At 37.5% G+C, this 72,089-nt stretch overlaps 2 protein-coding genes across 3 annotated transcripts; both read right to left on the bottom strand.

Moving 5' to 3' along the window:
* Positions 1–42,803: 42,803 nt before the first annotated feature.
* On the bottom strand, positions 42,804–50,129 carry LOC142613008 (uncharacterized). Of its 2 annotated transcripts, none has more exons than XM_075785188.1 (5): positions 49,755–50,129; positions 48,366–48,546; positions 46,399–46,816; positions 44,960–45,040; positions 42,804–43,457 (listed from the first exon to the last, which is right to left on the bottom strand). In XM_075785188.1, exons 1-5 carry the CDS (start codon positions 49,836–49,838, stop codon positions 42,956–42,958), a joined length of 1,266 nt encoding a protein of 421 aa, XP_075641303.1. In that variant the 5' UTR covers positions 49,839–50,129; the 3' UTR covers positions 42,804–42,955. The 2 variants fall into 2 exon arrangements, with proteins under 2 accessions (XP_075641303.1, XP_075641302.1); XM_075785187.1 differs by having other exon boundaries at positions 48,366–48,549; positions 49,755–49,976.
* Positions 50,130–62,759: 12,630 nt separating this feature from the next.
* LOC142611751 (uncharacterized) lies at positions 62,760–65,210 on the bottom strand. The gene is made up of 3 exons (XM_075783873.1): positions 65,111–65,210; positions 64,981–65,025; positions 62,760–63,546 (listed from the first exon to the last, which is right to left on the bottom strand). Exon 3 carries the CDS (start codon positions 63,481–63,483, stop codon positions 63,001–63,003), a length of 483 nt encoding a protein of 160 aa, XP_075639988.1. The 5' UTR covers positions 63,484–63,546; positions 64,981–65,025; positions 65,111–65,210; the 3' UTR covers positions 62,760–63,000.
* Positions 65,211–72,089: the final 6,879 nt, after the last annotated feature.

Here is a 72,089-nt window from a genome sequence, read left to right as displayed (position 1 = left end):
TACATAATATTTTTCAATTCTATCATTTTTTTGGAGTCACACCAACCACACGTACGCTGGCTAAAATTAATACCAATAGTTCTTCCAAATTAAAAACACAAACCCATACCTTTTTTTTTTGAGTGCAACATGTGTTTTGGGATTGGTGGGAACAATGAGCCAATTTTACAGTGAGTTTAAAAAAGGTATTTGCTAGTAGCAGTAGTATTGGAAAGGCTTTTGCTTGGAAAGTTTTTTTTTTTTTAAGATGTGTTATTTTGTGTGTGTATATATGTGTGTGTATATATATATATATATATATATATGAAGGGGATAAAAAATAGAGGATGGATATTCTCATAAAACTTGAAGGGACGGAGATTATGTAGACGGTTAAAACTTGAAGGGACGCGACTATGACGGTTAACTTTTGCTGAGTGTCCGTCATGTATGAATTAATTGTAAATTCCAGGTGGCATGTCATTTGATATGTTTCAGATGAACCTTTGCTTTATCCCCACGCAAACGTGCGCGCTTGGTCTTCTTGCGACACACGTTTGAGAAGACTCCTATATGGAAAGGAACTTGAGAAGGAAGTTGTATCCTAAAAGAAAGGTAATTCCACCCAATATAAATACCCCAGAAACCCTAGATATGAAGGTACGCACAATATTCTTAACTCTGGCACTCTAGGGTTAAAGGAACAAGATTCTAACTTGACCTTCGGAGGGTTTTTGGCCGGCACCACACCGGTGCTCTCTCTCTAGGTCCATTATTTTCTTTTTGCAGGTGTTGCTTCGGCTTGAGGGGTGCTTACAACTCACTGGTGATTTTTTCGGCATCATCAATATATATATTTTTTTTGATAAACCCGACTTTCATTAACTTAGATAGAACGAACAAAGGAATCTCCCTTGCAAGCAGCCTTAAGAGAGGGGGGAAGATTTCCTTTATGGAAATAAAAATCATAGGAGGAGTTAAAGGCAAATTTAGCTACTTCATGATCTACAATATTGCCTATTCTTCGGACTCAACAAAACTTAACAGAAACAAAACTAGAAGATAAACTAAGGATATTACTAATAGTGGTGCATGAATGCCAATCCGGAATATCATCTGTGTTATGTAGCGCATCAATGCAATTCTTCGCATCTCCTTCGAAGATAACAGACTTCCATTTCTCTTTGATCGCTAATTGCACGGCCCACAAAAGGGCTAGGGCTTCAGCTTGTGTCGGGGCACATAAATGAAATCTTTTTGCCCATAGGAAAAGAACTTCACCTTGGTGATCCCTTGAAACAACTGCTAAGGCTGATCTGGTGCTATTTAAAGCTGCATCTACATTGAGTTTGACTCGTCCTTGAGGGGGTGGGGTCCAACTAGCGGTGGCAAGCTCTTGAGGAGAGTGAGCTTCTGGTGAGTAGACCTTCACCAACTCTTAAAATCTTGATTGAACATTTTGTTTGGCACTAAGGACGTTGGCATTGGTTCCAATGAAATGATTGCTGTTTCTAGCCCTCCAGATTTCATCTAAGACCAGTGTCCATTATTCTTGTGCTGGAATAGAGGAAGATGGCGGCTCCATGACGAGCTTAATGAAGTCTTCCGGTGAGCTGAATGTAGTTGCATTAAATTTGAAGCCCCAGCAGGCCGATGCCCAGAGAACTTTGGCAAAAGGGCATTCTAGGAAAATATGAGTGCTAATTTCTTCTGCTGCATTGCACAAGGTGCACGTTGGGTCAATATTGGGAAGCCTTACTTGCAAGTTGGCTTTAGTAGGTATAGCATTAGCACCAATTCTCTAAACCATCATCTTAAGTCTCTCTGGGAATTTGGCTATGGGGTTGAGTATTACTCTCTGAGTGATTGAAGGAGATATTGTGGATAGATTTGACTGAGAACCTTCCTTTTGAATCAGGAAGCCAAATTAGCCTGTCTTACTTGGGGGTAAAAGAGATAAGAATGGTGAGAATTGCATTTGCATCATCCGGGGTGAAAATCTCATTAACTAGGCTTTTGATCCATGTTCTAGTGGGTTGGTCAATGAGATTAGAGGCCTTAATCGCAATTTGCTTGTACTCTTCGACCCTTGGATGGGGCTTAAAATTGTCAATCCAGGGCACCCACGGGTCTGTCCACACATCTATGGACATCCCATCTCCCAACATAAAACAAACCCCTTTTACAACCAGCTTCTTAGTAGCTTCTATAGCTCTCCATGTTGGGGAACCTGCCTTCCTAGGCTCTGCACTAAGCCAACTGTTACCGACTTTGTATTTAGTTCGAAGAACCTCCATGCATATGCTTTGCTTACTAGAAATAACCATCCAAGCTAGTTTAGCTAGTAAGGCTAAGTTCACCTCATTTGCCTTTTAAAATCTAAGGCCACCTTGACTTTTGGGACGACATAACTTATCCCATGTAGTCCAAGCAATATATTTCCTGTCCCTTTCCTTTGGTTTCCACCAAAATCTCCTAGAGATAGCATCAATTTTGTTGCAGATTTTTCCTGGAACCTTGAAAGACAAGAGCGTATAGTTGGGGACGGCTTGGATTACTGAATTTATGAGAGTACATCTACCAGCCCAAGAGAGGCATCGGCTTCTCCAACCTGTCAATTTAGCTTCCAGTTTTTCTTCAAGAAATTTGAAGTCTTTAGAAGGAGATCTAGTTAGGAAGAGAGGATCACCCAAGTATATGATGTCTTTTTTGAGCTTTTTCATATGGAGATTTTGTTTTATGGCTCTTCTGATGCTAGTTGCATAGTGTTTAGAGAAAAAATACCTGACTTATTCATGTTAATACATTGACCCAGCTAGGCATAATACATGTCTAGGCAATAGGATAGAATCCTTGCATCGTGCCTTGTAGCTTTTGAGAAGAGAACAATATCGTTGGCGTACATGACGTGAGTCAAGGTAGGACTTCTAATACTCGCTTTAGCACCACTGATGTTACCCATGGCAAGTTCTCTATCTAGCATCCTTGAAAGAACCTCCTGCCCTAAGATGAATAGGTATGGAGAAAGAGGGTCGCCTTGCCTTAACCCTCTACTTGGCTTAAACTAATCTGACTTGCCTCCATTAACCAACACCTCAAAGGCAACAGAAGACATGCAAGCCATAATCCACTCGGTGAAAGTATTACTAAACCCCAGGTTGGAGAGGATTGCTTGGATAAACTTCCAATTTATTTTATCATATGCTTTCTGGAGGTCCAGCTTGATTGCCATGAAGCCACTTTTGACTTTTCTAGTTTTAAAGCTATGAAGGAGTTCATGAACCAAGACTTGATTTTCTGCAATCCATCTTCCCGGGATGAATGCCGATTGGCATGGGGAACTGATCTTATGTAAGAGTGGTCTAAGCTTTGCCACCAGCAATTTAGATATAATCTTATACACCACATTGCAGAGACTTATGGGCCGGAAATTATTCACTGAAAAAGGATTGGGAGGTTTTTGGTATCAAGACAATTAGAGAGCCATTTGCCTCACTAGGCATGCTGCCATTTTCGAAGAACTCGATAACAGCTTGGATAACTGCATTGCCAACGGTGGGCCCAAATTCATTATAGAACAGGGCAGGGAATCCATCTGGACTAGGAGCTTTTAGATCTTGCATGTGAAACAAAGCTTCTTTTATTTCTTCTGGCATGGGGATTCTGTTCAGCACCATGTTTTCTTCCTCAGATATACAGCAAGGCATGAGATTATCCAGGTTCTCTAGAAAGTTAACATCCTCCTCCGTAAACATGTTCTTGAAGGAGTTGTAAAATAATTTCTGGATTTGATTAGAGCTCGTAACCCACTAACCCTCTTCTAATTTAATCACATCAATATTATTGTACCTTCTTCTTATGATGGTGGAGAGGTGGAAGAATTTTGTATTTTTGTCACCTTAATTCAGCCATAATTCCCTTGATTTTTGCTTCCAAAGGATCTCGCTTCTCGCTAGCCATTCTGAGAGCTCTAACTGAAGTACTTCTTCAATTCTTCCATTCTCCTCCGATGGATGGTTCCATTTGACTTCGTTGATTTTTGCCATAATGCGATTGATTCTGTCTTGACAGTTCCCAAACACTTGCTTATTCCATTTTCAGAGTGCCTCTCTAGTTGCTGCTTGTTTTTTATACAACTTGGTGAAAGCTGTCCCACTTGCTTCCACATTCCAGGCTTTTTCAACAACTAAGTTGCACCCATTGTCTCTAATCCAAGCCGCTTCAAATCGAAAAGGTCTATGGGTAAAGCTCTCCTCTGGTTTTGTGTCTAGGAGGGTGCATGGTCTGAGTTAATAGCTCCTAGATGAGCTACAACTGCTTTAGGGAAAGCTAACCTCCATGAGATACTTGCAAATGGCCATGTCTAGTCTTCGTTTAATAGCTGAACTACCCCATCTTCCTCTGGCCCATGTGAAAGTATTGCCCTAGAAACCTAGGTCAATTGCTCCAAACTCGAAAATAAGTTCCTTCAAATAATTAGTTGTTGATGTGCCAGTTCCCATCTGCTTCCACTGAGAATTTCGTTGTCATTTGTGGTGAAATTGAAGTCACCAATATAGACCTAAAGGTAGTGACAGGACTCGAGAAGGGCCATAAGATATTCCCACACCTTTTGTTTTTTAGCTGGATATGGGGGACCATAAAATCCTACCAAGAGCCAGCTACACAGAGCATCAGAGACCTTAACTGCAATGAGGTTTTTGTTGTATTCCACCTGGTGGATCATAAGACCTACTTTCCACATGACACAAATACAACCTGCAATACCCTTTGCTTCTACCACACACATATCCGCAAATTTTATTGAATTCAAAACTTCTTCCATCCTAGAGGCAGAAGCTTTGGTTTCACACAGAAAAATAACATCCGGGCTAGTCCCTTTTATTTGAGCCTTAAGGGCTCTTACTGTCGTGGCATTATAGTTGCCGCGATAGTTCCAACCAAGGACCTTCATGGGGAGGTTGGGGGCATGATAAGGCCCGCATCCTCAGCCACAGAAGTAGGAACATATAGAGAATAATCATCGTTAGGATCAATTGGGGAGCTGTGAGCATTAAGGTTTAATGTTTTGAAAGACTCACCTTGGATTTTATTGCATCCCTTACCTGATGTGTTTTGTCTTTCCCCTAGGATGAAGCGCTCAGCCCTTGTGCTGAGGATGCCAGATATGGTCTTAGAGTCACAGAAGACAGCCTCTGGATCGCCCACCACAATTTTAACTTTCTTCGAGGAAAGCTCTAGTTCTTGCCTCTTGACTCTCCTTTTTAGTGAGGGGTTGATGTTGGTTTGGGCATTTTGACTATGTAGATGTGTTGTGATTTGGGAAGAAGGAGAGGAAGTTGGGTTTTGTTAAAGGTGTCGGCGATTGGGTGAGATCGCTGTTGGAGATGAAGGGGCTTTAGGTGTTAGTTCCAAATTTGATTTAGGTTGCTCTATAGGATTTAGGGAGTTGTTTAAGTTTGGGCTTAAGTTGGGTGGGCTTAAAAAGGGTGGGCCAAAGCCAGGTGGTATGGGAGGGCTTGAATCATTAGCTTGATTTATGAGACCCTGTGGGCTATGGGCTTGCGAAGAGTGTTCAGCCCCTGAAGAGTGAAAAACATATGGCTCATCATCTTTTCTTGTGCTGGTGGGATCATCACTGCTGACATGTGTGGGTAAGTTTGCCAGCTGTTGATTGTTGATACCTCCTATCGTACTAGTCCCTTGCGCTGTTGTGACAAATTGTGTTAGTACGATGGTACATTTGTCCTAGCTTGCTGACTTGGCTTCGCCTAGTTTTGCCATCGGGATAGAATCAGGTATGGGTGAGTCTGCTCCGGCAAGAGAGTTTGGAGGCGAGAGGTGGTTGGGGACCAGGAATAAATCATGAGGCGTGGAGTTGTTCTCTGACTTTAACCATGGCCCCGCTGCGATGAGCTCATGACTAAACGGATTACGGATAAGGAAGGCCTTGCCTTGGCAAGCATGGGTTTCATGGCCGATAATACTGCAGCGGTAACACACGTTTGCCAGTTTCTCATATCTAAAACTAATCCATAGGTGAGGTAGTTTACCCCTTGGAAGGAAAATACCAGGCATAAGAGGTTGGAGGAGCTCAATTTCAACTTGGATACGGGTAAACCTTTTCCATACTCCGCTGCCCTCACCGGCAAGGTCGATCTCAATAACAGTGCCAAATTTTTCTCCTAGTTTTCTAAGATTACTGGGGGACTTCCAAAGCTCGGGGAACTCGTGAATCTGAACCCAGATCGTAGACATTGAGAATGGAATCTCTTGCCACGCCAGCGAAGGATTCCATTGCTTTAGAACCAAGTGCCCGCCTCTAATGGACTAAGGTCTTCTTTGGAAGGCATTGTTCAAGTCTGCTTCATGGTTGAAGTGGAATATGAAAACGTTTTTATCCAAATGGCTGACACGGATCTGAAAGGATGGTTTCCATGCTCTGTTGACAACATCGGAGACCGTGGCTGTGCTGACGTTCTTGTATGTTATGAGTTTTACTATTAGTATTAAGTTGGATTTATTTGGGTCTTGTTGGTTTGGAGGGAGCTCTAGACATGTGTCGATCCAAGGCTGTTTTCAGTTCAAGTAATAAGATTTGAGACCTCCATGAAAGGAGGTTAGGACGGGCAACCAATATCTATACAGGCTAGAGAGAGTACATAAAGGAATATGTGAGGAAAAGGGAAAGGGTAGGAGATGCTATATATATATATATATATATATATATATATATATATATATATATATATATATATATATATATATATGCATGTATGTATGTATGTATGTATTATTATTATTATTATTCTATTGCTACACTTTCCATGCCATTTCAAGCACAAACAACACTAACTTTTTTTTTTTTTTTTGAGGAAACAAACAGCACTAACATGCTCTTATTAGACAAGTAGTCATTACTATTAACCTTTCCTTTTTAATTTCCCAATTTCTTGAATTTACATAAATGACACCAATTATTTTAACTTGATCGTTTCAGTTGTTCCAAGCAGTGATTGATTAACTACTTTATTAATTTATCAATTTTTTTAGAATATAATAATTGATTAAAATCAATCTAGGTCTAAATTTACTAGAATTTTGTTTCTTTTAATAGTATGTTCCTTTCAATTGATTAACACAATACCCATCACACGTTAAATCTGATGTTAAATAAACACCCGGTGCACCGGAAGCTAATTCCAAAAACAATAAGAGAAGCTAGAAGCCTAGTGCCTAGTGCGGTTGTGCCTAGTGCTTAGAGCCAAGAGAGGGAGGGGGGAGGGACTGAGCATATGAGAGGACGAGCAGAGAATGTCTGAGCACATCTTTGCAGAGATATAAAATCTCATTGTGAATCACACAGTGGAGATATTAGATTGTACGTGGGTGTGATTTTGTGGTCGTTTGTGATGTAGGGTATAGGCAAAAATATATGCACAAAAAGTATAAAGTGCAGGTTGCTATATATGTAAAAAAACTCTATTTTTCACTTCTTGTCCGATGAGCACCGAAGGGTATGGTTTTATAGACCTTCTCAACGCATACCAGTTTGGGTCTGCCTTGCCCTTTGACAACTGTGATCAGTGTTTGTCCTCAAATAGATCATGATAGTTGTAAGACCCTCGACATATATACATAGTAAACACCAGAAAATGAGCAATTAATTCTATTACAAAATTTAATGGCTCAAATATTCAATATAAAATAAAAGACTATAAAAAATTTCCTTTGTAAAATCAAAATTAATCAGATTGATGATTAATTGTACTTATACTTCTAAATAAAGAATGAATTATACGATAGAGCATTTGTCCTCTCCATGCAATTAGTGTATTTTGAAAGCAAACAAGCATTAAGATTTCCACTTCGGAAGCATCCTCCTAGCTTCGCAAATTCGTGGAAGATTTCACTTCCTTGTACAAATTATACGCTTCTTTCACATCTTTGAACCTTCTAAGTACGTTATCATCATAAGATTGACCCATCTTATCGAATGCTTCATATACCATTAGAGGATCATATCCAGCTGTTGCCATTAATATTAATCCAATACGATTTGCTTCTCTTTCGTTCCTATGATTGAAACAAAATGTAACATTATTATAATTTGACATGAAAAACATAAAACTAAACTTTTATATAACTGTAAATGTGTAGGAAATAATCAAGGTAGCAGAATTTGGATTTTCAAAACAATTATGGACACCACAAAAAGAAATTTCAACCACTTTTGGGGATTTTTTTTTAAAAAAAAACTATAAAAGCTAAACAATTTTATTAGTTAGCACAGTTTTGAAACTATTTAGGTATCTAACAACTCGAGTCTCACAGACTCGATTTCATTGTAGCAAATCGAGTTTTAAAGACTCGATTTGCATGAGGTGTGTAGCTGAGGTGGATCAAAAAATCAACGTGGAAATCGAGTCTTAAAGACTTGGTTTCTGTCATCTTCTTCCTTCAGTCTTTTCCTTTTCTTTCTCCATCTGCCGTCCTTTTCTTCCTCAATCTGCCATCCCACTCTCTTTTTCCAAGCCCCAAAAACCCAAGACAGTATAATTGCATCTAAGATCTAACTGCTTCCTCAAAACCTCAAACAACAACAATGGAAAACACTAGAGCTATATCATTTAGAACACTTAATTAACCATAAAAATTGAATCTTTGAAATATGGGTTCTATATAGAATAAAAATAAATAAAAGCATATTTATACAGAATCAAGAGTTTGATCATTTTCTACAACACCACCCAAATATGCTATGCCGCTAAATGAAACTACAATCTAATGAAATAGAGCTCTACCCAGAAATTTGAAGAAGATTTTGAATCAAAGTAGAAAGGGAAGAGTGTTACCTTCTTGTTTTTTGGGTTGGTAAAGAAATGCGAGAAAAGTGCGGTTCCGATTTCTAAGCCCATGAAAGAGAGAGATAAACCGGGTCTGTGAAATGTTGTGGGTTTGTGTTGTGATTTCAGTTCTGTTGTAGGTCTGTGAAATGTTGCGGGTTTGTCTTGTTTTTTGGGATTTTTTGTTGCAGGTGTGTGTCTTCAGAGGAGGGAACTCGAGTCTTATAGACTCGAGTTCCACGTGGATTTTTTTTCATCCACCTCAGATACACCCCTCATAAAAATCAAGTCTTTAAAACTCGATTTGCTACAGTAAAATCGAGTCTACAACACTCGAGTTGTTAGATACTTAAATAGTTTCAAAACTGCGCTAACTAACATAATAGTTTGGCTTTTATAGTTATTTAAAAATAAAAAATAAAAAAAAACCCCGCGCTTTTGGCTTTGTTTGACCAATACTAAAAAGTAAAGACAAAAAGAATATATGTAGACACACACTTAGATTCACAAATCCAAATATAAACTCAAAAAAATTCAATCCCTTTTAAAAGAGTAGCCCTACTCAAAAATTCTATTAGTAGCATTGGGTTTGGATATGGATTTATAAGACAATTATTGCTAAGGACAACTAAACTCGATGTTGAAATTTTACGATGAACTTGATTTCAACATCATGCTGCAACTGACGTGGAAATTTGTTCACGTAGACATTAAACTCGAGTTCTATCATATAGAACTCGAGTCCTACGAACTTGATTTCGTTTTGCTTCAAGAACTAATCGGAGAGTTCACTTTCTTGTTTTTCCTTCCTTTTTTTACTTTCTCTAGATCAGAGTTCTTGTTGTCCCACTTTCCACTTCCAAGCCCCAAAAATCCATGCCAAATACAAAACCCAAAACAAATACCGGATCGGATTGGATCTTCTCCTCTACCTCTTCTTCTTCTCTAGAACTCCAACGTGTTCTTCTCCTCCACTGGAGTGGTAGCAACATCACCGGAGTAGCGGTGAGAAACCACACCCACATTAAGTTCGATCCGATTTCCCTCGCCTAAAGCCTTCATCACCATCGCTTGGAGCTTTCGCCGCCTGGGTTCTGTCAAAATCTCCGCTTGGGTTGCTTTGTTGTTGCTTCTCTAGTTTGTTGGGTTTTACATCATTGCTTCTTTCTTCTTTGTTGTTGATTTTTGCGTTTTGATCTCTGGGTTTTGCTAGTATATGCTTTGCCGTTGTTAGTATTAGGTGGTATTTCAAAATTGTTGGGTAGCAACTCTGCCAAAATTGCCAAATAACACCGTTTTTCAAACATGTTCTTTAGGTTTGATGTTATGTTATTTTTGCTTCTTCGTTGTTCTTCGTTGTTTTTGTTGAGTGAGTATCAAAATTGAGCCTTGACTCAATTTCAATTTAAAAGAATCAAGTCTATAAGGCTCAATTTTCATGCATACGTGGACAAATTTCCATGTTAGCTACAACATCGAGTTCATTGTACTCGATTTAGCATTCCAAAATCGAGTCTAAGAGACTCGAGATGTTAGTTTCTTAAATAGTTTGGAAACGATGCTAACTAACGAATATGTTTGAAAGATTGTGTTATCTGGCAATTTTGGCCCAACTTAGCAAATTGTCCCACATAAAATTAATTGTAAGAAAGGTGAGGAACATTAAAGACCCTAGGAACTAAAAGGTTGAGATAGAACCTATATTATGAACAAATATTGTGGAACCATTAGCTGTGCAAATATTAAGAGGGTGTGGTACAGGTTCAAGTTGAGAAAATAAGGATGAGTGAGGTGTCATGTGGTTGCAACAAGCAGAATCCACAAGCCAAGAAGAAAGAGACATACCAGATGAAACTGAGAGAGAAAAGGAATAAGATGCATTACCAATCATACGAATGGTATTAGCGATTATGTTTTGAAGGTCAACTGTGGAAATGGTGATAGTGGATCTAGAAGACTTGGACTTTGTGGAGACAGGAGCCATTGGTTGGATACTCTTAGTGTTAGCAACAGTAGCAGCAGAAATAGAAACAGCTAATTTGTTGCAATGATAGCAAGTCTCAATATTATGGCCAAAACGTTTGCAAAAATTGCAAAAATTTGTGTTGGATTGTCGACGATAATTGTTGCAAAAGGAAGAAGACCTGTCCTTATTCTTCATTTAGAAGAAAAATATGCAAAAAATTGACTACAAAAATGAAATCTACGTGAAAAACTGGGTAAGGAGCAATGAGCTGGAAAAAGTAAACTCTGGAAAAAAAGTCAAAGGTCAACCCTGATGAAAAGTCAACGGTTTACCCTGCTGAAAAGTCAATGGTTAACTGCTAGAAGTCAAAGTCAACCTGGAGATGATGTCAGCGGCTAACGCAAGCAAATGACGTCAACAAGTGACGTGGCATAAATGATGTCAACGGATGACGCAACTAGGGTTGAAGTGGTAGAATGACATTAGCAAGCAAGTTGAGGTGCATGAAGGAGCGTAAGAGCGTGTGACGGCACGTGGAAGAGCGTGTGACGGCACGTGGAAGAGCGTGACTTATTGATGCGGGGTGTGGGAGCGTGTGGAGGTACAACATAGATGTGTAGTAGCGCATGGTGGCGCGTGCGGCGTGTGACCTTCAACGCAGATTGCTTGGTCGGCACCTCGCGGCACGTGAGGACTTCGATGGCTGCGAAACTTCCACGAATGAGTAGATTGGCGCAAGACGATTGATGTGCATCAAATATATACAATAAAGTACCCACACATCTACATATTTAGCCTTACTTTTTTGTTATTTTGTTACTGATTATATAATATCTTTGTGTTATATGTAACAAGAGCTTTACATGCAAAGTGGGGCTAAGCCAATTGAATCAAGCCAACTTTCATCCAGCCAAGCATGAATTCAAGAGAAGACCAAGACAATTAAATTCAAGTCCAAGTGGAGCAAGGAATCAAAGGAAATTTGCACCAAATCCAAGTCCAATACGGATTAGGATTCCAGCCTGCGCATCAGTAGTATTTTTGGCATAAATTTCGGCTCAGATATCCAAACGAGATGATTCAAGTTGGTCTGGAAATTTAACTTAAAGGGATACAACTTTGTAGTTTACCAAAAGTCCAAATTCTGATGTTAAATGGGCCAAAATCATTGGTTAAGTGAAGCCTAAAAATCTGGGATTTTCTCCAAACGGGAATAGGATTCCTTGACCTATTTAAAGGCTCTTTAGGGAAAAAAAGAAAAGAGACCGGAGAGAAAAAGGGGGCGCCGCATAGAAGAACTTGTTTTGGGAGTCATTATGAAGAGGAGGATCTGAGGACAAAGGCGAGAGCTTCATGTTGATCAACTAATTCAAATGAAAAACATAAGTTTTATTTGTTTTCTTTTCACTTTTATTATGAACTAAATTTATTTTCTAGAGCGTTGATGTAGTCTAGCAATGAACACACAATTTATATTCTGAGTTATTTTATTTTTAATATTTCCATGATTGAGTGTTTAATTCTTATTCTTAATGCTTACTATTTTTTTTTTACGAAGTATTGTTTGATCAATTGAATTACAATGAGACCGAGAGGTGATTTGTTATTTTAGTTCTAGAATTAAACATCATTAGTTGAGCGAAAGTAGAGATGCTTTACCGCGATTAGTGTGATTTTTCAGAAAATTCAAAATACGTAATGAGTCTGCAATTAATTAAATTCACATAAAGATATGGAATTGTTAGTTGAAGATATTTTTGATATTATTCGAGAGAAGATATTGAATACTGAAGGAATTTTTAATCATCAACGGGAGATTATTAGAATTTAATAATTAGGAAGAATAAATTGTGTGGGATTTGTTAGGTGAAATCAACCGCCCTAGATCCATTCTTATCATATTTTTACACTTTTAGATTTTTGCATTTTGTTAATCTTTTATTCGTAGATTTATTTATATTAAATAGTTTAATTTAATTCAGATAGTAGAACGTTTCATTTATTTTCGATTTTCCAAATAGTAATTAATTTAGTGAATTTCGGTATTCAATAACATAGTTAATCCCTGTGGGTTCGACATTCGTTTTCTAAAAACACTTTACTACTTGTTACGATTCTGTGCACTTGCAGATTATTTTACGCGAACAATGATCACAGTGGTACCTGCAAAAGGTTAATCGGAGCAGGATTTATGGTGGTGATGGACAGAGTAGTAGTCTTTGTGGTGTGGGACTCCTCAACGGCGGCGACTGCAAGTCTGAAACCTAAGGACAACAACTAAGAGACATCAAAGGTTCAACAACAAGTGGTTGGGGCAACTACTGTGATGGCAGAAGTGATGTTAAGAATGGAGTAACACCAATAGAGACAAGAGTGCTAAGAAAAGGTCAAAGCAATGGCTCTGATACCATGCATTAAGTTATGATTTTTCTCATAACATTAGTGTTGGCTTATTTCATGACAAAAAGTGTTGAAATTGCATACATTTATTTCCTTGTATTTTTGTGGGATTTATTTGTAATGGGTTTAGTATTAAGTGGTAAAGATTTGATCAAGATAACTGAAGGTCACATGAGAAGCACATGCAGGAAGGTGAACAGTCAGGCCAAGTGTCCAAATCAATACAACCTATCCAGGAGGGTAACTCACGACTTGCACCAATCACGAGTGACCTGCGAAGTTCTCCTGTTTTACTAAAAATTGTGATTTTTCGTATTCCCATCACTCATACTATATATACCCTCATTATCCACAAAAATTGAAAGGAGTCTATTGAGAGAAAAACTCTAAGAGGGGTTTCTACAACACACCCATCTTATTAGAGAGAGAGCTATTCATTCTTAGAGAGAAATCTTTGTAGTCTCTTCTTCTTCCCTCTCCTATTGTTATACTCATTGAGAGGAGATTTGTACCCAAACACAACCCACACCCATTTAGAGTGTTGAGAGTGTTTTTGGAGCTTGGGAAGCATCGGAAGATACCAAGGATGGAGGATGCAATACGGAGCTTATTGCAGGATCTGAAAAGTTAGAGAAGACACGCTTGAGCGTAACCTTGTTGGAGCAAGAAGTTTTGAGGGCTTAGGTGCATTAGGTAGATTATGCTTGGAGGGTCTATTGCTATTCATGTATCACAACTAATTTTCTAGAGGATCATTTTACCGCTTGGAGGGTGGCGGAGAGGTTTTTCGCTGAGTTCTTTGGTTTCTTCTTCGATAACATGTGTCGGTGTTATCTTGTGTTTGCATCTCTCTTCCTTTACACTTTAACCATTAATTGCTGCTATGTTTGTGATTAATTATGTGTTAAAGTAGTTTGCCAAATTGGGTATTGCTCATATTTCATATTCCACACATATATTGTTTGAATATAAGCTTATATTGGAATATTTGAATTTGGGGGTCTAAACATTCACAAGTGTTTTACACACTAAGTGAGTTTTCATTATGTTAGAAATACTGAATGAATAGTATTGTATTTCACAAGTAATAAAATATACAAGAGTGCTTTTATATAAAAGGCAAAGTATGTAGTACAAGAATGTGTGTAGTACAAGTAAACAATGTTGGCCTAAAGCCCCCAACCTATTACACGTTAACACCAGATATTGTATTCATGTTGGGCCTAAGAGGGTTTGTAATTAACTTGGGTTTGAGTGTTTTGAGTGTAAGAGATAAGTTTGGAAATCAGGGCTTGTGTGCAAAAGGAGTGGGATGGACTTAGTTTTGGATTGGGCTTAGAGCAAGCTTTGGTTGGACATAACCTCTTTGGGCCTACCTTGCCCTTTGACAGCTATGAACAGTTTGTACCATTAATTGTTTGTGGGCGAAGTCTTTGATTTCTCACAATAATAATTGGAGTTGTAGTTGCACTGTTTAGGAATTTGTGAGAAAAATTTGCATGGTAAAATTTCCTTGTACATGTATGAATCATTTGTTGCACTCCAATTACTCCAGCCAACCCCACAGAAGGAACCATCTTCGAACCCAATGTTAGACGTGGCAAAACGGGGGGGTCGGTTCGGGTCGGGTCAATCAGGTTTGCAGGTCAATCGGGTCGCGTGTCAAAACGGGTCAATCGGGTTGCGGGTTGAGTTGGGTTGCGAGTCAGGTCAAGTTTACCCGTATTTTTCAAACAAATTTTTTTTTTTTTTTGGAAATAGATGCAATCTGTCAATTGTTTATGAGTTCCTTAACTGTGATTAAATTCTCACTGGTGATACTATTACCACTTACCAATTACCACTAAACACTTAATACCCAAACTTGGTGCAACTCTTGTTCCAGATTTCTAAAAGCTAATCTTGGTATAATCTTCGATCTGTTTAAAGTAGGAAGAGAAAATGAAGGTGGCAAGTAAAGAATGACAAACTATAATGGAGTACATAACATCTTAAGTAAAGAAGAATAAGTAAATATTTTATAAGAATTACACCTCAATCTTAATCTACTCAGCGTTGGTAGACGTGGCAAAACAGGCGGCTCGAGTTGGGTCAGGTCAATCGGGTTTGTGGATCAATCGAGTCACGGGTCAAAATGAGTCAATCTGGTTGCGGGTCAATCGGGTCGGGTCAGAAAATTTTGACCCGTTTTGCCATGTCTACCCAATGTTGTACTTGCTGCAATTGTAGTACGACTACCAAGCATAACTGGCTTGCCATCAATTTCATCATCGAAGAAAACCCCATTGCCCCTAGATGCTCTTAAGTATTAACCTAAGAATTTGTTTTTGAGGGGACTTAGAGAGAGAATATATATATAGGAAGGTAATCTAGGGTTTTTGGTATTGCCCTAAGTGGGCAATGGCGTAAGGCCCAAAACAAAAGAATGCCTGTAAAATACAATTTATATATATATATATATATATATATCTTATTTTATTGAACAAAAATAATATTGTAATAAAAATTAGGTCCTCATACTTAGAGCTTTTTATTTATTTAAAAAATATTATACTCTTTTAGAATGCTCAAGATTTTATTAATATGTTTGTAGTAATTTATAAGTATAAAATTTTCAATCTCCTACAAATTTTACTTTTCTTTTCACTCTCTATCAAAATTAAAATTAGAATTAATCATTTTTTCGACAAATTCATTATTGAAATCAATTGTTTAATAGCTAAAGTTCAACATAACCTCAAAGGGGTTGGCTTAGCAGTTTTAAAACCTTATGATATCTATGAAATCCTAGTTTTGAAACCTTTTCCCAGCACCTTGAGTCCACTTCCAGGGAATTCCTCATTGTAATAACCCAGTGTGTGGGACGAGGGGGGACTGCACTATTCTTATATATAGCTTTTGTCTTGTCCCACGTTTTGCACCTATTTCACTATTTTTATTATTATTTTATATCATTATTTTCACCATTAATTTTCACTATATACTTTTCATAGCATTTTATTGTTGAGTAATGCTAGAGATACTACAAATTTTATTACTTATGTCTTATAAATTAACATGTCATCAATCACAAAAAATCATTTCAAACATATATTCATTATATTGTTTAAGTACCACTAATCACAATTTTACTACATCACTTTGTAAACTTTTTGTTGTAAATTTTGTAGTAGCTATAAATTGGTTATTTTTGTTTATTTGTTTTAATAATAAGAAATATATTCATATATTCTTACAATCAAGGATGGACATAGGATTTTAAGTTAGCGGGAGCCGGAGTATTAAAAAAAAAACTCCAAATAAACATCATATAGTATTAAAAATTTATAAATACATAAAATAGTTATTTCTAAATACATGAAGATGCAATTATCTACCAACAAATATTTAAAAAAAAAAAACAAAATAATGTTTTTTTTAAAGAAAATACGAGGCTGGCTAGGATTTAAAAAAAAAAAAAAAAAAAGTTAGAGCATTCACAGTAAGTTTATTGAAATAAATTTTTAGAATAGATAATCTAATGTGGGTATCTTTTTTTAAAGTGATTTTATAAAATTGAAAAAGTAATTTTTTTTTTTTTTTTTTGTAAAATAGACAGAAAGTTTTAGAAGAACTAATGTGAATACTCTTAGACCTAGGGATGAAACTACTTGTGGAATAGGGAAGCCATGATCCCCTTATAATAAATCTAGTTTTTTTTTTTTTTTTAGGAGATATAATAAATCTATTATCCCTACTAGTGTTATTTGATCCCTGCCTGCTGGGCCTCTTTCAGGCCTACTGTACATTCTTCCCTCAATTAGTTACAATGTCCTAATATTATCATTGGGTTTGTAGTCATGTTGCTTTGAGCTTCCTTGACCCATTACATTACTTTTGGACTCCTTTGGCCTATTTCTTCCTTGTTGGGCATCCTCGGCCCATTTCCAACCCTACATTCCCATAGGCTTTTACTAACTCCTTTTGGGCTTTTCTAACCCAATTACTATATCCTTCATCATTAGGGTTCATGGGCTTTCCATAAACCCTTTACTTTCTTACTTCGTTACTTTAGACCTACTGTGGCCCATTCTCACTTTTCTACATCACATAATGCCCATGGATTACTGCTTCTTCCTTTGGGTTCTTGTTGGCCCATTTGCTTTTCCAAGGCCCATTTGTTTACTTTATGGGCCTAAGACTCATCATTCCTGTCATTCAGGCTTGATGAGTTTCTTTCTCTCAATGCATTAACTCTCTTCCTGTCCATATAGTTGAGCTTCTTCCTGCTACCGAGCTTTCCCAAAATGAGCATCAACAGTACTATTCATGGGTCTCATTGTACTATTTCAGCTAACTTTTACCTTTGTCTACAGTACTTTCAGCAAAAAAATTTCAGTTTCAGCAAAATAAGCGAATCCCAAATAGACCCTTAGTAGGAGTTGTTGTCATTACACCACTAAAATAGTGAAATTTTAAATATTTTCATTAAAGTGTCCACTAAAATTAAAACTAAAATAGCATGAATCTCTTATTAGAGCATTACTATCAGGCGTGGCAAATGCCAAATATTTGGCATTTGGCACACCAAACCCTAAAAACAGACTATCAGAGCATTTATGATTCCCCTCTAGAGGAGACTACTGATTAGTGGTCACCAATTCCACGCCTAGATAATCGTTCCAGCTTTCCAATGCTACTGTTAGATCTTAATCAAATAAATACATATAGAGAGGTGTATACAATACCTATGTACATGCATAAATATAAATTCAAAATCTCAAATTCACAACGTTACTAATCAAACTGGATTCAATTACTAAACCATCTTGCTGATTGTATATTTGCATTCAAATTCATGAGAGATTTCACTTCCCTATACACAACCAGAGCATTTCCCATTTCTTTGGACCCTTTCAGTATATTATCATCATAAATTTGACCCATCTTCTTGAACGCTTCAATTGCCGCTTGAGGATCATATCCAGCAAATGCCATTAACATTAATCCAATATGATTTGCTTCCCTTTCGTTCCTAGGATTGAAACAAAATGTAATATTATTATAATTTGACATGAACAACGTATAAGATAGCAGAATTTGGGTTTTTAAAACAATTATGGACACCACATAAAGAAATTTCAACCACTTTTGGCTTTGATTGCCCAATAATAAAAGAGAAAAACAAGAAGGGGGGAAATCCCTTTCAAAGCTCAAAATGATTAAACCAATGTAAATTATTATGCATTGGCTATTATTTTCATTGTTTCATTTGATAGGGGTAAGCAATAGTTGGCGGGATGGAAAGCCAACCTATTATCTCCAACTGGCCGTACTATTGTCATCCAAGCCTCATCTTCAACAATCCTCGCTTATGTCATGCAATGTGCTCTTCTTCCTAACAAAATTATGTAGGGCATTGACTGGGTTAACCAGAATTTTCTTTGGGGGTCGTCTAAAACAGCTAGGAAAATCCATTGAGTGGGATGGAATAAGGTGACAAAACCGAAGAAAGTAGGTGGTCTTGGGTTGCAAAGTGCAAAAGGTAGAAACATTGCGTTGTTAACTAAACTGAATTGGAGACTTCATACTAAAAATGAGGGCCTCTGGGCTCATTTGATTAAGGTGAAATACTGCTCCACCCGAAGAATTAACTCCAAGAATCCGAGCAGCCTCCCTTGCTCTCAAACCTGGAAAGGTAGAAAAAAAGGCAGACTTATTCTAGTGCAGATCTAGATGGGTGATTGGAAGAGAAAGCAACTTGAGTTTTTGGTAAGATAATTGGTCTCAGAAGAGGCCGCTAAGGCATTTGATTCAAGGCCCTCTGCCTTTAGGGGTAGCCGAATGGAAAGTAAAGGACATAGCCTCCATTGAGGGATGGATTTGGGATATTGTTCCATTTGACTTTACCCAGGACATAAAATTGGAGATTCAAGCCACTCCTTATGTGCTCACTGCTAGTAGCAAGGATAGATTAATGTGAAGGGACTCACTGAGGGGTGATTTTACCATGAGAAATGCTTGTAGTATGGTAGTTGGGGTGGATTGGTTACCAGAATTTAATGGGGGTTGGATTTGGAAGCTACAAGTTCTCCCAAAGATTCAGTTTTTCCTGTGGAAATGCACCCATAATAGCATTGGAGTCAATGAATGTCTTGCTACCAAGGGAGTGAATACCAATCCGCTATGCCCTCTCTGCCGTAAAGAACCTGAAACCATCATACATGCCCTTTGGAATTGCGAGAAGATCAGGGCTGTATGGAACGAGCTTGACGCAGTGGGTTTTGATAGAGACTTCTTTTCCTCAAATGTTGAAGATTGGATGGTGATTAATGGGAAATCGGACACAACCCATAATCAGAATTCCCCTCCGTGGAAAATCGTATTCTCCTTTGCCGTGTGGAATATTTGGAAGAATCAGAATCATGTTGTTTTTAAGGGGCGGCCTCTGAATCCAAGGTTAGCAAAGTTCATCACCAATCATGCTTTGGAATTCTTCTTTTGTGTTGGCCCATCCAATGCTTTTCGGACTCGGGTGATAAATTTGGTAAAATGGGACAGACCAGAGATTGGGTGGATGAAGTTAAACATTGATGGGTCGTCATTGAGGAACCCAGGAATTGCGGGTGGAGGTGGTGTAATTCAAGACTGGTCTGGGAGATGGGTTGTTGGATTTTCTAGGAAGATTGGCATAGCGATTAGTTTATTGGAGAAGCTTTGGGCCATTCGGGACGGGTTGATGCTGTGTATTGAACGTAACTTGGCTATGGTTGAAGTGGAGTTGGATGCTAAGGCAGTAGTGGACATGCTAGCTAACTCCTAGTACTCAAACAATGCTATTTCCCCTCTGATAAAGGACTGCGGGTACCTAGTTTCTCATATTCCTCATGTTAGAATCAAATGTTGTTATCGCGAGGCCAACAAGTATGCGGACAAACTTGCTAAAAAGGGTGCCAACCAGACTTTAATTATTATTTTTTATAAAAATCTGCCTGTGGATTTATGTGAGTTTGTGGAGGCTGACCTCAATGGGGCTAGTCTTGCGAGGCAGTGCCCTGGAAATTTTGTAATTCCTTAGCTTCTTTTTCTATCGTATCCAGCTGGCCAAAAAAAAAAAAAATTGGCAATAAACTTATGCCAACCAATTGAGCTATTAGATTTTTAACAACTAACTTATAACTTTTTGTTTTGTCACATATTTAATATAAAAACTTTCAAAAATTATATCTTTTGATATCCCTATGCAAAAAAGACTCTAGAATGACTTAAACACATTACTATCAAACATAAACAATAAGAAAATTAATACCATTTGTGTAAAGAAGCCCAAGCCCACTCCAGTAAAGGCGAAAACTTCTCCTTAGAGAAAATATGGTTGAATCGAAAGAGATTCCAGCGAAATCTTACATAAATTCTTGCTATATGTCGGCCAACAATATGCCCAATCTAACAGGAAAAAATAAATAAGTTTGAAACATGGTATCTTAAAGATAAAAAGATCTCGAGAAAAAAAAAAAAAAAAAAAAAAAAAAAAAAAAGAAGAAGAAGAAGAATAAGAAGAAGAAGGCAAAATACAGTTAAATCGAAAGAAACAAACCTGATGCCCAATTAATGCGGCTAACTCTGCATCAGACTTTAGACCGTCGAGCAACCCCCTAGAAATAACAATCCTCTTATTAAAGTGGCAGACATGGCCAGATTGTAGTAAAGCTACTTCCTTTTCAATGCAATTAAACACATAAACTTCCCAATCTTTTCCATTATCCAAATGTTTAGTACTAGGTTTCCACAAGAGTTTATGATCCCACATTTGGTTAGGCTTCATATAGTCTCTATAATTTCCATCAATCTCGCATGAATGTCCATTGACCTTGCACTCCTTTTCAAGCCTCAACCCCACCTTCAATGCTTTAATCATATTTGCAGCTATGGATTGTACTCGAATACTCCTAGGGTCTGATAAAGGGAGTAAACAGTCATTACCTTTGCAATCCTCCATTAACATCTTCCAGCGAAACTCTGCTCTCCTTTCCTCCTCTTTTTCATTGGAAACAAGTTGGATTTTTCTTGTGTATGGTACTATCTGTATTCTCACGTAAGAAATAGTAACCCAAGTGGCAAAAGCACCAAACAGTAAACTACCTTTGTTTCTTTTACAAAATCCCATACATCTTTGTGCCCGCAAATTCAGTGAATGCATTGTGGTTGCACTGTTTAGGAATTGCTGAGAATAATTTGCAGGGTAAAGTCTCCTTGTACATGTATGAATCATACGATGCACTCCAACTCCAACCAACCCCATACCTATAGAAGGAACCATCTTCGAAGTTCGAACTCAAAACTGTACTTGCTAACTACCTGGCATGCCATCAATTTTATCATAGAAAACCCATTAGTCGAACACCCTTTCCAAATAACAATAATATTCTAACAATTTCGTTAGTTGCCCGGGTTTGAAAGAATGTGTGAAACTAGCATCTCGAGTTTTAAAAACTTGAGATTTAATTAGAACTCGAGTTTCTAAAGCTCAAGTTCAGTGTTTTTGTGCTACCCTTAGCTGGACAAAATTGCCACGTGGAGCCACGTAGAAATCGAGTTTATAAGACTCGAAATCTGCAGCATAAAAACAAATCCACAGCACTTTCAAACGGCTTATTACAAAATCCTCAAAGTTCAAACTCACTCACTCGAACACCCTTTCGCTCTGCCCTCTCAAACTCACTCACTCACTCATTCACTCTCAAGCAATCGTAGCCCAGTGCTAAAACAAAATTGTAGCCCATTGTCACGAAGGTAGTCACTCTCAAGCAATCGTAGCCCATTGTCAACGCCGTTCGTAGCCCACCGTGCCGAAGGTACTCTCTCTTTCCTCTCAATACTTTGTTGTTTTTGCTTCTTAGATTCCTCTGTCTCTCTCTCTCTTTCTCCAATTTTAGATTTTGGAATTTCATGATGTGACCTAGGGTTTTTCGTTTTTCAATTTCGAATCTTTTCGGGTTTTTTTTTTGTGTTTTTTTTATTGGTGTTCTGAGAATATGGTTATGTTTTGGCAATGACATTAGTTTTTATGTGATTGTTAGAATTGAAAAAAAATTAAATTAAATGTGGTATTTCAAGGAAACCCAAGTACCCATTTTTGGATTTGATTCAAAGATGGCATTTTGGAACTTTGATTCACTTTTGAGGCAAATACTTTGCTAAAATATTGTTTACTAAGCTTATTGGGTGTGGATTAATTCAAACTGTGCAGAGCTTGGGAATTGATCTTACACAATTTTGACCAAAACTATTAGGCTATTGGATGATTGGCTGACAATATTTGGTTAAAACCTTTTTTACATAATTACCAGGCTTAGTCAATTTGGTTTATATTGGCCTTACAAGGTTTAGGAAGACTATCTCATCCAGAGACTCTATATATCTATGTTCCTAGAAGCTCCTTTGAAGTTACCAAGTCCGACATGGTTATTACCTTCATTATTGTCATCTATGCTACTGGTATCTATAATAACTACCTCAAAGGTAAATAGCGGCTATACTTAGACCAATAAATCAAATGACTGGTTATCCTAGATTTTATTGAAGTCATCTCATGCTGGTTGCCTAATCCAGGAAGGCCTTTTTAAATGTTAGTTAAGTCCTTGATCAATCTCAATATGTCACAAGTCTCAAAGCTCCATGCCTTCTGTTAGTTAATGCAGCAGAAAATTTTGGATTTTAATGGCTCAAAAAGACATGAAAAAAGACTTGAATCCATAAAATATTGGATTCAAGTCTTTCTTGACCCAAGCCCTTAATGAAAAAGAGGTAGGAAAAATGTATGGTTTTAGAGAGAGAGAGAGAGAGGGGGGGAGGGGGGCATGATTGCTTGGAGTAGTCAGTCACCAAGAATATGAAACTAGTGTCTCCAGGAGTCCTTGTCCCTTTGAAGTTTGAACCACAAGTTATGGGACAAATAGTTGGGCCCTTGAAGACAAGCAAGTGATATCTATGGTTTTCTCATTGCAATTTGACCATATTGGCCTCTCTACTGCTGAAGGTAAAAGAAATTTTTCATTAATTTGATTGATAGCTTCATGAGTTTGCTCTGGCAGCAACATGTATATGACTAGGCTCAATGGACAGGAGTTCCTCTACCTCCCAGTGACCAAAAAATTTTTTACTTCTTGCACAAGATACAAAACACCCAGTTTAATAGTTATACATGAATTCTTTTAACTATTTGTTTTCAACCTGGTTCTTTGAAAATCTATATTATCTTATCTTCACAAGAAAAATGAATTATCTGAAAGCTGGAATTTGAAACTCTGGATGATAAAATTGGGGTATATCCAATTTTGTCTCCTAACAATGGACTTTGTTGATTTTGAACTTTATGCATTTTAGTAGAATATCTTTCAATGGAATTTCAATTATTGTCATAGTTTCATTTCGAGGTTGAAGATATTTTTGTTCTTTGTCATAATAAAACATATTGTGAAGTGAGAATAATGGCATAATATTTGAATACATAAATGTCTGTTCTTGTGGCCTATTTGGTTGCTTAGAAAGTATGGGTTAAGATAAAATTATTTTTGATAATTTTTCTTTAGTATATTATTGTGTTTCTTAGGACTCCCTCTAGGCAGCAATATGGCATGGGGAATGACTATTTTTGCTACATGAACATTCGAATAGAAGCCAATGGTTTTACCTTTTTTTTCCCCTCTGGTGCAAAGCAAAAAACAAGAAGAGCAGCAACAAGATTGACATTTCTATTTTTGCCCTCAGATTCTTGAAACTAAGTTTAGGAAAACAAAAACTTTGAATAGCCATTTACCATTAATTTATGCTTAATTTGAATTGAAGTCCTCCCCCCCCCCCCCCAACTGCACATATATGTGTAACACACTGATGGATATTCCCACAATATCTTGTTTTTTGCAAGGTAACCCTTGCACTTGTGGGGATGAATATCATTTTATTTTTTAATCTCATACATAATGGATGAAAGTCCAAATAATTTAAAATAAGTTTCAAAGGAATAAGTCTCTTTGAAAGGAGGTTTTTCCTTGTTAAGGAGAAGAAAGCTTATCCTTCATACTTTAATAGTGCTATCTTTAGGTATCTGTGAAATAGATAATGGTTGACTTAGTTGTTCAGTAAGATCTAAGAAGCCTAACAGCTTGAAAGAGAAGTATTGTTATCTGCGTGCTACATATTCTTTGTTTGCCCTGCCCTTTAAACAACCAATACCAAAATATTCTAGCAAACAAGCATTTCAAGAGCCATGCCTCACAAATTTATTACCTATATCACAAGGATGCATTATAAAGAGTGAAATATTTACACGCAAGATTCTTACTCTGTACCTTCGTGCTTTGCTTCAAGACCAAGTCAGCATCTCATTTTTTCACTTATTTTATAAAACCCACACTAAACTTCCAAGTAATTTAATAAATAATGCTAGAAACTTTACGTGTTCAACTAAATTACTTAAGATCCTTTGATATTTTTATGTTGTGTCATTCACCACCCTTTAAAGAACAATTTGTTGCCTAATTATTGTTTAAATAATCTGTATTGCTTCCCAAATTGGGATGGAAATCATCCATGGTAAAAGTTTTTAATTGCTTTTAGCATGGAGATTGCTTGTATAATAGCTTGTGCCTTTATCTACTCCAAATGTCAATGGAGAAAAATAATGTGCTTTATGTAGGATTAGCTGATTTCTTCAATTCTTTGGAAATTATTATTGATGATGCAAAGAAAATCAGTAAGCTGGATGCTTCGGACTTGAAATGACCACTTGCTTTCTTGATAGCCTGAAAGACAAAGAAAAGCAATCAAAGGTGACCGGAATCGCCGGCCAAGAACCCTCCGATGGCAAAGTTAGTTTTCTCCCTGTATTTTTGGAATTCCAACTTTTTGGGAATTGTAAAAACGTACCTTTCATTGGTCTGAATGGGTGTTTATATAGTGTTCTAGAAGCAGTTATTGGAATTGTAACCTCTCCTAGATTTGAGGAGGTCGGGGGGGTTCATGGATAACTCCTACAACCGTTTAGGAGTTATATCTTCTCATAAAACGGTCACTGGAAGTTACGCGTAAGTCACGGAGTGGTAAAATGTTCTTAGTAATTCCCAAGTGTAAAGGTCTCGTCCAAGGGTCTTCATGTGGACCAATTTCTTCAGGACGGGGGTGTGCGCCTCCCTTGGACAAATGATGTAGGTTTGTTTTTGTCCAGGGACGACCATGCCCGTTAGACTCGTCTTGACGCTACCTTCTGGACGGCTGCTGGTGTGATGACCATGGACGGTCTAAGTATCTTCATCCCTATCAGTTGCCCCCTCGTCCAAGGGTCATGCAGCATATTACCAAACTTTAGGACGAGTTTTTTTTTTTTTTTTTTTTTATAAGAAGCGTGCCACGTGTCACCATTTCATAGGGGGTTGGTTATGTCGACTTACTTTCTCGAGGCAGATGCCACGTGTTACTTTCTCATTGGTTTCGTCATTGCGATTACCGAGACTTTTCCACCTATAAATAGTGGTTTCCCTCTCATGCCCCTCTCACTTTTTTAGATTTTCTGTTTTGACATTCTCGTCCGTCGCCTCGTCTAGGAGTATTCTATGCGTCCTTAGTATCTCTCGTCTAGAGCCAGTTATTCCCTTTACTCTAACTCTCAAGCTTTCCTTTCTAAGTGTTAGGACGTCTTCAATGGCTTCCTGTTCATCTAGCGACAGTGTAGTCAAGGCCATAGACGAGTATCACGATTCTTCTAGTTATAGTACCTCCAATGGTAACAGTAGTAGTAGTGGTCACACAACAGAGGAATACACCTCTGGTGTTCCTGGAATTTCCGTCTAGACCTTTCAGGAGAATATTAGGACGAGGATAGCCTCGGGGGCTGATACCACAACAAGCATCCCGCCGTCCTCCCCTTTGGACGAAGAAGAAACAGTATATAGTTGTGCCATTGAAATCCCTTCCAAGACGGACGAGAGGAGGTTAGACGCTCTTAGGAGCTGGTTCCAAATCCCAGATGATCTGAACCTTAGGTTAGCCGTCCGAGGGGAATGGTGTTGTCAACCCAGTTTTGGGATAGGTGTCTACGAAGCTTACCTGTTAGGGGGGCTTAGATTTCCTTTAAATGTCTTTGTTAGGGAATTACTCACTAGGCTGGGTTTGGGAGTGTGTCAACTTAACCCCAACGCGTGGAGACTTATTGTCTCTATGCAAGTCTTATGGAGGGAGGTATTTGATGGGAACCGTCCTATCACCGTGGACGAGTTCCTGTACTGTTATAAACCCTCCAAGATAAGTCAATCTCTAGGCTTTTATCAGTTTACAGCTAGGGGCAATGACTGTAGATTGATTAAGTCTTTGCCTTCGTCTGACAGAAACTGGAAGACATAATTTTTCTTTGTCTCTGGTTTCTGGGCGGGGCATCCTATCGAGATTGGTAGAGATGCATTTGCCTCTTATACTGGAAAATTAGGGAACCTTCGTCCAGAAGGTATGTTTTGTTTTTTCCTTCGTTTTTTTTTTTTTTTTTTTTTTTGTCATATTTCATACAGTGGTCTAACCTTAATTTCCCTCTTCCTTTTTCAGCTGTTGGACGTCCTTCTTTGAGCAAGTTCCACCGTGTCCATAAGGCTCGTCTATACTCCGAGAGAGATTTTCACTCATTGGTAACCCTTAAACCCCTACATAGGTGGGGACTTGGCCCTGATCCGTCCGTCGAAGCCCTAGCGCACGAACAAACCGTCCGTAGACGTGAGTGCTTTTCTTAAAGATATATGTATTTTTCATTTTTATTTAATTATTATTATTTATTTATTTATTTGTATGTATATATGTTCACGTGTTTTTTCAGGAATGGTAACCATGAAGGAAAATAAGGGAAAGGAGGTGATCGACGAGGCGGCTAGACCTGAAGTTCAACCCCAGCCTCGTCCTACTGCTGGAGACAAGAGGAAAAGCTTGTCCAAGAACTTGGACTTGGCTAGCTTGCTCAGTCGTCGGGGAAAGAAGGCCAAGCATGGGTCTTCCAGGCCTGAAACTGCTAGGCCTGATCCTCCTTCCTCCCAGCCGTCCGTCCCAGTCGTCAATATCGACTCGTCTACGCCTATTAGCGTCACTCCGTCCAAGTCCCCTGCCCCTGATTTGTCCCAACCTCCTCAAAGGATTTCTACAAATTTGTTGGAGAACGAGGATTTGGCTTGGGAACGATTCCAAGAGGCTGTGAAAGGCGAGGACGTGGCTGCGTGCTACGACATGTCTTTGAAGGAGTTTGAGCGCTCCGGCGTCCCCGATCTTTTTAAGGTGACTATTTTTACCTCGTCTTGGTTTGGCCATGTTATCCAATGTTATTTTTATCTCTTGAACCCTCTTATCTTCCATGTAGGCAATGTCAAAGTTCATAGCTGCGTCTAGGCAGGCCACAGAGATGGACAGGACGAGGATCATTCTAGAGAAAAGATTAGAAGAGATCAAGAACGACTGCAGGACTTGGGCTGAGGTGGCAAAAAAGGCCAAGGACGAGGCTGAGGAGTTGAAGGCTTTGGTGGGGGAGCTAAAATCCGATGCTGCTAGGAAGGACGACCGTTTTGACCTTCTTCAAAAGAAGAATGACGAGTTGAGTCTTCTTCTCAAGAAAGCTAAAGACGAGGCAGTGGAGGAGTTCAAAGCGTCCAAGGAGTTCACTGACCTGCTGGACACGAACTACGCAGCAGGGTTTGAAGATTTTAGGATGGACGCCATAGACAACTTTCCTAGAGTTGACTTTAGCACCATTAAACTCAACCTTGGCGCTGCTACAAGTTCTCCCTTTCACACAGGCTCAAACGATGTCAACATCGAGGACGACGCTTCCACCAAACCAGCTTAGGACGACCCCAACATTGATGCCCCCCCCCTCTTGAAGAAAATTTTTTTTAACTAGCGCTATTGTTGTTTGGTTTTCTCTTCTTTCTTTTTTTTTATTTAAAATGTATTCAAGTAAAATTACCTCGTCTAGAGTGTTCTGGACGAGTTTATTAACAATTTCCTTTTAAGGCTTATTTTATAAGGGTTTTTGGACGGTGGTCGTCTACCCTCTTTAGACTAAAGAATATTTTCTTTATCTGTTACCTATTGTATGGACGAGTTTATACATTGTTTTTACCATTTATGCTATTGTCTTTTAAACAATGTTCTAAGTGTTGAATGATCGTCTATGCGATTTCTTTATGGACGACCCACTTAGGACGATAATGCTGACTGCGTTACTTTTGCTTGTCCTTTAGGCAATTATTACTCGTCTTCTCGCAAGGAGTTCATAACGTTTATGTTTTACTCGTCTTGACTAGCTGCTCGTCTTTGGAATGTTATGCCTTAATGCCTACTTTCTTTCTTAGACGAGTGGGCCTTAGCCTTTTCTTTTTGCTTTATACTCATTTAAAGGAAATCTTGGACGAGCATGCCTTAGCTTTTTTCTCTTTGCTTTATCCTTATTTCAATGAATGCTTGGACGAGTATGTCTTGGCCTTTTTTTTATTTTTGCTTTATCCTTATTTCAAGGAATGCTTGGACGAGTATACCTTGGCCCTTTTTTTTTCTTTTTGCTTTATCCTTATTTAAAGGAAAGCTTGGACGAGTATTAATGCGTCCAGAGATTTTAATTCGTCTTAGGCTTTTGCCCCCCTTGTGGGTAATATTATGGAAATTAGATTTATGCATTGAATACATTAGAAATCCAAACCATATTATTATATGAACATTTTCCACAAGTATAGCACACGCTTATAAGCTAGTGCCTTATTAAAATACTTTAGGAAATACATAGCCTTGTCTTTCATAAGCTGGCCTGTAAAATAGTGCAAAAGTTTGAGAACTAATGCACTTTTTATTCTTAATACACACCATAGTAGTAGTAAGAACACAACAGTAAATATAAGCGAACACGCAAATCATAGCTGTAACTTTGTCACTAACTTCCCTCGTCCTTGCTTATCACTGATAGTACCTCCTCAGATGCTCTACGTTCCAAGGATGCTCTAACTTCCGCCCGTCCAGAGCTTCCAGATAGTAAGACCCTTGCCTCTTGCAGTTGATTACCCTGTTGGGTCCTTCCCAATTGGGTCCCAATTTTCCATGAGCTGGGTTCCTAGTTGCCAATGAGACTTTTTTGAGGACAAGGTCCCCCACACAGAACCGTCTGGGTTTCACCATGGCATCATGCTGTCTGGCCATAAGATTTTTGTACCTTGCTGTCCTTTACTCCACATTCATTCTTACCTCGTCAATAAGATCGAGGTCAAGACGAAGTTGTTCCCTATTCTCTTTCTCCTGATACTCCATCACTCAGTGGCTAGCCATATGAACTTCCGCTGATATGACAGCTTCACTTCCATAGGCTAGTTTAAAGGGGGTCTCTCCTATCGGAGTTCGTACAGCCATCCTATAGGCCCAAAGAACACCTGGTAGCTCGTCTGGCCATATCCCTTTTACCCCCTCGAGCCGAGTCTTGATGATTTTCAGTAGGGATCGGTTTACTACTTCTGCTTGTCCATTTGCCTGTGGATGGGAGGGCAAGGAATAGTGATTCTTGATCCCAAAATGATTGCAAAAGTCCCTGAAGGGTGCGTTGTCGAATTGACGTCCGTTTTCCGATACTAATACCCTGGGTACTCCGAACCTACATAGAATATTCTTCCATACAAAATTTTTCACGTTTTGCTGAGTGATTGCTGCAAGAGGCTCGGCTTCTACCTACTTGGTAAAGTAATCGATTCCTACCACCAAAAACTTCATTTGTCTGGTTCCCACGGGGAAGGGACCTAGGATATCCAGTCCCTACTGTGCAAAGGGCCACGGGGCCATCATTGGGGTCTGGTACTCTGACGGCCGTCTAGGTACACTGCTATAGCACTGACACTGGTCACATACCTTGACATAGGCTTTAGCATTCGCCTGCATTGTAGGCCAATAGTAGCCAGCACGGACGATCTTATGGACAAGTGATCTCGCCCCTGAATGATTTCCACATGCTCCTTCATGGACTTCCCTCAAAACATAATTTAACTCGTCAGGAGCCAAGCACCTTAAATAAGGTTGAGAAAAACCTCGCTTGTACAGCACTTCATTTATGAGGACGTACTTGGCTGCCCTGACCCTCAACTTCCTAGCTTCATCTTTGTCCTCTAGAAGCCTTCCATCTTTAAGATAAATTACTATTGGACTCATCCAATTTTCTCCTCCTCCTATCTGCTGTATGTCAGGAATGTCTATGCTTGGCATATACTGGACGTTAACATACTCGTCCGTAACTCCTGCCGAAGCTGCTTTTGCTAAGGCATCCGCCTCCATATTTTCCTTCCTAGGGAGTTGAACAAAACTTATCGCTGAAAACTTTCATGCGAGTCGTTTCACTCTGCTGAGGTATTTCTTCATCCGGTCCTCCTTAGTATCACACATTCCATTTACTTGGTTGATGACTAGCTGAGAATCTCCTTTGATTGTTGTCGACTCTGCCCCTAAGGACTTACCCAATTCCAATCCCTTGAGCAGTGCTTCAAACTCAGCCTCATTGTTAGTGGTTTGATACTGTAGACGGGTCGCGTACTCCAGCTTGTCACCCTCGGGGGACTTCAGTATAACTCCAATCCCTCCTGCATACAGTGTGGACGATCCGTCTACATTAATCACCCACCTTTGAATTCCTTCGTCCTTGTTAAGGTCGTCCTGGCTGGGGGTGAACTCTGCGATGAAATCTACTAATACATGCGCCTTTATCGCACTCCTTGGGAGGTATCTGATATCAAACTTGCTAAGCTCAACAGCCCACTGTACTAGCCGTCCAGTAGCTTCCAACTTGTTCATTTCCTTCTTTATGGGATGGTCTGTTAGGACGTTGATGATGTGAGCCTGAAAATAATGCCTCAGCTTCCTGGAAGCAGTGATCAATGCAAAGGCTAGTTTCTCCATCATCGGGTATCATCTTCTGCTCCTCTCATTGCACGGCTTGTGTAATAGACCGATTTCTGGATTCTCCCCTCTTCTCTAACCAAAGCTGAGCTTACTGCGTGTGGGGACACTGCCAAGTATAAATACAGCTCTTCTCCAGGTACAGACGGACTCAGCAGCGACGCTGTCATGAGATATGTCTTCAAGTCTTGGAAGGCCCTTTGACACTCGTCCGTCCACTCAAATGCCTTCCTAAGGACTTTAAAGAAAGGCAAACACTTATCAGTAGCTTTCGAGACAAACCTGTTAAGGGCGGCGACCCGTCCAGTAAGAAACTGGACCTCCTTGATATTTTTTGGTGGTTCCATATTCAGTATCTCCTGGATTTTGTCCGGATTTGCTTCAATTCCTCTGTGCGACACCATGAACCCCAAAAATTTCCCCGATGAAACTTCGAAAGCACACTTGCCTGGATTTAATTTCATGTTGTACCGCCGCAATGTATCAAAAGTCTCTTGAAGGTCGTCTAGATGATTATCCTCGTCCTGGATTTTTACCAGCATGTCGTCTACATAAACCTCTACATTTCGCCCGATTTGAGGACAGAACATATGGTTAACCAGCCTTTGGTAAGTCGCCCCTGCGTTCTTCAAACCAAAGGGAATTACCTTGTAGCAATACAACCCTTGGCTTGTAATGAATGAGGTCTTCTCTTGATCCGCTTCATCCATCTGTATCTGGTTGTAACCTGAGAAAGCGTCCATGAAGCTAAGCACTCTGTGACCTGCCGTCGAGTCCACCAGCTGGTCAATGTGTGGCAATGGGTAACTATCCTTGGGGAAAGCTTTGTTTAAATCAGTGAAGTCCACGCACATTCGCCACTTGCCGTTAGCTTTCTTGACCATGACCACGTTCGCTAACCAATCTGGATAATAAACTTCTCGGATGAACTCCGCGGCGACCAACTTCTGTACTTCTTCCTTAATGGCATTGTCTCGCTCAAGAGCGAAAATCCTTTTCTTCTAACGCACTAGTTTTGAATAGGGACACACGTTCAGGCTATGGGTAATGACACTCAGATCAATGCCAGGCATGTCCTCATGACTCCATGCAAAGACATTGAGGCTTTTCTTCAGAAACTGAACCAAAGCGTGCTTTGCCCCCTCTTCCATGCTCGCCCCAATTCTAGTAAACTTCTCAGGCTGGTTCTCGTCCAAAGGGACATCTTCTAATACTTCAGTGGGCTCCGTCGCGATCCTTCTCCCGTCTATACTCTTGCCTGTATATGCTCGTCCATCGCCAGCATAGCTAAGTAGCATTCTCTGGCGGCCAACTGATCTCCTTGTACTTGGCCTACTCCGTGCTCGGTTGGAAATTTAATGGACAAGTGGTAGGTAGAGGTTACCGCCTTCCAGCTATTCAGAGTTGGTCTTCCAATAATTGCATTATATGACGATGCACAATCAACAACAAGAAAATTTACCTCCTTGGTTATCTGCTGTGGATATGTTCCAACGACCATTGGTAATGTGATGGTGCCCACCGGTTGCACCTTCGTTCCTCCAAATCCTACCAACGGCGAATTCACTGGTCGAAGCTGATCTCGTCCTAGCCTCATTTGCTGGAATGCGAGGTAGTAGAGAATGTCTGCAGAACTGCCATTGTCCATCAACACCCTCCTGGTCATGTAGTCAGAAATGAGTAGGGTGATGACTATCGCATCATCGTGTGGGTGGTGAAGTTGTCCTACTTCCTCGTCCGTGAACGTAACGGCCTGCTCGTCTACTTCCCTCGTCCTAGGAGGTCGTCCGGACAGCTGGATGTTCTGCACCACCTTCAGGTATGTCTTCCTTGACTTGGATGACTGCGCTGTCAAGTTTCCTCCTATAATTACCCTTATTTCTCCTAGTAGGGGACGTGATGATTCTTCCACCTTGGCTTTCATTTTCTCATCTCTTTGGTCTCGTCCAAGGAAGTTCCTAAGTTTTCCTTGTCTAATGAGATTCTCTATCTGCTGCTTCAAGCCAAAGCACTCATCCGTATCATGCCCGTGGTCTCTGTGAAAGCGGCAGTACTTGCTCCTATTACGCTTGTTAGGGTCTCCTTTCATTTTATCCGGCCACTTCAAGGACGGATCATCCTTGATCTGCATAAGAACCTACTCTAGCGGCATAGTCAGGGGCGTGTATTGCTGATTCCTCGTGGAGGAACTCGCCTTCTTACCATCCTTATCTTTCCTCTCGTCTACCCGAGCTTTCTTTGGACGAGGTCCCTAATCTGAATAACGATGGTGACCCGCTTCCGAGCGTTCTGCCCTTTTTCTTTTCTTGGCTATGATAGCGTCCTCAGCATTCATAAAATTCTGGGCCGAATGGACGAGCTTGGCCATAGTCTGTGGTTCCTGCTCGTAGAGCTTATGAATGAACAAGTTAGAATTGACCCCATTGTGGAAAGCGGCCAGCAATAACTTGTCATCCATCTCGTCCACCGTCAAGGCCTCCCTATTAAACCGGGTGATAAAGGATCGCAAACTCTCATTTTCCCCTTACTTTATAGTCAGCAGACTAGAAGAGGAACGCTTGTGGCGCTGTCCTCCAATGAAATTATTGACAAACAACTTACTCAACTCTTCAAATGATCCCACCGAGTTTGGGGGTATTTTACTGAACCACACCCGCGCTGGTCCCTTAAGTGTGGTGGAGAAAGCTCTACACATAATCTCGTCCGAGACCCCTTGAAGGTACATGGTCGTCTTGAAAGTAGCAATGTGATCGCACGGGTCGCAATTTCCATCATACGAATCCAAAGAAGGCATTTTAAATTTTGGAGGTAGGGGGTGACTGTTGAAGGAAGCCGTGAAAGGGGAGTCCGTTCGGTGAACCATATCATCCACTGGGTTCGCCCGCCTCATGTTTTCCCTCATCTCATCCATGGCTTTTCTCATCTAGTCCATCTCTTTTTCCAAGTGTGGCACTCTTCTTGAAGCGGTACCCCTTGTCCGATTTTCGAACTCAATATTTTCTCCTCCACCTTCCTAACTCGGTGCCCGTTCATCCGCGTGCCCATCTTGGCGCTGCCTTCTGAGGTTGATCTCCCTATTCAACTCCTGATTCTGACGTGTCAGTTCTGCCATAGCGGCAGCCATGGATTGTATATGTTGAATAGAAGGCGGTTGCATGACAGGCGCTGACCTGCGATCGCGAAAGGGGTTGCTAGAAGCATCCCTACTCTCCTGGTGGCCTGGGCTAGTAGCCCTTGATCTTGTTCGAACCATTTAGCCTTTTGTCTGGGAAAGGTTAATCCTTGACAACAAAGACACAGTCGAATGAAAAGAACAGTGAACAGTGCTCGTTTGTTTTTTTTTGTTCCCACAGACGGCGCCAACTGATGATGCAAAGAAAATCAGTAGGCTGGATGCTTCAGACTTGAAAGGACCACTTGCTTTCTTGATGGCCTGAAAGACAAAGAAAAGCGATCAAAGGTGACCGGGATTGCCGGCCAAGAACCCTCCGATGGCAAAGTTAGTTTTCTCCCTGTATTTTTGGAATTCCAACTTTTTGGGAATCGTAAAAACGTACCTTTCATTGGTCTGAACGGGTGTTTATATAGTGTTCTAGGAGCAGTTATTGGAATTGTAACCTCTCCTAGATTTGAGGAGGTCGGGGGTTCATGGATAACTCCTACAACCGTTTAGGAGTTATATCTTCTCATAAAACGGTCACCGGAAGTTACGCGTAAGTCACGGAGTGGTAAAATGTTCTTAGTAATTCCCAAGTGTAAAGGTCTCGTCCAAGGGTCTTCATGTGGACCAATTCCTTCAAGACGGGGGTGTGCGCCTCCCTTGGACGAATGATGTAGGTTTGTTTTCATCCAGGGACGACCATGCCCATTAGACTCGTCTTGACGCTACCTTCTGGACGGCTGCTGGTGTGATGACCATGGACGGTCTGAGTATCTTCATCCCTATCAATTATCCTTACGATTTTTTTCTTTTGTTTTCTTTTTTTTTTTTACTGTTTTAAATGATCTTTCTTCATGATTTAGCTGTGAAATTTCAAATCCATCTCTCATGTAGATACTTACATGTGTATGTGTGTGTGTGAGAGAGATATAAAGACTCATGGTCAAATCCATTAAAGCATATTACATGTGTATGTGTGTGTCAGAAAAGGCTAGAGAAATAAAGGATTCCACTTGTATTGAGGTATTATTTTTAAAAATAACTTACCAATTACATAGGAACAGCAAAGATCAAGGCTGGATTGAATCCCCAATTACAGCAAAGTACTCTATTTAATCCTGAGTTATAGATGTACTTCTTGTTTTCCATTCTTTTAGCATCCTTTTTTAAATAATGCCAATAAGCTGCTCTTCAATATAGATTTTCCTTGCATGTAGAATAGCATTCCTTTGCCTCCACACTATTAATGATCTCACAGTAGCACTCTTTGCAGTATGGAGCCTCGGATCGATGACAAGCCACAGATCTTGCACCTTGGTCCGCTTGATGAGTCATTGTTAACGCGACAACGATATCATCGATCAGAGGACATTTGGAATGGCGAGATGAAATATCTAGTTCTAACAACCACTTTAATTTTTATGTTGTCTTTGACTTTTAGTTAGCAAGTTCTTTCAAAGTTGTATTTGTAGTTGTAACAACAGCTATAATTTTTATAGATTTTGCAGGACCCAGGCCCACTTACGTGCCGTGGTTGCACTAAGGAGATGGCAAACATTCAGATGGGAGATAATCGGGTGATTGACATTATCAAGTTGCTAAGGCTGGAAGGACTGTTTAGGGCCCCTTCTAGAGAGATAGATCATTGCCTAATATCGGCCCTAGTTGAGCGATGGCAGCCGAAGACTCATACGTTCCATCTTCCACATGGTGAGATGTCAATCACCCTACAAGATGTGAAGCTCATTTTCGGACTTCCTATAGACGGTGAGGTCTTGGTTGGGCCAACTGCTGTGGTGGATGGGGATTGGCGAGATCCGTGCATGGAGTTGCTTGGTTTTACTCCGGCGAATGACAACAAAATTTTGGTGGGGCAAAGAATTCTCATCAGCCGCCTTATTGACGCCATTGCAGCGCCACTGCCTCATGACGCAATGGAGATGCAGATACACCAGTATGCCCAGTGCTATATTTTAGCATTGCTAGGGGATAAGCTTTTCATGGACAAGTCAGGAGCAATGCTCTGTTTCAGGCAGCGAGCAATGCTCTGTTTCTCTATTTTTCCCCCCTCCAAATATGCAGCAAACCAAAAACTGAAATGTGTGCACACACCTGCTGAGAAACAGAGATAGAGAAGCTAGGAATGTAATCCACAAATACTCATTGAGAGGTAGAGAAGTTGAGAATGTAAATGCACTTAAATTACATCAAAAGACGTTCTCAATCGGCACCAAACTATAGAAATTGTTACACTCTTTGCATAACCATAGTTTTACAATGTAAATGCACTCAAATCACAACAAAAGTCAGTCTCAATATATCAACATTCTAAACATGTCCAACCACGCTTAATTTGCAATTCTAACCATACTACTCAAATCACAATCTTCATAGAAGTACATTGGATAGAGAATTATAAGTACATTCAACAAAAACCAAAAAGTTCACATAGAGCCAATACAACGTAGTCACTTTTCCTAAGATCGACGGTCCGCATGACAAAAACGTCGTCCATGGAAGCATGCCTGAAAAATGTAGAGTAATTACGTTAGGAGACAAGATAGTAAACATTAGGTAAACATCGAATGAATAACAATTATTTAACCGATGCATAACTTTTTGCCATCTACCTACCTAGTGTGGAACATGACCGCTTGTGGAAGCGCCACGGGACTGCGGACATTTTTTGCGGTTATGCCCGGAAGCATGACACAGTCCACATGTCTGCTTGGGTTGACTCTCTATTAAATCTGCGTCCTCCCTCCGCCATCCCGGTTCTCGATCCTTATTCCTCACTCCATCCATCTCATTCGTTATTCTTGACTTCACTGGTCGACCTTTGGCCTACAACAATGCTGGATTAGGCAACCACTTTGGCCCCATGGGATCCCTCCACAATGACTGTGACTTAGGAACCACAAATGCATGCTCATAAGTGTTAAGGGCATGGTTCAAACCATAACATGGGTGAATATATGTGGTCAAAATAATATGTAAATAGTCACATACTCTAATTGCATGTGAACACGGGATCCCTATGTTTTGCCATTTCCCACAACTGCATGTTTTTTCCCGTAACTGAACTTCATAACTGTGGTTTCCCCCTCCTGCGCTACACGTGTTGAGTTGGGTAACTACTTGAAATATCAGCTCTTCATTGCTAAATGGCTTGAGATAGTGTTTCTCAGATTTACGCTTATTTCCATCCCACGTGGATAAGGCATATTCACTCCATTTCTTACCCTCTGACAACTCATAATGGTATTCTTTGTGCCGGTCGTGGAAATATTGAACAAGTTTGTTCCAAGTGAATTCAACCAACGTGGCAATAGGAAGGCCCCGTGCACCTTTCAGTACACCATTGAAGCACTCTGATATATTGGTTGTCATTGCCCCAAAACGTCTCCCACCATCGTGTGACTGGGTCCACATATCCACAGACTCGCTCATTAGGTATGTGTATGGAAGATAATCTTGATTCTTTTCCTTACCATCCCTCCCCGTCACCTTCTTCTTCTTCCTAATGGCCTCAAATTCCACCTGCTTAATAGACTCCATTATCGTATCAAATTTAACTACCTGACTAGCATATCCCGCTTTCAACGCTGCTAACTTTAGAGTCGAGTTCTGAAAATGGGTGTTAAAGTTGCTAGCAACATGTCGAAAGCAATATCCATGAAATACCCATGTTTTTCCATCATCCCTTCTAGGCCAGTTTGCAATGGCGTTTTTGATACCGAGATGTCGGTCAGAAATTATGCAAATGCCTTCATCAGGTATCATGTGGCCAATCGTTTCTCTGAGGCACCGTAAAAACCACCTCCAACTGGACCCTGGCTCATAATCCACAACAGCAAAGGAAAGAGGGAATACCTTGTTGTTAGCATCGATTACCATTGCGACCAACAACTCTCCCTGATATTTACCATACAGATGGGTCCCATCAATACTGATAACCGACTTGCAGTATTTGAATCCTGATATGCATGGACCGAAAGACCAAAACACATAATGCAACAATACGGTGTGATCTTCATCGGTGGGTGTGACACGATAGCAAAACTGGGTAGTTGGGTCCTGATCAATATATGCCATTAGCAATTTTTGCAGCATTTGCTAAGACTCTTTCCAATCTCCAAACATAAACGCAATCGCCTTTTGTTTCGCATCTCATACCTTGTAGTAAGAAGGCTTATGGCCATTATATTTCGACTCTATCAGAAATCTGAGATGCTTAATTTGAGTAGTGTGATCCTCACATAACTTGTTATGGATTTCTGCTGCAATAAAATTACAACTCATCATTCTACCATCATTTCGCACCCCAGTTGGTATACACGTGTGAGGACCCACATACACGATGACCATCCATAGTCCGTGGAGATCGGGCTTCATAACTGCGTAGACATACCACTTGCATGACTCATGCACGCATTTCGCACAAAGATTTTTCGTCGTCGACCTAGTGATCTTAAACTGTTTGTTTTTCTTGAGGGCACAAATTGTTAATACGCGCTTCACCTCCACTTTATTGGCAAAAGTCAACCCTTTGCACAAATTCATCCCCTCTCTTCAAGTAGACACAAATGGCATCTCAATATGTGAAGGATTAACCATATTTTCCCAAGTATTTGCAAAGAATGACAACGCAGGAGGTGCATAGGCAGGGATTGTGTTCGTAATGTTTTGGACACTAATAACATTGTCTACATCAGGTTCACTACCGTCCAATGTCTAATCGTCATCAATGTCCCTCTCAAAGTCCTCAAAGTCCCGAAACTCCCCTCTGTCAATCATGTCTTTATACTCATCTTTATCGACAAAATCTTCACCATTAATGGCAAGATTCTCATCAACATATTCGTCATCATCATCGTTATCATCATTGTTAACGGCAGTAGTCTCATCAACTTTGTCATCATCATCGTCATCATCATTGTTAACGGCAGTAGTCTCATCAACATAGTCGTCGTCATCATCATCATCATCATCATCATCACCATCGGCATGAACATCATCATCCTCTACATATGTAGAATACTCATATTGAGCATCCGGAATCGTAACTTGTAAGCTTGTGGTTGTTTGTTGGATATCCTCTTGCCATACTGCACGTGGCTCCAACTGTATGTACAACTCAATGTTAGTTACTCTAGCTATACTCTCCAACTTGTCAAACATGATCTTTACATGTTTGTCTGTTTCTATTACCATATACTTGTAATTAATCTGGTGCTTCAGGATTTCATTTGGCATACGATAAGTAATTTGTATGTTGTGCACATCAGGATTCTCACACAACTCTTCCATGACAAACATCTTTAATTCGTCAAGGGTCTTCAATCTACGATCAATTTAGGTATAATAGGTTTTTATACCCGGCCCCTCAAATGGCAATCCCTTGTTCGCATTGGCATTCTTAAGCGGACCACCGTGGTATAGGATTATAACAATTTCAGGCATTATGAACATGTTCAAGTCAAGTACTATGTTAGTTAAATCACATAGTCGTAAAGTGGGGGAAAAAAGTAACGTGATCTTAAGGCTGAACATATTCAAGCCAGATTATAGAGTGCCCCATTGCCCATTAATATCTAAAGGCCAAGATGTAAACCTTCTAATCCTAGTGGATGGAGAGACGGAATTATCTATTACTCCATTGTGTGGTGACCTATAATGCCTAAAAGGGTTCTAAAAGAATTAGGTGGGTGGAGGAGCATGATTACATACCCATCCATTACATTCATTCACTACCCATTTCATACCCAAAACAATGATAAATAAAGTCAAAAAAACTTGTAAGATCATGATAAAAATAAAAACCTAGAAATGATGAATAAAATTTTGATAACAAAAACTATGCAAATAAATACTCAAAAAATTAACACTAACAAAACAAAGTTCTATAATTCACAATATTGGTAAATTAACTAAGTTATGTTAACTATCTACAAACTAAATAGTCAAACTCTTTAACCCACACCCATAGACAACATACCCAACTACAATGACAATCAAATTATGCAAACCCTTACCTGAGATATAAATTTGCTGAAAGGGAAGAGCAGTGAGAGTGAACAATGTGGTTTTGTGAGAGTGAGAGGCAATGTGGTGTGAGAGTTATGGGTGAGTGAGAGTTAGTGAGGGTGAGAGTTAGTGAGGCTGAGAGACTACTGAGGATGCTCTGTTTTTGGGTTTCTCTGTGAGCGTGTGTTATATAATATGGGCTAAGTGTTGAGTTTTTATTATTTTGTCCAGTGGAACTCGAGTCTTATAGACTCGAGTTCTACGCGTTGATAAGAACTTTTTGCCTAAGAAAATCGAGTCTTAAAGACTCGATTTTTATTTTGCGCAAAACGAGTTTTTAAGACTCGAGATTTAGGTGGCATTTTTGTCCATCTCAGCGAGCACAAAGCGAGTCTTTGAGACTCGAGTTTTAATGTGGATCTCGAGTTTCAAAAACTCAAAATGTTAGTTTCCTTTATTCTTTCAAACGTTGCCTAACTTACTACATAGATGCCCCTCACACCGCTAGTATGCACATTCCCCCCATTAGCCTTCTCTTAAGATTTGAATAAATTTGAACAAACCAGCCGAGACGTATATTTATTTTAAGTATATATTTATAGGATTGCATGTCTGGAACCTAGGGTTTTTGCTTGGTATCCAATTTAATAGTTTTATTTTTGCCTATTTTGGCCTACTTGCGACGCAAGTAGTTTTACTTGTGGAAAAGTTTTTTTTTTTTCCTTACAACATAAATATTTTCCTCCAAAATCCTAGAATTTTTTGTTTATTCTCTTCTAGGTCTCCTCCGTTTTTGCACAAATCAACACAAAATAGGTGTCGCCAATTTTTTCATTCAATACCAGAAAGTCCTTCCTTTTTTTTTCTTTTCTTTTTTTTTTCCCCCAAAAAACTGTTGCCCGAAAATCCTATTTCATTGAACACCAAAGTCCAAACATGCATCTGATCTGATACCACGCTTTGGATATTACTGTTTGCGTGTTCCTAACGTATCCTCGCTAAAAATAATTAATTATGCATCATTTTTTTTTATAAAAATTATACATCATTTTCTCTCTTTTTTTATAGGAAAAAATTATACATCATTGAATAGCCAGTAATTCACTTAATTATCTATTACTGTTTTTTAATAATAATAATAATAATAATAATTAATTGATATACGTATCTGTGTTTATGTTCCTGCTTCCAAGCATATAAGTATCAAAAACTCTAATGGGTTCCACCAATACCCAATAGAGTTTACAATTCTAGAATTGGATTTGAATCCCACCACAATCCTACCAGTTACCGCTCAAATTTGTCATAGAAACAGTTACAGAGTCACCAATTACATACTCATGGCACCAAATTTGTCACGGAATTAAAGGTAATTGCAAACATTTTACAAAATTATTTAAATTATTAACCCAAATTCTTACTCCAAATTCAAAATGCATTCCATTTGAAATTCCAATTCAATGATACGCTTGAATCCTTGATTGAATTTTAGATTCCCAAAAGTTCCAAATTCTAAGACAAATTACCATTCACGAAAGACAATTAATTGAAATCTAAAACTAGAAACCAAAATTACATTACCATTTCAAACAAGCTTTACACAACAAAAAGCTACTTCATTACGAAGCTATCATACCCATAACCCATTAAAAGAAACAAATCCAACAACAACTCCAGTTTCACAACTACCAACTACATACCCAAAGAGACACTAAAATTCCTGAGAGGCAAACCCAAAATATCATCACCCTTTCCTTTCCCAGCCTTCTTGGGCAACATAGTCTGGTGAATATTAGGAAAAACACCACCATTAGCAATAGTCACAGACCCCATAAGCTTGCTCAACTCCCTCCTCGTTCCTCACAGCAAGCTGAATATGCCTTAGAATAATCGGTGGGTCAAAAGCAAGGAGAGTTCACCAGGAGAGAGAGAGAGAGAGAGAGAATCTATTGTAGTTTGTCACATGAATACTAGTGAATATTATGCAGGAGGTTAGTGAAACTGAGTCACTAACTATGACAAAGGCATATAAAATTAAATCACATTTGAATTCAATCATTAGCTTCTTACATGACCGACTTGGTTTATATTTAACGATAGATACTTTCTCCTTGTCCACATTAGGGTGGTACCAATAGCAACTGGACAACTCCATGTAAGTTCTTTGAATCTGTTTTGAAAAGCATCAATAGGTGTAGGTGGCTTTGGGTGCTAACACAGTGAGAACGGTGTCTATCTATTTAAGTTTTTATAAGCTCAGTATATATCCATCCATGTGTGTGTGTGTGTGTATATATATATATATATATATAGGTATTGATATAAATTAAAAAGAGCTATGGTTTTTTTAAAGGCTCTTAATTCCGCACACAAAACTGTATAATGTCTTAAATTCCATACACAAAAGCTTATATCAAGATTTACACTACTTATGCTACAGGATTTATCAATGTAACCCTCCTAATTCTAACATTATATTAGTCACATATCAACTTCTGCAAGAACTAGCTGACTGGTGAACGGGCTGACTTAATGCTAATGATAACTAAAGTCAGTCAAGCACAATAAGATAAGAATAAGCCGACCACCCAACTTCACAATGGCATTTACAATTATAGTTATCCCCTTATTGAAGTGTTCTCCAAACCATCATACTAACTTAAGTACTGCCACAGCCATCAAAGCCGCTGCTCTGAAGTAAATCTCACGCATACTTTTGTCCACTTGCCTCACCATTTCCTCTTCCTTCAAACCCAACTTGCTTGCATTCTTACTAATATACACAATTGTGTCTCTCAATTTATTCACCGCCCATGAGAGCCAAACCAGCCCAAAACCAACACCAGTGCTAAAGAGCTTAGATGCACAGAAGGGTACCCTCCCACAAGCTACTTTACAGATGACATTGAAAAGTACAGCAAGGCCGGTCCCAGCAATTCCAACAGAAAATTGAGTCAGCAGCTCAGGAAGCTCGGGGCCAGACTTCTTCAGGGAAAGGATTGCCGTTTTCCCATGGTACCTCTTGTGAGCCATTAACGATAGAAGGCACTCACACGCATGGAAGTAGTTCTTCTTGTAGAGGTCCCTCTCTCTGCCTACTTTCCTACTATTCTTCTTCTTTTTTGATGGCTTGACCTTTAATTTCTCGGGACTGTTAAGAATGTGACATGCCATATACATTATATAAAAGGTTAAAATTTAAGCAAGGAATTTCTGGAAAACAGTTGGTGCGTGCCCACCAAAAAGTCAATTAGAACCGAAGATTTTGGATTTGGGAGAAATGTAATATTAAACTAGCATCGGCTTTCTTTTGTTTTTTTAGTGGTGGTAGCAAAAAAAAAATCTCTGTTTTTTATTATATATATATATATATATATAATTTTTTTTTTTGAGAATCTAATTTATAAGTAGATAAATAAATTTGAAAATCAATAGAAGAGTGACCCTATTTTTTAGACAATGTTTTAGTGGAAGTTAGGGTTGTATTTTTACCAGATTGTCCTTTAGTTTTGTCTCTACCTAAACATAGGAATGTAGGGGTATTTTAGAGCAAAAAAAATCCGGTCCAAACAGGGTAAGCCCTTTAAATAATAGTATAGATTAACAGTAGTGAATGCATCAATATGGAAATATGAAATACCATCATCATGAATGCAGACCACTCATGCAGATCCCCCTATATGAGCATTATGTCAACATTAAGATAATGGAGGCCCTACCACCACATGGATCGGGATCTTCTCCATTTGCTTTGCAATGAAAAGGTTCCATTTTATGGTGAAAATTTAATTTTTTTACAAATTTAAACATGTACATAGTGCTATGTCATTTAAAATCATATTCCCCTAGTAAAAAATGATAAAATAATGTAACACCATGTGCATCAATAGATTTGTGAAAATTTAATTTTCACTGTGAAATGATTTCTCTCCATTATAAAACAAATGGAGGGGATCCTAATATCAACCACATAGGAAATCCTCCCCTACTAGGTGACAAGTAGATCCCAAATAACATCTATTGTTGATGTCACTAGGTTAATTTTAATGACGTTCTTCCATGGTTTAAAAAAACAAACAAAATAGAAGAAGGGTTTGAAAAGGAAGTATTCAAATAAGATGAAAATACCCATTTGCAGTTTCATTTTAATTTAAGGAAACAGACATATACGGAGGGCCCACTCCTTTCATAGCCAACATGTTGAGCTTCTATTGGTCATTTGACCACGCTAGATAGAGGTCATAATACCAGATCCAGGACATGATTTCTTCTAGAGTTGAACTTTTGAATTAATTTAGGATCTCCGCCTAGTTTTCTGAACTCACAAAGCCTTGAATCCCTACTACTAAGGTTGGCTACAAAGATTTTTTAAGCCATTGAATTAGCTTCTTACGACCTTTATCTAAAGTGTATTTTCATACCAAAAGCAATCATGACATGTCTCACCACCACCACACAAAGTCTTTCTAGTCTTCCTCTTGCATCAAGGCATTCTCAACTTAAACCAAATCAGTTCAAAGAAATAACTTTGCGGTATTTGTGTGGGAAATCTTTTAGAATATTTTCTTATTTTTTCATACATAATCACTACCCAAGTCAATGTTAAAAACTGAGCAAAATATAAATTTTCAGAAAGTAAACGTTGTCATATACCTCTTCAAAGGAGCTACAGTTATAGCTTGAGGCTTCATAGAAGATCCAGGAACATTGGCCACTGCTTCATAGCTGTCCAATCTTTAAAACAGTGATAACAGCAAATGGTTGGTATAAATATAGATAGAAAATAATAAAGAATATTTGTTGCTGTCAATTTTGAAGCAACATCTTAAGTTCATTGAACAAATTAAAAAGGATATTCAACGTTGTCAATTTTAATGCAACATCTTAAGTTCATCCAATGATATATTCCCTCCATCCTTATTTAAATTTTAAATGTCTCGGTTTCTTTTTTAGAATGTCCCAAATTACATGTTACTTTCTAAAAGTGAAAGTTCTTACTTATTCAATTTCACGTATCATCCCTACCATTTTCTTGTAAAGCAAATAAGATTCATCTTAAAAGCAGTCCCATCTCTAATATAATGTAAGGGACATCTAGGGAGTCGGTATATTTTACCTTTGTATTACTACTCACACCATATCAAAACAAGACATATATTGGGCTGGAGGGAAGTACCAATAGCAAGGAGTTCTGATAGCATATTATTCAGTAAAAAGCCGATATAAACTAGGAGATGTAATAAATCAGGGTTTGGAGAGGAAGGTAGAATGCAAAGAAGTCCCAGACAACTCTGACTTCACAACTCCTAATCAGCGAACATTGATGCAAACTAGAACAGATTCAAGCATGACATAATTCATGCAGTAATTTCCATCATTGAATTTTTTTTATTGGTAAGTTATACACACAACCAGTGGGTCTGGAACCCACAACCTCACCTTCCATACTATTATTATGGGAGGAGGAAGAACCAATTGAACTATTGACAATTTCCATCATTAAACCCATGACCTCACCCTCCCCCTTGAACTTATAAGGGGAAGAGTTTCTAATTGAGCAAGAGCTGAATCACTACTCAGTCATCATATTTCAACAATTTATTCCATTCAACAAGTCATTGGTTTAGCAACATAAAGTGTAATCCCAAAGTTGTGTACATCAAAATTGAAACTCTAATCAATGCCTAATGAGCAAAAGTGGGGTCAGGTCAAAGTCTTTTACAAAATGACAGGAATTAAAACAAAAATCACAATATTCAAGCCAAGTGGTGAGGTTATTATACCAGATGTTGATGATGTCATTATATGAGATCTATCCAATCAAGAGGCTGTCAGGAGATTTAAGAAATCAAATTAATTAATCAATGCCATAAGCTAAACTAACCGAAAATAGTCATCTGATCCAGAAAAATGTTCAAAGAACACTCAAGGTAAAATTTAGTTAGGTACCTTATCCCGAGGGGGGGTGGGGGGTTAAAAGATTGAAGGAACAAGATAACCCTTCACAAAATTTAAACATACAGCTACAGATGAAAATTATGTTATACATGTTATAATTTTTGTTGTATCAAGACAGGTCTAAGCATCCATACCTACTATAGTGTGGAACCAGCATAGGCAGCTGTCCACACTTGGATGAGTTTCTTGATACATAGAACTCGGCAACAACTGAAAGTAGATCATTGACCTCCTTCCCTGTATCTGTGAATATGACTCGTCCATCTGGCTGAACTACAATTTTTGAACTACTGGCCAAATCTCTCACAAAGTCCAGTATAGGCTTTGGGGCATGGAGTTGGCCACTTGGGTAGATAAGAGAAGGACCAAATGGCTGTTGATATGCATCAGTTTTCAATGCTTGTAACCCCATCAGGTCAGACAGTAAAGACACATCTATTCCACTTCTCTCTGCTTCACTTGGTCTGGACATAAGGAACTTCAGGATTTTGTCATGTTTTGTGCATTGCTCAGCAATTCCAAAGCTAAATAGTATTGAGTCTGGGTGGTCATCTGAATTCAAAAAACCAAGGCAATTAAATACATATCCAGCATAATGCAAATATACAGAGAAGCAAAAAAAAGTAATAAGCAGTGTGAATCATTCTGCATGTCATCCTATAAAAAGACGAAAGACGTGTTAAAAGACTATATTACCAACTACCCCCGTTTCCATACCTTTATAATCAACCTCATTTAAAAAATCAGACACACCTTTCTTGATCATAATATATTTAGCTATTTGCTTATCTTTAACCACTGGAGTCATTCCCTTGCTCCACTAGTGCTTATTTTCACACAAACACACATCAACAATTTCAAGCACATGCACAAGAACACTAACCTAGACACAGTCCATATCAGAATCCAATGGTCCAGTTAATACGCCCAAATGAAAAATACAATTAAAAAAAAAAGATTGAGATGCCATCAAAAGACCAGGGAACATTCATAAGTACTATTGGCCTGTTTGGTAGGAGATTTCTAGCAACGTTGTTTGTATTTTTTGGAAATACATGTGGGTGAAAAAATGTGTGAAAATACGTATAATGTTGTCTGAATGCTGCAAACTGTTATTTAAACAACAGTAACAAATGTGCCCTAAATCTCTAAGGTTGCATTTGACACAGATTCTGACAATGAGAAATCTGTCAACAAAGATTGTGATTTTAAAAACAGGATTTCTAGGAAAATTTTATACAAAAAGTAAAAACTAAAAAGGAACAATTTTGTCATCACTGCCACCATAATTGATGATACCATAACAAGAGAGTGATCAACACCAATAACCCTCTTAACATATTCACTAGTGTAAACTAGCAAGAAAGAGGGGTCTCATTATAAGAAGAGAAATAGAATGATGAAGAAATCCATTATCATTAAGACAAAGTTGATAATAACACCTTAAATAAGATGGGAATGACTGAAAAGGGAATGCTGGCAAATTAAATTTGCTTTAAGGTATAAATTGAAAGATATTCTACCTTCAGAATTTGATGGAAGGAGGTCTACCAAACATGTTCCTTTTACATGCTACCACTAAATGAGAAATTAGATAATGCAGTCAAAGGAGAAATGAAACCGATAGAAAGCACAATTTACTAGTTTCATTCATACATCTTCAAACATCCCTTGATTAAACTATACTACTACAAAGAGGGTAGCCAAACTTGGTCTCATCTTTTGAATTTTATCTCTACTAAAAATAAATAAATAAGGATGTTAAAATTATATAATAAAAAAAAATTTAAATACAAGAATTTATAAACAACAAATTCATCTCCTACATTTTTGCTTTGTTGTTTATCACTTAACTTCCCACTATCTCCTTCTTCACAATAAACTCCAAATCTTTGTCAATTTCCTACCAAATCAAATAATTTCCTTCCTTTTCTTCCCACCATACGTTCATACTTTTAAAGTATGAAAATTCACTTGAAAAAGGGGGGAGTGATAATTTAAAAGGATTATGTCAATAAAGGGCAATGATCTTCACTTCTCAAAAAAAAATAAAGGGCAACGATCTTCAAACAACAATTGCATCTAATATATATCTGCAAACCTTGTACGTCAATGAGCACAGGCCTTTTAACTGTCGAGTCAATATGGACAAACTGATTAGACTCAGATGACCCACTTATGGATTTCCATGGATCCTCACACTGATGTGGCCTCAAAGTAAGTGATCTTGATCTAATTAACTCGTGTCTAACTCCACAACTTGGCAAAAGAGGTTGAGAATCCTGCTTTGAAACATGACAAAAAAAAAGTTCAGTTTTCAAAGCAAACAACCAACTATGGGACAGGATCATTTTGTAGTTTCATTTACTAACCAGGCTGTTAAAAGCAAACATGTCAATGCAACCATCAAGCAAATACTAAATGGAGCAACCACAAAAACTTTTTGTCCTAGTAAATGAACCACAACAACTAGGACCTAGATATTGTATATAATGGCAATAACAAACAAAACAACTGAAGACATGGAATTCCAAATGAAAATAATTAATGTAACAAGACAAGAATAGCAATTTAGTTAAAACTCAAGATCTCAGATTTCAAAACTACTAACAACCAAATGATAGATAGTCAGGCATTAAGCAATATGAAACCAACTTTTAAGAACACCAGATTCCGGTAGCATAGTTCACATAAGTGGGAGGGGGGTGGGGGAGCTTCTCTCTTCATGTTAGTACTAAATAAGTGAATTATATGTGAAATAGGAGTTCTTAAATCATCAAAAATGAATACTTAACCAGCTATTAATTATCTCACTTATAATTTAACCATGTGAATTGACAGTTCCACACAAGCTACTAGCATAATAAGACCATGAAAGTAATTGATTCTCCAGTTGTCTTAAAATTAAGTTAACAATAAACTTTAATTAGCATCGAATGCACTAAAGCATGTGCTCTATTGAAATTGTTATTTGAACATCCATCAAAAACGCATACCACAAAGAAACAAAAAAATTAAGTTATAAATATACACTTGGGCCAGTTATTACTATTTATTCTCAAGCATGTGAAAGCTATTGATCAATTCGAAATAAATCGGTACAAAAGACTCAAGCAGGATCCCATTAAAATTCAAAAGTCAAAACCAGCAAACTGTCGTATAGGTATACAACCTAAACCACTTGAAGATCTAAAACCCAGTAAATTTCACATAGAATTGCAACATATATATAAGCCCAATAAGCCAAGCTCTACTCTGAACATACATAAAACATATCAAACAATCATTAAAACATTAATCCCAAGAAAACCCTCTTAGTATTAGCACATATTTCAATAACCCAGATCCCCAAACCCATTAAAATCAACTAATAAGCATGCTAATCAGCCAATTCCTACTGCCACTACAATAAACCCAGTATCAAATAAGTAACATAGCAAACAAACCCAGAAACATATAATTAAGATTAAAAATAAAACTTGCGCTTTACCTTAAAGACTCTGCTTTGTTCTTGGTGCAAAACAAGCCCAGAAGGGTACCCATGAGAAGCCATAAGACAAAGCTCAACAACCATACCTAAGCGAAACCCAGTTCAGAAAACAAGTTCCTGAAACCAAATCTCTCCCCTTATGTGCCTTTCTCACACGTCCATAAACTTATCCATCCCCTAGGCCTCAATATGACAAATCACAACTTGGTCTTTTGGGTGGCAGTCAAAATTATAAAACAGATAATAATAAAAAATGTAAAAGATTGGATTTTTCTGATCCAATAATTTGATCAAGAATTTTCTGAACTTAGAATCTGTGCCACACACGGCCTTAGAGTCTAGATTACAGGTTGGACTACCACAAGTGGACATTTTAAAGTTACGTCTTAGTACTTTGTAGTTTTGTTTCTTCTTGGACTCTACGAATTGAGAGCTTTTCTTGAGTTTTCCTCGGTGGTCCTTACTTACTCCAGGATTTGCCTCATCTTGACCGTTGGATAAGTCATTGTGGGGCCACCTATGAATAGAGTAATTTAGGGCTGTTTGGTTTGTATTTTCAAACAACAATTTTCAGTTTTTAAACAATTTTACACGTATTTTTACACACTTTTTCATCAACACGTATTTCCACAAATGTTTTTAAACAATAATTTTCAGTTTTTAAATACATGTACCAAACGGACCTTTAACCTCAGTTTGGACCGACTGAAAAATTAAAATTATTTTACTATTCAGCTTACTTTTGCTACTATTTATGGGCTTTATTGCACTTTTTGTACTATTTATAGGTCCCACTATACTATTTTAACTAACTTTTACCTTTATCTACAAGAGAAATGATATGTCCACAACATTTTCACAACAGTTTTACAACAAATCTTAAATGGTAGGTTGTTACTAGTTGTTATTGTTGGGGTAAAATAGTAATCCTAGTGTTAGTTTTAAATTTGAACCAACAACAACTAACCACCTGTGATTTGTTGTAAAAATGTTGTGAACGTAACATCTCTCTTATCTACAATACTTTCAGTAATAAGTTTTCAGTTTCAGCAAAATAAGTAGTATCCAAACAAATTAGTGTGTGTTTGGCTCTAGCTTAAAAAGTCAGCTTATTTTACTATTCAGCTTATTTTTTATACTGTTCATGGCCCCACTATATTTTTTAATATTATTCATGGGTCTCACTGTACTATTGCAACTAATTTTTACTTTTATCTATAGTAATTTTAGCAAAAAAAATTCAATTTTAGCAAAATAAGCGAATCTCAAAAGGACCCTTATTTTTTTTTTTTTTTTTTTTTGGAAAGAGATTTTATATATAAGACTAACTATTGTTTGACATGATTAATTTTAGTAATTTATTTTACTATTTAGTTTATTTTTGCTATTTTTTATGGGTCCTATTGCACTTTTTGGTACTATTCATAGGTTCCACTATACTATTTTCAACTAATTTTTACTTTTATCTATAATACTTTCAGTAAAAAAATTTCAATTTCAACAAAATAAACAGATCCTCTCTAAAATGAATAGAGATTTATTAGCAGTATACTCCAATACAACAATTTTCATAACCATTTTTCCAACTGTTCGGTAAATTCTGTTTTTTAATAACATAATAATGTATAAGATCCAATGTTTTAAAAACCGGACCAGACCGGCCGGTCCGACCGGTTCAAACGGGAAAATCAGTGCAGTCCAGTCCGGTTAAATGTCTCAAAACCAATCAACAACCGGAAAAAACCGGTCAAAAACCGAAAATTTTGAAAAAACAGTTTGATTCTCGGTTCGGTTTTTAAAACCATGATAAGATCATCACTATAACACTATTGATTCATTGAACTTACTTTAAAAGTTTTTTTTTTTTTTGGAGAAATACTTTTATAGTTTTATACTTTTACTAGACCAATTACAATATATAATCTATGAAAAAGTTTATGAAATTTATTACTATATATTTAGACTGATTGAGTGATCGATTAATGGGAAAGCTAGCACGTGATTCATAAACACTGAAATAGTAAACTAAAAAAAAATCTATGAGGTTTTTTCAAAGGAGTGGCCAAGATTGTGACATGTGGCCCTGCTTTCAGCTTGGAGGCTTATTAATTTCAGATGGATTTTTTTTTCCAATGAAATTAGAAGTATATGATTTTTTTTTTTTAAGGTGGAATTTAGAGCATATATTACTTTGATTGAGTGATTTTGCAAGCCATGGCTACAACCGTTTGTGAGATAGACCTCCAAGTGAATCACTTCCAGGAAGCCTAGTCAGGCTGCAATAATATATAGCAGCCAATCCTGTTTGTCACGAGATGAATAATTAAACAATTAATCTTTTCTTTTTTTTCTTTTTTTTTTTTTTGCTTATGGGAATACAAATAATCTTTTGTTCACTCCTTGAATGAAAAAAATAATAATAAAATACGGCAGAGTGATTAGTTCAATACTTTTAAGATGTTGAATTTGGAAAATTCAAAGATTTTTTATCATTTTATATTTGTAATAGACCATATAATAAAATTAATAAGTCAATATTACTATTATTACGAGAGGAAGAAATATTATTCATTATACTTTGAGAATAATTAAGAATTATTCATTAAGTTCGGTGTTGAAATGCTTAAATTCATGATGGCTGAGCTGGTATAAGTGGATGATGAGTTGGGATGCGGAAAGTTTCAGCTAAATATTAACATGGTACTATTATTAATATTTCGATGTGATATGTTGATGTAGAATAGGAATTTTAGGTCTGTACTTTTCAATACTATTTTAAAAAAAATTTGTTTTAAGATTTTTTTTTTTTTTTTTTTTTTTTTGGAGAAACTGTATTTAAGAATTTCAATATAACATAATATTTTCCTTTTAGAGGCTCTTGACATGAGAAAATCTTATAAAATTGATAGGGCTATAAATGAACTGAGCCGATTATGAATAACTCGGGCTCAGCTCGATAAAAAGCTTGTTCATGTTTGTTTGTTTATAAATAAACTAAGTTTGAGCCTTAGTTTTAAGCTTGTTTAATAAACAAGCCGAGCCTAAGCAAAAAAATTTGTTCGTGAACAAGCTTGTAAGTTAATAAGCTTGATACACAACAATTCAAGCATTGACTCATTTATAAATTTATATGTGTTAGTTAAATATACTCATTACACATATCTTAATAATAACATGGTCAACGTGAGACCACTACCTATATTATCTTAATTTTTTCCTTTCCTTTAAACTAATCAATTATTACTTTAGACTATAGTTACATTTAAAATTAAATAAATAATTAAGTATGCCACATATGATCCTTCTTTATTAATCATCTAAAGTAAAGTTATGAAATATGTTAGTATTTTCTTATTCATAATAGTTACAAACATATATTTTTTTAGTAATTCACCATCTAATGTAAATGTAAAAATTGTATTTTGAATAATTGCTAAAATTATAGACAATGAATGATGAATGAATGAATTTAACTATGTAAATTATTAATTTGAATAATAGTTAATCATAAGTAAGACTAGATGCATGATAAAATAAGTATACTATTTTCTTTCTCTTTTTTCTTAATTTTAGAGATTTAAGCATTTAATAATGCAATTTTTGTAGATCTCAAGCTCAAAAACTTGACTTGAACTCGAGTTTAAGCTTGATATTAAGCTTGAGTTTGGCTTAACTAATTAATTAAGTCAAGCCAAGCCAAGCTCAATGTTTTTTGGCTTTCTCACGAGCTCAAGTTCAAACACTATTTTTAGGCTTGTCACAAGCTCAAGCTAAGCTCGAACTTTTGATTTTTTCTGATAAGCCAAGCTTAAACATGCACTACTCGACAAAACTTGACTCATTGCAGCCCTAAAAACTGACATGATTATATTATAAATTACAGGACTGAACTGAATTTTGGACATAGTCAGAGGTGTAATTTCAATGCCTTGACATGCACACAATAATCTCATCATATCATATATATTTTATCAAAGTTGAAGCACAATTGTAAGTCGTAACCCAAATTTTACTTAAATTAGCTTCTAATTATTGTCTAATTTTTTGTCACATGTTCAATTTATTTTCTTAACTATGATGCTAAGGCCTTGTTTGGTTGCTGGGTGGTTGCTAACTCATCACTCAAATCTCATCATTCATCACTCATCACTCATCACCCTATCACTCATTTCTCATAACTTAAAAATCCCCAAAACACTCCCACCATTGTTTGGCAACTAAACCTAGTTCTGATTTTTGCCTAAAAACTCACAAAAACTCACCTTTTTGTGGGACCCATGGGCTAACCATTGTGCAGTGCACACGGTTAGGTTACCCGCCGATTAAATAATATTTTGTACAAAAAGCACTTTCATCTTTCACTCATCAGTGCAAACTCATTTCCCCTTTCAAACACCTCAAACCCATTCACACCGCTGCTCTCAAACCTTGTTCTCGCCGACCACCGTTGACCTGAGTGATAGCATCATCGCCCAACTGCGCCGCCGCCATGGGACCCACGTCCGTCACCTCCCCCGTTCGTCGTCCCTGACTCCGAACCCACGTGAGGTGCAACCCAGCGAAATTACCAAACGACACCTCGACGGAACCCAGCAAACCGAGCTTCTAAAGGTTGATCGGCGGTCGGTATGTAAATGGTTGTTATAATTTTTGCAAATGAACATTATAATTTTCCCTAAATTTGCCACCCCCATTTCAATTTTGTAATTTTAGGAAAGAAATGTTATAATTTTCAGTGATCGTGGGTACCTTTTCTTCACAGAAACGGGTCGGTCTTGAGGCTCTAATGGAGAAAAGGGTCGGTCTTGAGGTCCTAGCGCAGCGGAGCTTGAAGCGGCAGAGCTAATGCTGTTCAGAGGCCGCTGCTGGAGCTTCAAAGGTCGGGAAGACGTCGAAGCTTAGTCTGCCGTGATTCAGCGCCGTGGGTTTGGGAGAGGAGAAGAGAGTATTGTTCTTTGAAAGGGTAGTGATATAATGAGAGTAATGAGAGAGTGAAGAGGGTTGAGAGTGATGAGAGAGCATGTAACCGTTGGTAGAGCATGTGAGAAATCAGCTCTAATGGGACAAGACTTTGTCGTGGGCCCCACGAGTTTGGGAGTATTTATGAGCTTACCACTAAAACTCAGTTTTGGTGTTTTGAAAACAACATTTTTTCTTAAATCAGTTTTCGGATTATTAACTCAAAAAACTAAGAAATGAGTTAAGGAAATGAGTGAAAGAAATTGAGCCAAACAGAGTTTCAATGCGTGGGGCCCATCAATTTTGAGATATGAGTTAAGAAAACTGAGATATGAGTGATGAAAACTCACCTGTCCAAACAACCCCTAAGTAATTCATTCATATTACTCAATACATCATCATTAATATTATTAAATATTTTCGTGTGTAAACACGGATTACAATTGTGCGGTTATTGGCCCATCGTTAGGAAGCCTATAGGCCGTAGGTTGGATAAGAGTTCTTCATCAGGCCTAGTCTGTGATGCTCGGCTAAAAAAACTGTGGGTTGTTTCATTCTCGAGGTCTGATGTTGCTCGGGGCCTGCTCCAGGGTATCTTGATAATGCCTTGGGGGAGGTCGTCGTCGAGCAACATCCGACGTCTGTTGCAAGTCCAAAAACTGACGCCCTTATTTTCAAAGTAGGGCCTCTTCTTATTAGGAATAATTTTGAAGGACTCCTCCTACACGAAAAATCATTTAAAGCAATTATCACTGACCCACTTAGAAACCTATAAATAGTGGGAAAATAAAAGAGAAGGAGATTAGACACTTTTAAGGGGAAAAACTAGAGAATTAAAATAAGAAAATAAATAAATTATGAGTCCAATTTAGTAGTGAGCCCATTAACTAATCAATACGCTCTACAACAACCAATATTCATCTTAGAGTTACAGTGATTTGATAAGGGATAGGGTGGGATGGAGGAACAAAGTTTCTCTACAAACTAGTTTGGAGATAAACTCTTCAAACTTCTCATATGTTTCTTTTTTGTGTGTGAATTTTGAAAATCTAACGGTTAAATTTCATGTTCCTTATGTTCTTAACATGCATATCAAATTTCGTTCAAATCGGATAATATTTACTATTTGATTAATTAACTTATTTTTTATATACAACTTTAAATTACAAAAACTTAAAATTATAAAATTTATTTGATGACATAGTAATTGATCTTTGATTTTCTTGAAATTTTGTAAGTATTAAGAATATAATAAGAACATACAATTTAACGGTTAGATTTTCAAAATTCACACTCAATATAAATATATATAATGAGTTTGTAGGGTTTCTCTTCAAACTAGTTTGGAGAGAAACCTTGTTCAAGATGGAGAGGGTTAGCTGGCTAGCTGCATATAGCATAGACAAATAAAAGACTAATCAGTTGATAATGCAGCCAATCATTCAAAAGAAAATATAAGAGGCAGCCAGAATGTTAAAGTGAATTCGACAGTGAAAGCATCGAATTCACTTTAATTTCGACATTTGAATTCGACAGTGAAAGCGTCGAATTCACTTTAATTTCGACATTCTCAATACCAATTTCAAGGGTGTTTAATTTTTTTTTTTTTTCTCTTTAATTCCTTGTGAATTAGACAGTAAAGTGCAGACTTATGCCATCCCCTATGGGCTATAGACTAGATTCTCTTTAATTCGATAGTGCAATTAATTGTCGAGTTTATGAGTTGCCACTTCAACAACAATCATTCAATTAGCCAGTCTAGCTAGCAGCCGAGTCAACAATGAATTAACAAATCAACTAAGCATGAATTCGATACTCAACACCCACTTGTGAAGTGATATTTCCACTTCAACATGTGTAAGTATTTTACGCCACCATTTGTATAGAATTTGACCATATAATTTTTAGAGAGGATTAATAAGTGGAAGTTGATAGTGACGTTATTACATGCTGACGGCACGTTAAGAAGCTGACGAAAATATACTTATTACATACGAACTGCACGTTAAGAAGCTGACGGAAATGTACTATCCATCAGCCATTGTCATTGACACCTCTTTTGACGTTCAAAGCCAGACCCCATACGTGGCGACGTTAGGCTAAAGGAATCCAGATAGCGAAGTCAAGACTGACGGCCAAGGTGAAAAGGTCCTTAGCTGACGATATCTTTGGAGACGTACCTAGGCTGACGGCAATATAGGAGGTGCACATTGGTTGACGACCTAGGCAGGAAAAAGCTGAAGGAGTAATCCAACCTCCATTCTCAATCTATCTTGACTTCTACATACGTGAATATAAGGAAAGTCCTTTCGCTACACGTTTGGTCTTAGTCAAAAGGATCCCTATAAGGAAAAGAGCTCTATACGATATGCAAATATCCGCGAATTGCTCTTCTAAAAGGAAAGTACTTCCTCGCCAAGGCGTTTATTTCGGCTCTACTCCACTATATAAACCCCAGAAACCCTCATGACAAAAGGTACGCACAATTACCTCAACTCTGACACTCTAGGGTTGTTTTAAAGACTCTAACTTGATCGTCGGAGGGTCTTTGGCCGGCACCACACCGGTGCTCTCTGTCGATCACCTACTTTCTCTTCACAGGTTTTGCTTCAATCGAAGGAGTACTCGCAGCTTACTGGTGATTTCTTCGGCATCATCAGAAGTAATTATTAATATATATATATATATATATATATATATATAGTATACTATGGGTCTGTTTGGATAAGCTGTTTCAAAATGTGCGCTTTAAAAACTAGCATTTTTAAAACCTGCGTTTTAAAAACTCCATTTTAAAAACCACATATAAGTGTTTGGTAAAAATGTGAAAATATGTGTTTTCTATTTTTAAAGCCATATTAAGCGTTTAGATAAGCTGTTTTGAGAGTAAATTTTAAAAAAAAAATGACTTAACTATTTTTTGAATGTTATATTGTCCTTTTTCCTGTATCAGTGTTTTTTTATTATTCAAAATATGTAATTAAGCTTAACAATTACATCAATAATAACAACAATAATGATGTTTTTGTTGTTGAAATTCATGGAGAGAAGTTTATCAAATTTAAAATATTAAAAATAACTCATCAAGAAAAAGATATTAAAATGATTAGGAAAATAATTATATTAAATGTTAATTGCCAACAATATCAATACTAAACAATCCATTATAATAATAAAAAAGTTCTTATTCAAAAAATTAAAACCAAAACACCAAAACAGAAATAATAAAAATATTGTTTACAACCCACAAATAGATTGAGCTATTTTGTCACGAACAAATTTCATCTCCTCATCTTGTACATTTTCAACGTTTGCTTGTCTGCTACTACCTTCTCCACTACTATTGCTTCTTGGTCTGTCCAAGTCATGTTCATCCCAATTGAATCCATCATCTTCCTTATCATGTTTTCTAATAAAATTATGCAAAACACAGGTTGCAACTATAATGTTTCTTTGGTGCTTAATGTCATAAAGTGGCATTTGCTTCAAATTTTTCCATTTATTCTTCCACACTCCAAAAGTTCGCTCAATTGCACTTCTAAGTGATGAGTGAACATAATTAAACCTCTCTTCTATGTGATTCCCTCAACCAGCTCATCGAAAATCTGAAAGATGATACCTCTGTCCCTTATAAGGTGGCAAATATCCTTTTCTTAAGGGGTATCCAGCATCAACTAAATAATATTTTTCTAGTAAAAGAAAAAAATGTAAAATGTACATAAATAATATCCTTCATACATGTTTAATATATAAAAATTTTATATGCCTAGTGGTGGTTTTGGAAAGTTGATAGATTGTCGACGGATAGCATCTCAGAAAATACGTGTATTATGTGCTGCACCCTCCCATCCAGCCATAACATATGTGAAAAGTAAATCAAAATCACACATTGCCATCACATTAAAAGATGTCACACCATTTCTATTACAATATGGAGTTTTCTTATCGTATCTGTTAAGGACATATTTTATGTAGTTGGCTAATCATTTGACAAAATGCATTTTACTTGTATTTGGGTAGATCTAGGATGTGTTTAATACTTCAAAGAACATGTTGTTCAAGTCTAGTATTAAAGCCATGAAGATTGGACCAAGAAACAAGTGAAGAAAATGTGTTTACTAAAGCTGGACACCTGCGGACAGCTGCTCGACAGATAGCTATCTATTAAGGTTTAATGAGGCTTGACACCTGCTATCTATCGAGGTATCTATCGAAGTTACGGAAATCAGAATTTTCAGATCTGATTTTTGGGTAAGGCTTTTGTATTTGTGTGGGGTTTCTTTTCTCATAACCCTAGGCATATATAAGGCTTATTTTAGAGGCCGTCACAAAAGAGAATACAAGGAGAACATATGTAAAAGGTAACCGAAGCCTTATTCTCTCAGAAAGAAGCTACTGCGTCTTTGCGCCTTAGGGTTTTGTAACCAAGTGCTTCTTGATCTTCATTGTTGATGAAGTAAAGAACTTTGCAGCCAACATTCTTCTTTCTCAAGTTGGTGAGTGAGTCACGTACTGAGATTCGTGCAAAGGAATTAGTCACGTACTGGGATCCATGTATCAAAGGGTGTCGTTCATATATTGAAGAGTTCAAAGGTTCTGAAGCGGTAGAAGGTTTCTGCTGTGAGTTCATCTACGGGGATTGTAGAGTCTAGGGACAAAGGTTTTGTACTAGATCTGAAACTTCTCTTTACTATAGTGGATTGCTTTTCGAGAAGGTTTCCCCCAAGTTTTTTACTGTGAAACTGGTTGGTTTCATTAGTTTTCCTAGGTCATCATAGCTTGTCTTATTTATTTTTCCGCTGCACTTAGTTTTGACATGATATTGATGTTTGTTTGTTTTAACAAGTTTTATGCATAATAAATCTAATTAACAACTTGGGTTTAAAATTTGTTAATCCTATCAACCGGGGTCTAAATTTTCCAATAGTCTCCAACAACAACTTGGATATGTGTACCATCAATGGCACCAATGCAGTCCTAAAATAGAATATAAATTTTAGTTACTTAGGAAATAATCCTAACCAATATTAGAAACAAATTAGAATGTATGAAATGAATACCTGAAAGTGTGGCATGTGCAATGGATTCTTCTGTATATGTCTTGGAACTGCACTAAATGTAGGGTCAGAAGGCTTGAAGATATTCATCGGTTTTCACATCATAAGAATGATCTTCATCACTATTATCAATATGATCATCGTAATCCATAGGAATATCACCTAAAATATTATCGCAATAAATTAGATAAATCACAATAAAGAAAATGAGCAAACATTTAAAATTATGTTACTGGATAAATCAAAATAAGTATCTGTCATACAACAAAAGCCCACAAAAGTATCTACCTAATAGTCATGACTGCCCATAGTTAGTCTGTGACAAAAACCCCCTAGGTAGACTCAAAGACAACTTATCTTAAGAGCACCTTACAGTGAATGTGTTCTTAAGTAAAAAGTACTTTAGGAGCACCTTGTACAAAATGGCAATAATACTTGGAAATAATACTACTGTCAAAGCCTCCCAATAATACTACCTTATACAAAAGTACCATAAACTCAGTTTCTTATAGGCCAAATTCCTTACGACTACATATTGGCAATAGTGGATGGGATTCTTCTCTAGATTTGGGGGGCTTGGTTTAGTTGATGGTAGAAGAATTAGGTTCTGGGAGGATGTGTGGTACTCTGATAGGAGTGCAACATCCTTATATCCTATGTTGTTTCAGAAGACTCACAACTAAAAATCAATATCTTTGAGAAAATAAATATATAAATCAAAATTTACTATCCTTCGAAACGGGGGATGAGACCATGCACAATTGAGGGAGGAATAAATTAACAAAAGCATGGAAAACTGGTAGGAAGGGGAGGACAGTAGTAAGTCTTTAGGGTTTATAAATATAATTAAAATCTTTCTGAGCTCAACATGTGAAAGATGCTTGGTATGTTTTACTATTTCCTTTTTTTTTTCTTTTTCTTTTTTTGGTTTTTTGTTTTTTGTTTTTTTGTTTTTTTGTTTTTTCATTTTTTTGTTTGGTAAGTAACAAATTTTATTAAGACAAATGCTCCAAGCACACTGGAAGTACAAAGTAAAAATACTAAGTTCATTCATAAGGAATCAAGTAAAAATAACAAAAATTTGTAACTTAAATACAATGATAGAATAAGATCAAGTGATGGATAATTCACTTTTGCAAAGAAAGATGTTGCTCTATGACAATCCCTGGAGGCAAATGCAGCTTCAGTCTGCACCACAAATCACTCTATTATACACTACTCAGATAACAAGATTTAGTTGATACATATATGATGTCCTTAAAAGATTAAAAAAAATTGTGAGAAGGAATTACAAAAGAGGCATATAATCAGGACAATTAAGAGCTCAATTGCAATAAAACCAATTAGTCTGACCTGCACTAAGTATACTTGGTCTCTCTGGAGTGGGTCACGACAATTTGCCAAAGCTGCAGCATACTCATTCATGTCCAGATAAACCTTCCACATATCTCAGCCTTCATCATTGACAGACACCTGGCATGGTATTCTTAAATTAAGCAGTATGGGAGAAAGGTATTGTATACTGTGACATGGACCAAAAATAGAATAGATGAAATCATCAGAAGATACAAACTTGATAAAGAGAGTTTTGGTTATATGCATAGAACAATCCAGTAGTGGCATCACTACGTATCTGGTGTGGGTTGCTTGTGCATGAAAGAAGACATGTCTTATTTTTAACAGATTAATATAATATGTGCTAGCTATTATAATGTATGGTAATCAATACCAATAAAAGAGCAAACATTAAAAAAAAAAAAGTAAATGGAATGAGAAAAGATTTAGTCTGATCCCAAAAAGAGGACAGCAAACAAAGTTGGCTAGAAAAATATCAAATGAGCAAACAAAGATAGTAGTATTACTTTGTACCAATTAAATGGTTGAATCCATTCCTGGAAATCAGATGTCATGTCCCACTGTCAGAACCTAAAGAATCTTTCTTATTGCAAGGTGTAATTGGAATACATTGAGCATCAACAGTCAGATATTTTGGATGCAAATAGCAAGAAACAAACTCGTAATTTAGATTGTACAACAGATTTTTGTATGCTAATTTTCAACATCAAACAATTGAGGAAAACCTAATTTGTACTTTCGCAAAAAAGGCGATGTTCAGAAGTCATTTTAGATTCTAAAAAGGAAATATTCCAACCAGAGCTGTCATCACTATCAAGAATCTCACAATCAATTTAATACAAGTCACAAAGCGCATTGAAACTCCACGTTAAAGGAGATTTTAAAAGTCATTACATATAGCATAAGGCATAACACATATTCTAGAGTAAGGAATACAATAATTAATCTGAAACTCAATTTCTTGCTTCCTTCTCAATTGTTGAAAAGAAGAATATATGCACTTTCATTGTTACACCTTTCCTCATACTAATTATAAGGATAAGAACCATGTTAAAAATTTAAAATACACACCCTAGATACCAAGTACAAGCTAATATGAGTCAACATAGTCAAACACTCAAACAGGCTTGCTGTATATATCAAGAAACTAGGTGATTTATTTGATATGTAAGGGTTGTATACTTCTGCATCCTACTAAGCTTTTGAGAACACAAGGAAATCATACTTGCCCCCGCAGTTAACTATGCAGTTGGTAATTTGGAACCAACTCCCCTTTAACAGCATCAGCTAACAACCTATGTCTTGATCAACTCATATGTATTTAAAATCTAGAGCTTAAGTTCCTTGAAAACTACCAATTACTCAAGTTCAATCCCTTCATTATCTAATTAATTTTAAACAGACAACAAATGAAATTGGGAATTGAAAACCAGTTAATCTCCCCAAGATCATAACTGATGCTTAGAACAATGACTGTATTATGGCTTGATCCTTACAATCTTCTATATATTTACTCTTAGTAAGTGGTAAACTATATATATATATATATATATATATATATATATATATATATATATATATATATATATGCATGCATTAAACAATCAAACATATTAGATAAACTAAAGACCTCTAATCAAATTCAGAAACTTCCATAAGATTCACTACAAAAGCACCATATAAAAAATTACCCTCCATGTAATACTCTATCTTTGTAATTCAAACACCCTAACAACCACATTATTTAAAGGATAAAACAACAAACCATGAAAAACATCTCTCTCTTCCATAAAACATTATTCAAAGGATAAAACACAAAACACCCTAAGTGCAAAGTAGTGCCCTCCTAACAATCTTGCCTCCTCTTGTAGAAACTAAAGTTGTAAATTTGGTTCTTCCATCACGACAAACATATCTCTCTTCTCTCGTTTCTGAAAAATACGTGCTGCCATGAGATAGAGTTCAGAACCCTTCTTAATGTCATCTAAGGTGCACACACGTTCCATGACATTACGAATAGTACTACTTGGCTCCACTAAAAAAGCTGAGTTCCTTAACTCCACAACATCACAGATACGACTAAGCTGTTGTGTCAACTGTAATGTCGTTCCTCCTTTCTTCCCTTTACTCTGTATGGATGATTGTAAAACTCGCTTCTTTCCTTTATTTTGTGTTGGGTTAGGTGGTTGTGTGAGGTTAGGAGTCTCATCTTCATGAACGTCATTGTCATCATTTAGAGAAGATGAGTCAGCAGAAGTATCACCTAACCCCTCCTTAGGTGTCTCAAGATCATCAGGTAACATACCTGAAGTGGGAGCCCATGCTAAATCTCCTGTGGCCGCAATGTCCTTAAACATAATGTCTAATAAGTCAACATTCTCCAAACCTTTCTCTCGAAATTTTGCAGCTTCAGGAACCTCCTACAATTTTGAATATTTTCATTAATAACTCAAATAGCATGGTTTATCTACTAATACAAAATATGTACAATGGGTTATACAAAACATTATTTTTCTCTCTCACCACTCATCAGTTGCAGCTATTGTTCCTTTGGCTGCATCTCATCCCAATCCAGTTTCACTTCCCTTCAACTTATTCCAAAGTACCCAATCTTTCTTCAAATTATCCCATTTATGCTTATACTTCGCTCTAGGATATTCTTTTCCAGTTTTCTTCTCAAAAGTTGCTATAATATTTGCCCAACCCTTTTTACTAAAGTGGGTATTAGACCGATTACCCTTAAATACCTCATCCACACAAGCTTCACAAAAAATAGTCGTTACTCTTGATGGCCATTGAACTATAACATTTGAGCTATTTTGGGATTGTTTGGTGTTGGGATTTGAAGTCTCCTTGTTCATAACCATATAAACAAAATATAGGTTTATTAATAACAATGTTCAACCAAATATGAAAAAATTCCAATGCTCTTACAAACAATACTCTGTTATAGGTAAAACAATTTCACACGTAATAAACTAGCAATACATTTTTGTTTAAAATTAGTAAACGGCAGAACTAGCAATAGAATAAGTCGGTGGTTGGAGCCTTCTATTAAGTAATAATATATAAATAAATTTTTTGGGGTCAGAAATAAGATGATCTGAAGCATCATGACTCATGACTGACCGGTGTTGCATGTGTTTGAGAACCATCTTGTTGTTTCTCGTTGTTTATATAGATGGGCATGTGTGAACCAATCTTTGTTTTTTATTCTTTTTTTGGCTGAATCGTAAAAATGAAAAAAAAAAAAACAACAACAAAACAATAAACTAGCTGCCCAAAGCAAAAGACATAAGAATAAATAAATTTAACTGATGATAATAAATAAATAAAAAACACATGCAAAAAGGACATATTATAATAGACAGCACTTCAAAACAACATTATAATAGAAAAGCAAACAACATCAAGCATCTTCAAATGTTTTGAGTAATACACTCTTAATTGCAAAAGTAAAAGCACTGCAAACCACTCTTAAACTGCAAAAGCACATAAGAACAACAACCTGAAATTTTCCATCAACCCCATCTATCTAAATTTTTTTTTTTTTTTTAACTTCACAACCAGTAAATAAACAGCAGCAGCAGCAGCAACAACCTGAAATATTCTTCAAACCCATATACTTTTCAACAAGAAAAACGAATCTCATCCAATCCAAATGGTTTTGATCAACCTCATCTGTCTAAAATTGTTTTAAAAACTTCACAACCAATAAAGAAACAAAAGCAGCAACAACAAATCCCTTAGTCATGTAAGTTCTAATATTTTGAGTTTATTCAGTCATCTAAACTATCATGCAAAAGCCCAAATCAATATAATTATTTTAGAGATGGGTAATGGAGAATGTTTACCTGGAAATCGTGATGCAGAACAACGACGACAATCAAAGAGAGCAACTGAGCAATAACAAAGGAGAAATAAGTGAATATCGTGAAATTGAAGAGGAGAGAACCAAGACTAGTGAGATATGAGAATGTTTACCTCGAAATCGTGATGCAGAACAACAATGGCAATTGGAGAGAGCAATTGAGCAATAACAAGAAGAAAGAAGTGAATATCATGAAATTGATGAGGAGAGAACCAAAACTGACGAGATATATATATATATATATATATATATATATATATATATATATATGGAGAAGGGATAGGCTAGGATTTCGTAAAAATTTCCCGAACCACGCGAAACAATTAGCGGCAACCCAATCGTCCCAACCGCGCGATGCTGAAAAAGCAGTAGAAAATTTCATTTTCGAAATCGCGAAAATTTGCGGAATTGAAAACGCAATCCCGCAGATTATCACCTAGCCAAATGCAATCCCAGAATTGCGATTCGCGAAACTGCCAATCTGTGCAATGTAAACGCCTAAACAAACGGGCCCTATATATTATGGAAATCAAATATCTTAATTTTTGTTGTAGTCTTCTTTTTATAAGAAATTTTGTCATGTTCTGAGTATATTTTGTTAAGGTATTAACTATCACGTGAAATATTTTTGTTTTTAAAGAGAATGTCTAAAGATAAAACAAATTGCCACAATATTGTGGTAGATCCTGATATAATATTTTATTATTTTAATTAGTTTTATGTTTATGTATGATAGTTTTTTTTTTTAATAAAAAAGTATGATAAGCTTATATCTCAGCTATTATGAAAATATTATGATATTTTGTTACGACAGTAGAACAACCTATTTTTTAGGAATAAACAAATATCAATGAATTAGCTATTATTTAAGAATATGAATTCGGTCATGTGCAAAGTAATAGGCTCTCAAGTTTCTTTGGACATTGGCAGTTAGCACTTAGCACTCTTAACCTAGCTGCTAGTGTACTATAGAATTGGTTGTCCTTTATGTGCAGGTGTTGTCTTTTCCTTGGAGTAACATGATTGTTTCTCGGCTTGTTGGGTACTTTTTTCAAGGGTTTTGGGAAACACTAGAGCTGTTCCAGCTACGGAAGATTTAGCATAATCTTGGAATAAACTAACACTTTCCTAGAGAGAAGGGCCAGGATGTTGTCTTACCAATGAAGATAGTGTTAAAGAGTTCTCTATAGCTGCAAAGTTTTTGACAAGAAGGGCTCTCAATATTGATGTTGTAGCTAGAACTTTTACACCATTATGGAGAGTTCGAAACAATTTCAAGATTCAAGCTTTTGATGACCACAAAATTCTCTTCACTTTCGATAATAAGGAGGATGTCAGCAAAATTTTGAATAGTGAGCCTTGGAGCTTTGATAATCATCTTGTAGTCATGCAACGCTATGAGAGTGATACACTGTTACAAGAGATTAGCTTCAATAAAACTACTCTTTGGGTGCAGGTCCATGGACTTCCAGCTCGATTCATAAGTCGTGAAGCAACTGAAAAAATTTGTGGGGTTGTGGGAGAGGTGGTTTGGCCTTCAAAGACTAAGGTGTACGATGGTGGTAATTTTATGAGGATTCAAGTCTCCATTGATTTAGGCCTGCCTTTGTGCCGAGGACGCCTTATTTCTCTAAACAGGAACAAAGATGTGTGGGTTTCTTTCAAATATGAAAGGTTACCAAACATTTGTCACTGGTGTGGCCGCCTAACACATGATGACAAGGATTGTGATTTATGGATAGAAAGTGAGGGAACTTTGAGGACTAATCAGAGAGAATTTGGTCCGAACCTTCGAGCTCCTCCATTTATAGCCTCAAGGAAAACCATTATCAAGGTCCCTGGATTTTACACCACAAGAAAAAAAAAAACAAAAAAACAAAAAACAAATTCTGATCCAATTAGAACTACTCAGTCAAAGGTCGATGGTGATAAGGATAATACTCAGCAATCAGGAGTATCAACTGAGTCGACACAGCTATAGGAGGAAGATGAACGTTATGCTAGGTCGGTTAATACTTCATCAATGCACAATGTAAATATGGGAGATATTGCCTTATCTGAAATGGATTCTATCCTTATAAATCCAGCTGTATCCAAAATTGAGAAGGGAATAAAATCTCCAATCAATTTCAAAATTAATGGGGCTTAAAGACTCCAATCAATTCCAAAATTGATGGGGGCTTAAAGAATCCTAATGGGGTTGAAACGATGCTAGTGGAGATTGATGAGGATTTAATCAGGTTTGATAAGTTTGGATTGGCTGACTTGGACGCTACAAAATTGAAGGCACGTGATAATGCTAATAAAGAGAATCCGTAGCATAACCATTTGGCACGTGAGCAACAAAACTCTTCTAGGGTTTCCAAACCGAATGAGCTTAAACGTATCCTCCCTCAATGGACAAGTATCGACAGGCCAAAGCACGGCAGTGGGTCAGTGCAAAAGGAAAAAATCACAGGAAAGAAGAGAGACTCAATAGAAAACAAAGATCATTCAGAGTTGTCTTCGAAGCATGAGCAGGCTTTTCATAATGATGACACAATACCCTATAGATTGCGGAGGCTGAGAGTCAGCCCCGCCAACAACAATGATTTGCTTAGCATGGAACTGTTGTGGGCTTGGAAACCTACGTACAGGGAGGGAGCTCGTTGAAATAGGTCGGGCAAAAGATCCATCTGTTGTGTTCTTGGCTGAGACATTAACAGATGAAGCAAGGCTAGAGGTTATTTAGAGAAATATTGATTTTGACCATTGTTGGGTGGTTCTAAGGGAGGGAAGAAGTGGTGGTTTGGTGCTCTACTGGAAGTCTTCAATCAATCTGAAGGTGGAGGGGAGTAGCAAAATTTTTATGGATGCAATCATCGAATACTGAAACAGAATGGAGATTGACGCCTAAAACAGCAAGAAGGACTGAAGCATGGGATATACTCAGGAATATAAATTCACGTTTAGATTCCTTGTGGCTGTGTTGTGGTGATTTCAGCGAGATAATCAAACAGGAGGAAAAGATGGGAGGAGCAATTCGGCCTCATAAACCAAATGTAGCTTTTCAGGGATGTTATAGACGAATATGGTTTTATGGATTTTGGATTTGTGGGTCAAATCTTTACTTGGAGTAGGCACTACAAAAATGGGAATTCGATTTGGGAAAGACTTGATCGGGGTTTGGCTAACAATAGTTGGTTCTTAAAATTTCCAGGTTCTAGAGTTCATCATTTGAGGTGTGAGTCTTCAAATCATTGCCCATTACATATTGTGTTATCGGGTTTGGAACCACCTTCTCGAAAGAAAATATTTTGATTTGAGCAGGTGTGGTTGTCAAACCCGGGTTGTGAGGAAGTTGTTCAGGCATCTTGGAGAAATACAGATGAAGCTGAAGGGGAAAGGAATGTTCTAGCAAAAATTGAAAAGTGTTGGAAAGATCTGAATTGGTGGAATAAAGATGTGTTTGGAAGTGTACGAAAGGAACTAGAACGTTTGAGAAAGATCCTCCCTAAAGTTGAGAATGCAGCAATGGTGAGTGGGAACAACGATCGGGTTAGACAAATAAAAAAGGAGATAGAGGTTATGTTGGGTAGAGAAGAAACCAAGTGGGTACAAAGATCAAGATTACTTTAGGCAAAGAAAGGGGACAGAAATACAAAATATTTTCATAGCTGTGCTATGAAAAGATCTAGAAAAAATTTGATTGAAGGAATTAGGGATGAGGATGGAGTGTGGAGAGAGCTACCTAAGGACATAACAACGGTGCTAGTAAATTATTATGAATCCCTTTTTTCTTCCACAAATCAGACCATGTCTGAAGCTGTCCTAGAATATGTGCTAAGTGTGATCACCGAAGAGATGAATTTTTTCCTAAGTCTTGATTTTGACACAAGTGAAGTTGCTGCTGCATTGCAACAAATGGCGTCTCTCAAAGCACCAAGACTAGATGGGATGCCCCCACTTTTTTACTAGCACTTTTGGTGTACGGTGAACCAAGATGTCACATCATCTATTTTAGAATGGTTGAATTCAGGTATTTTGCCTTCGCCTTTAAATCATACCTTTATATCTCTCATCCCAAAAACAAATTCACCTGAACACCCTCACCAATTCCGTCCTATTAGTCTATGTAATGTGCTGTATAAAATCTTTTCCAAGGTCTTAGCCAACCGATTAAAAAGTTTACTCCCATCCATCATAACTGAGCACCATTAGGCCTTTACTAAAGACAAATTAATTTCCGATAATATTCTTGTGGCTTTTGAAACTTTACACAGCTTACAAAAATATAAATCTAGTACTCATGGGTTCATGGCTTTAAAATTGGATATAAGTAAAACATATGATCAAGTAGAGTGGTGTTTCCTTGAAGATATTATGAGGAAAATGGGTTTTAATAAAAAATGGATAAATCTTGTCATGGTGTGTGTAAAGACAGTTACATACTCTATTTTGGTGAATGGTAAGCCATGTGGTATGATTCATCCTACAAGAGGGATTAGACAAGGTGACCTTCTTTCCCCCTTTCTTTTCCTTCTATGTACAAAGGGATTAAATGGTTTGATTAAACAAGCAGAAAGAAGTGGTGAAATACATGGGTACTCCCTTTGCGGGAGGGGACCTAAACTAACACATATGCTATTTTTAAATGATAGTCTTCTTTTTTGCAGGGCTACAATGGAGGAGTGTGGAAACGTACTAGAGATTTTAGACATGTATGAAGGAGCTTCAGGACAAAAAGTGAATAGAAGTAAAACTGCATTGTTTTTTAGTAAGCACACCTCAACTGAAATAAAGCGTGACATCAAAGTAGCATTGGGTGTCCCGAAAATCATGTTGTATGAGAGATATTTGGGCCTACCTTCTTTCGTTGGAAAAGGATAAAAAGCTAGCTTCAGCTATATCAAGGAGAGGGTATGGAGGAAACTCCAAGGATGGGAAGGTGAATTACTATCTCAAGCTGGTAGATAAGTGTTACTTAAATCTGTCATTCAAGCCATTCCCATGTATACCATGGGATGTTTTAAAATTCCAATTGGTTTGTGCAATGAGATTGAGAGCCTAATCAAGAAATTTGGTGGGGACAAAGGGGTGACCAAAGGAAAATATATTAGATTAGGTGGGAAGAGATGATGAAGTCTAAAATAGTGGGTGGAATGTGTTTTAGAGATCTTGCGTTGTACAATGACTCTCTATTGGATAAGTAAGCATGAAGACTATTGCAAAATGAAACATCTCTCTTTTACAAAGTCTTCGAAGCAAGATATTTCCCAAACACTTTGATTTTGGAGGCTCCCGATTCAAGGCTGGGTTCATATGCTTGGAGGAGTATTCTTAGAGGGAGGGATGCAATTCTAAGTGGAGCTAGGTGGAGAGTCGGCAATGGGCAGAGGATAAAGATTTGGCAGTGTCAATGGCTACCAAAGAAGCGCCCATCTCAACTTCCAGAATGTCCCTTAGAGGACTTTGCAAATTCATGTGTGGATTCTCTAATAGATCCCATTAAAAGGGAGTGGATACTAGAATTGGTGGACGGTTTGCTTGTTCCCTTGAGTGACTGAGTTTATACCCGCAAATCGGGTTATAGATTTCTTAAGGAAGAGAGTGAACTTTCAGTTTCACCACAAGCCCAACCAGACCGAGACAAACAATTATGGAAGAGGCTGTGGTCAATGAATGTTCCACAAGAAAGTGAAGAATCTCATGTGGAGGGCTTGTCGAAATGCTCTGCCCACCAAAATAGCTCTTCTAAGACAAACGATAATCGACAACCCACTATGTGATTGCTGCCATGCTTCAAACGAAGACCCACTTCATGCTTTGTGGACCTGCTTAGAGTTGGATGTGGTTTGGAATGATTTGGAGTTGTGGGGTTTTAGAAATACAATCGGGTTCATTGATTTTAAGGAGCTCTTATCATGGATGATATCAGAAGCAAAGAATTTGGAGTTGTTTGCTGTCACGGCTTGGACAGTGTGGAACTAGCGCAACAAGGCTCGCTTAAAACCGGGGTTTGAAACCAAACTTCTCCTCAGGAGGATAGATGGGGCGATTCAGGTGAGATCCAATGTAGATCCAACTTTCTATTCAATCGTGGGATCTGGGGGGTCCGAGGGGAACCGCCACGGCTCCTTTCTTCTCGAGAATCCATACATCCCTTATCAGTACAGTATATGGACAACTATCTCTCGAGCACTAGTTTAGGTTCGGCCTCAATGGGAAAATAAAACGAAGCACCTAACAACATATCTTCACAGACCAAGAACTACGAGATCGTCCCTTTCATTTTGGGGTGACAGAGGGATCATACCATTCGAGCCTTTTTTTTTCATGCTTTTCCCGGAGGTCTGGAGAAAGCTGCAATCAATAGGATTTTCCTAATCCTCCCTTTCCGAAAGGAAGAAGTTAAAATTCTTTTTCCTTTCCGCAGGCACTAGGAGATTGGATCTAGACAGCTACGGCACTTCATCAGGTAGCTTTGGTTTCTAGAGCATGGTGGCAAGAATTTAAGGCACAATAGGTAGTGGTTAAGGGAAACGTGAGACAGGGCAGTAGCGGAGCTAAAGAAATGCGATGGAGACCTCCTCCTTTGGTGTTGGTAAAAATTAATTTCGACGGCGTGGTGTTTGCAAAGGAGAACAAGTCAGGTGTGGTTATAAGGAATTTGACGGCTTTGTCTCAAAATTTTGATGAATTACTATACTCTCACACCATGAGAGATGATGATCAAGTAGCACATAGCCTGGCTAGATATGCAATAGGCATTCCAAATTTCTTAGTGTGAATGGAAAATATTCCACCACCAATACATTTTGTTTTACAAGCCGATTTGATAGGCTTACATTAATAAAATTTCCAGTTTTTCCCCTAAAAAACAACTCTGATTTATAATTTGATGAGCCAATAAATATAAATGTCTTAGCTCTATTTATAAATGTCCAATAAACAGGATCTAGTTAACTCAATTGGTAAAATCTTTTAAGAATAATTATCAAGGGTGGAGATCTTAAATTAAAATTCTATAGTATTTATTAAAAAAGAAATCCCCAATAAGGATGAATTGGGAGATTTATTTATTTTTAGATACTTCATTAATAGGTCAGCAAT

Source organism: Castanea sativa, chromosome 10 (genome assembly GCF_040712315.1).
Source record: "Castanea sativa cultivar Marrone di Chiusa Pesio chromosome 10, ASM4071231v1".
Lineage (NCBI taxonomy): Eukaryota > Viridiplantae > Streptophyta > Magnoliopsida > Fagales > Fagaceae > Castanea > Castanea sativa.
Note: the sequence above shows the minus strand (reverse complement) of the source record. Positions and strands in the feature narration are given on the sequence as shown.

Bases quoted from the DNA above. Each gene is read 5' to 3' on its own strand.
- LOC142613008 (XM_075785187.1), bottom strand. From the start codon at position 49,838: ATGGTTGTTGAGCTTTGTCTTATGGCTTCTCATGGGTACCCTTCTGGG. The intron at 48,550-49,754 runs GTAAAGCGCAAG...CATGTTTCAAAG, and splicing joins AACAAAGCAGAGTCTTTAAG to CAGGATTCTCAACCTCTTTT. The intron at 45,041-46,398 runs GTATGGATGCTT...ACTGTTTTAAAG, and splicing joins CTGGTTCCACACTATAGTAG to ATTGGACAGCTATGAAGCAG.
- LOC142611751 (XM_075783873.1), bottom strand. From the start codon at position 63,483: ATGTTTAAGGACATTGCGGCCACAGGAGATTTAGCATGGGCTCCCACT.